Source organism: Portunus trituberculatus, chromosome 41 (assembly GCF_017591435.1).
Source record: "Portunus trituberculatus isolate SZX2019 chromosome 41, ASM1759143v1, whole genome shotgun sequence".
NCBI classification, from domain to species: Eukaryota; Metazoa; Arthropoda; class Malacostraca; order Decapoda; family Portunidae; genus Portunus; species Portunus trituberculatus.
Window position 1 is genome coordinate 8,710,573 of NC_059295.1, and position 72,089 is coordinate 8,782,661.

The window sequence follows — 72,089 nt, forward strand, 5'->3', positions numbered from 1 at the left end:
ACTCTTATATTAGTCAACATTTTATATGATAGTCCAAATATCTTGCTTATGTGTTTTTCGGGGCTCAGATTTTCCTGTATGATCACTCCCAGATCTTTTTCCTCTTTAGTCTTCATTATTTGTTCCTCTCCCATCAAATAGTTCCATACTGGTCTTCTCTTACTCTCCTAGTTCTATTATGTGACATTTCTTGCCATAAAAACTCCAATTTCCACTTCCTGTTCCACTCATAGATCTTGTTTATATCTTCGTGCAACAGCAGACAGTCCTCTCTGGTTTTGATAACTCTTAGCAACTTTGCATCATCAGCAAATATATTTATATAACTGTTTATCTCAATGTGAATGTCATTTACATAAATCTGAAACATAATGGAGGCTAACACTGACCCTTGTGGCACTCCGCTAGTTACTTTACCCCAAGATGAGTATGTATCTCGAATCACAGTTCTCATTTCCCTATCCTTCAAATAACTTCTTGTCCATTTGAGCAAAATTCCTCGCAGTCTTCCTATGTTCTCTAGTTTCCAAAGTAGTCTTCCATGAGGGACTTTATCAAAAGCCTTTTTAATATCCAGGTATACTGTGTCCACCCATCCATCTCTGTTTTCAAGTCCTGCAATAACTCGATTAGAAACTTAATAAATTTGATACACATGAATGCCCTGTCCTGAACCCAAATTGTCTGTTCAATATGATTTGCTCCTCTTCTAGAAATTTAATCCATTTTTCTTTAATAATTATTTCACACAACTTCCTCAAGACACTTTTAAGTGACACTGGTCTGTAGTTTAGTGGTTCAGTTGCCTTTCCTCCTTTAAATATCGGTTTTACGTTGGCCCTCTTCCATTCTAGTGGAACTTTCCCTTCATTTCCCAAATTGGATCCAGTAGTTGCTCTTTACATTCTTTTAACACTCCTCCTGATACACCATCTGGTCCCATTGCTTTTCTGACATCCAACCTCTCCAATAATCTTCCAATATCTTCTTTGTGCACTGCTATCTCCTGTAATCCTTGGCAATCCCATGTCCCATTAGGTTCTGTGAAATCATTTTTTGCAGTAAACACCATTTTGAAGCTCTCATTCATTATTTCACACCTTTCCTTCTCTGTTTGGTATGTCTTCCCTTCTTTGATTATTTTTTCAATTGTTTCCTTATTCTTTGTTTTGCTGTTTATAAACTTGTAGAAAGTTTGGGTTCATCTTTGCTTTTATTCACTACATCTTTCTCAAAGTTTCTTCCTCTCTCCTTGCTCTAATATATTCATTTCTGGCATCTTTATACTGCCATCCGTTATAGTAATTTCCCTGCTTTATGAGTTTCTCCCACGCTTTATCTTTTGCATTTTTAGGTTGTATGCATCTAGCATTGTACCAAGCATGTATTTTTTTTCTTAACTATAAATATGTACAATTTTTTTTACTCCATTATATTTCTGTAAGAATATGTAATATTTCTGTTGTACTGTCTTTCTGTACATAATATTACTCCACTCAATATCAGCAAAATAGATCCTTAATTTTTCAAAATCCACTCTTGCATAATTAAATCTCTCCTTTATAGTCCGCTCTAACTTATTTCATCTTCCTCCTGAATTTGCATATCTAATGTTACATGATCACTTCTCCCCATTGGACTAAGGTATTGTATGATTGGAGGGAGCTCTTGTTTCTTTGTGAAAACTAGGTCAAGCAACGATGCTTCTTCTTCCCCCTGTACCTTGTTGACTCCTCCACCCACTGGTCCATTGCATTAATCATAGTCAACTGTAACACTTTCTCGCTCTACTGCCCAGCACTATCCATTACTTCCATCTCTCTCCAGTTTACTTTTTTACAATTAAAGTCTTCAACTAAAAGTATTCTTCTATCTCTTCTTATCATGTTATCTACGCACTTTATCACCACTCTTTGCATATCTTTATGTTCTTCTGTTTCCCATATATTAGTCTTTGGTGGACCATATGTAACTATAATTTTTCTCTTCTTCAATTCTTCTGTTCTGATTGTTACTCCCATTACTTCCACTTTGTCCTCATCATATTGCACATCCTCCACACATATATTATCACGAACCATTATTAGCACTCCTCCTCCCCCTTTATCCTACCTGTCTCTCTTCCAGGTACTATATCCCTCCTCTTTAAAGTTGACATGGATCCCTTCTCTTAGTTTTGTTTCAATGATGCACATTACATTGTGTGTGTGTGTAATTCACCATGGTCACTTGCTGGTCACTCCCCAGCCAGTCTTCCCCATTATGGAGCGAGCTCAGAGCTCATAGACCGATCTTCGGGTAGGACTGAGACCACATCACATTCCACACACCGGGAAAGCGAGGCCACAACTCCTCGAGTTACATCCCGTACCTATTTACTGCTAGGTGAACAGGGCTACACATTAAGAGGCTTGCCCATTTGCCTCACCGCCTCCGGGTCTCGAACCCGGACCCTCTCGATTGTGAGTCGAGCGTGTTAACCACTACACTACGCAGTGTGTGATTGTGTGTGTGTGTGTGTGTATTTACCTAGTTGTAGTTTTACAGGGCCTGGGCTTTATGCTCGTGTGGCCCCATCTCCATATCTACACTTATCCAATCTTACTTTAAAAGTGTGCACACTCGTTGCAGACACCACTTCCTCATCTAAACTGTTCCACGTCTCAACACATCTCTGTGTGTGTGTGTGTGTGTGTGTGTGTGTGTGTGTGTGTGTGTGTGTGTGTGTGTGTGTGTGTGTGTGTGTGTGTGTGTGTGTGTGTGTGTGTGTGTGTGTGTGTGTGTGTGTGTGTGTGTGTGTGTGTGTGTGTGTGTGTGTGTGTGCATGCATGTGAACATCAACATGGACAGACACTGGGTTACTAAAGAATGTCGATACTAGACATCTTTAATCTTTATTTTGTTGTTTGAGAGAAAGAGAGTGAGAGATAATTTAGGGAGAAGGAAGGGAGAGGAGGTTCAGAAGGAAAGGAAAAACCTGCGAGAGGAAACTGGATAAAGGGATATGGATGACAGGGCAGATCATAATAAGACTTCCTCATTCTAGTTAGAGGGTGGAGTATGTTGTACCTCATTTATGTGATTGGCATGGACAAGGATGGTGGGAGGAGCAATAGAACCTTAAGGACAATATACAAAGTCTATAGGTTATGGGATCATTCAACAGCACCTAAAACATAGTGCCCACCATTGCATTAGTCAGAAGCAAGATGCCAACTAATTCAATGGTGCAAGTCGGGTCAATATACTGGCCGACATCATATTTCCAGCATGTAAGAGGAATAGACAAAAGAAGTGTGCGAGGAAAATTCACCAGTTATTTTCCAGCCAGGATAGTGTGAAGGTTTGCAATTTATTTTGCTCTCCCATGCCAGTCTCTCTGGAAAGAGATTTTATCTATAAAAAACCTATATAAAGCAGAGAAACCTTCAAAGGATGTAGCCAGAATTGTTGGTATGAGTGAAATAACTGTACAGTGATCAACCAAAGAAATTTGTGATGGCAGAGGAGTGCCATGGAGGTGTTTCTTTTTTCCATTAAACATGCAGTCATTCATGGGTTTGCAACCCCTTGCTGCCTTATAACATTCAAAGTGTAGGGCAAGATTTTCTGGGCCTTGGTGCTGTGATGTTACTGCCTCTCTACCATCACAAAATTGTTTGGCCCATTGCTGCACAGTTCTCTCACTCGCACCAACAATTCTGGCTATATTCTTCTTAGGTTTCTTTGCTCTTTACAAATTTATTATGGATAAAATTTCAACTCTGGTCAAAGTCCCTTCTCTTGACCATATGGCAACTAGACCATAAATTATGAAGGCAACTGGGAATGGAGGGAGATGGGGCATTGTGAGCAAAAATTTCACAAACCTTCCCAATAGCTTGACTGGAGGGTAACTGGTGGGTTCTTCTCCCCAACACTCCTTCTGTCTCCTTCCACATGACAGACATACAATATACATCTCAGCTTGGGCTGGCCAATATTTGAGAGGTTGAATGGACTTGTGGCGTAGTGGATAAGGTGGTGAGCATTGGATCAGGGGGGCAGATATTCATGTGTAGGTTCGAATCCCACCACATGCCACCTTGAAACTTTGTCATTTGTCGAGTGGTTTAAAGTTACCTACATATCTCTATCATACCCAGGTTCTAGATGGAGGTGTAATTTCCTTACACCAAAGATACACTTGGGTAGGTGATATGGGTACCACTTTAAATAAAATTGCCTGCACCATTAATGGGGGATGGGGGGGTGAAATAAAAACAAATGGCTACCTGCTCCATACTAATGCAATGGTGGACACTAATGTAAATATGACACCTACATAGGCATCATGGTACATGCTACTGTCATGTCATGATGCCTATGTATGGGTCAGAATAAAATATATAAACTTCAGTTTCCAATAACATACATGCTATGTAGCATCAATGTCTTAGCTACTCCAATTACTACATCACAACATGAAAAATAACAAATCAAAAGCATACAGGAAAAAATATTTTACTGGTATTGAATATCTCTGATTGCTAACAGTATGTGGAGCACTGCCAGGAAGATGCTCTGCAAGCTTGTAGATGATAAAAAAAAAAAAAGTCAGTTGACATGCCTGCCCACATGGCAAGGCGAGATGGAACTGATGTGCAAGCAGGTTGAGTAGGAGACCACAAGTTCTTGCCAAAAAATTATGTGCACAAGTGGCAGATATAGTGTGAGCAGTGTCCAAAATTGGACACTTGCACATATGAGGAGCCCAATGTGATAAGGACCAACATGCCACTATTGTAGTTTTGAGATATTTAGGTTTAACTTTGAGCAATTATAGCACATAGAAAAAAAATGCATAATCATAAAATATTGTATATCAATGGAAAGCTTGTGATGAGACATTTTTTGTATGAGTTCCCCCATAAAAAAAAAAAAAGTTTCCTTAGGTATTATTGGATTGCTGCTCAAATTGAACCACAGGGAACTGGCACTACGAATATGGCATGGTAAAGTTTTTACCCAAAAATTATCAATAGAAAATTTTTATAAACTATTTTCTCCAAAAATGTATCAAAATTTTTGGTTTTTGTAGGGTTTTATTATGCTATAGCTGTAATAAAGGCATTATTCATTGACATAATCATAGTTGGGTACATTACCTAGCAATGGATGTATAAGTTGCTTATGTGGGTGGCACTGGATGGAGGGGTAGAGAGGTTAATAATCCAGAACTTTAAAGGGCACAAAATGCAACTAGCATGAGCACACAACACAGACTGAAACACATATGGCCTCTGTGCACCGCTGATTGGTCGAGAGCAGGTCGCAGTGTCCTGTTGGCTGCCTGCCTGCATTAGTGAACCCTCTTGCCTGCAAAAACCTGACTCATCTAGCTGTTTCTAGCTGCTTTCTATGCACCAAAGTAACATTCAACCTTGTGTAGCTCTGCTATAAGGACGAGTATCGAAATTTGGTTTTCACCACATTTCAGTAACAGCTGGGCTGACAGGAAACACAAAAAGTGTGATTTCTATGGTGGTGGCATGTTGGCCCCTATCACATGTGGCTCCTCATATGCTCAGCCACACATAAGCAAGAAAGGTTCAGAAGTAGACTGATAATCTGGCCATAAGTCTTGAAGTGAAAGGACAGTAACACTAAAGCAGTCAGTGAGCAGTAGTGAAATGAAGACTGATGGCTGAGATGTTCTAAGTTTTGAAACGATAGAAACAGCAACACTTAGTCACTGTGTGCGTTACTTAAGGGGTTACTTCTTGCCTTGTTCAACATCTTAAAGCATTGTCTGAAAAGACAGGAACGCTTGAACTTAAAGAACTATCTTAAATGACAGGAACACCACTTGAACTTGCTGAATCATCTTGGAATCATACAGGTAGGCAAGGCAAGAGAAACTTGAAAGAGGGCTTGAAGTAACTGACGAAGCTCCATAGACATGATAGCATAGCACGAACACAGGCCAAGCAGTGACATAGCAAGTAACCAGAGCAGATGATGATACCAGACCACAAAGCAGCATGTGGCAACAAACAATGATCACCAGAGCCCAGAAGTTAAGTATGTAGGAAGATCCAAATCATAGAACATGATATCATGTAGCAGGTACAGGACAGCAAACAACAACTCATGGTTGGTTGGTGAGTGGCATGGGCATCAGGCACAGTAAATAAAGGGGGTCTGCACAGAGCAAGATAACCACAGTAATCAGCAACACAGCAAGCAGTGTAGTAGTAGTTAGCTGAAATGAAGGTACACAGTGAAGGAATGTAGCAAGATAGCAAACAGGTGAGGTAGCTTGCAGCAGCTGGAGTGGTACAAGGAAGACTTGAGTGTGGTCAAGAGAAACAGAAACACAAAAATACTACCTTATCTCCTCCCCACTGCTTACCACCTTATTTACTAGTCTTGAATATCTTGGCTTGATAGTAGGGTGTTGACTACTGCCAGGAAGGAGCTCTGCATGCTTGTAAAGGGCTCAGATGAAAAAAAATCATGATACAAAGGCTGCTGTATATTACATAAACTAGGTTACAAGGGAAAAGCATGGCTGCTGTGTCTGAACCCCCAAGGCAAGGTGAGACATGACTGACAAGCAAGTAAGAAACACAGGAGATGCCACAAGATTCCACCAAAAAATTATGTGCATCAGAGGCAGAGACAGTGCAGGCAGTGTCCAGCCGGAAACTTACACAAAGTTCCAGTTGATCCGAAATCAAAACAAAAGTTTGGAGCGTGGAAGATTAATAAGTATTGTTGTCTTATTCATGAATGGCACACGTTATAAATCACTCAAAAGCAGTTGTTTCATAAGCTCTACTTGAAATCAAGCATTTGTTAGTTCCATGTTGAATCTGAAACATTTCTCTTCTTAAAAATCTATACCCATTTATCTTGTTTTCTGCATTGATAGTTTTATTTGTTCAAAAAGTAGTGAGGTAACTATCATAGTCATATCCATACAAACAAACAAGTAGAAATATACAGTACAGAGGTGCCTCGTGTTACAAATTTAATTCATTCCATAACACAGCTCGTATCCTGAAATACACACATCTCAAAACAAATTTCTCCATGTAAAATAATGGAACTCCAATTAATCTCTTCCACAACTGAAAAATATCTATAAAAATCAATTAACAGGTCATTTTATGCAAAATTAAAGTAATTTCCTAACAAATAATAATGATAAATAAAATTGTATAGTGGTCCCTCACTATATTGCTAAACAAAGAAGGACTTTATACTGAGTGGAAAGCAAAGCTTTGGTGGTGTGAAAGAGCAAGCAAGCATGTGTATTTACCTAGTTGTATTCATCTAGTTGTATATTACCAGGTTCAAGCAGGGATCATAATGACCTGCCTCCATATCTACATCTATCCAACTTTTCCTGAAATTTGTGTACACTTTCTGCTCCTATTATCTCTTCACTGAATCCATTCTGGATGTCCACCATCCTATGTGGAAAATTGAACCTCTTAATGTTCCTCAGACACTAACTTTTCATAATCTTCTTGGAATATCCTCTTGTTTGGCTATTTCCATCATCTGGCAGTGATACCAGGTCTTGTCTGTCTATCTTTTCCATATGTTTTACTAACTTATACATTGTTATTTGGTCTCCTCTTTCTCGTCTATCCTTCAAAGTTGGTAGTTCCATTTCCCACAGTCTTTCTTCATAGGGAAGATCCTTTATTTCTTGGACCATCATTATAACAGTCTGTCTGTATGGTGGCCATACCATTGCTGCATATTCAAATCTAGATCTTATCATAGTGGTTATGATCTTTTTCACCATACTCATATCCATGCGATTGAACACCATCCTGATATTAGTTAGTGCCTTGTATGTTGAAGCAAATAACCCATTTATGCATCTTTCTGGAGCCAGGGTGTCTTGCATAATCACTCCCAGGTCTTTCTCTTCATTCCTCTTCATTATAATTTCTTTTCCCATTTTACATTCCCACGGATCCCCAGGATCTATTACTTTTTACCCATTTCTATTACAAGGCATTTCCTGCTATTAAATTCTAATTTCCACTTTTGGCTCCATTACCAGATTTTGTCAATATCTTTCTCCAATTTTCTAGTCACTGATGTTCCTTATTACTCTCAAAAGTTTTGCATCATCTGCAAACAAATTTATGTAGCTACTCAAAACCTCTTGTATATTGTTAATATATACAGTGGAGACTCAATACTCAAACTTCATTCATTCCAAATGTCCATTCAAGTATTAAAAAGTTTGACTATTGATGCCAATAAATCAGGTAATTCGTTCCAGTCATTGCCTAACCCAAGTTTAGAAAAAAGCAGCGGTTTAATTTTCCAGTCATTGCCTAACCCAAGTTTAGAAAAAAGCAGCGGTTTAATTTTGCAGTCGCCGCAAGCATTGGCGCACAGAAGCAGGGTTAAGCCTATCTTTCATGGGCTTGTGTCCTAGCAAACACTTCTCTTCCTTTGTTATATAAATCATGTTTGGTAGTTTTTTTTTTTTTCAAAACAGGCCAGTTTCATCACAACTAACCCCTAAAACTTGGGATGTTGGGATTTTTAGCTCACACTAACTCGGGAGGTTTGGCGAGAAAGACAAAATAGCCTGTATTCACATATTGATTACACTTGGAAATTCAATAATACCAGAAGTCTCTAGATGCTATGGTTACCAAAATATCACAGATTGAATGAGGTGGTATCATCAGTGTACGTGGCCTTGTGTTTAATTGGGTCCAGCGGCCTTGCCTAGAGCAATAGGAAACGGGCCCCTTGTATCCTCTCTCTCTCTCTCTTGCTCTCTCTCTCTCGCTCTCTCAATCAATCAAAATGTTCACAAAGTGATCTAATTTGTATATTTTTTTGCAAAAACATATAAAATACACACAATAGGAGTGGCTGGTAGTGGCAGTAGAATGTCCTCCCCCTCAGTGGTTGAATCTCCTATATCCACATCAGAGCCCAGAACATCACTATCTTCGTTCTCTATTATTGAAGAAACTGTTAATTCCAAAGCCCTTCTGATATTACTCTCATTCAAAAGTTGTCTCCCCGCAACATGGCGAGAGACCCGAGATGTAGAAGTAAGGCACGAGGGAAAGGTGGCGGAATCGGACACCGTGAAATCACTATTGCTCCCACCATCCATTGTGATAGTTGATGACACAGTGACGTATAGCATATGTTTGCTCCTGACTTGGTGGCTCGCCGTGCCTCACAACAGAATGAATTCCAGTTCTTTTCTTGAAATTCACAAACCACCCTTTATTTGCTTTAAAATCATCATTGGAGTCAGATATAGTATCAGAAATAAGATCACAATCCAGCAGCCTAGCCTTTGCACAAATTATGCCCTCTGACAAAGAATCACCAGCCTCTGCCTTTGGTTTATCCATTAAACAATTTTTCCATTTCTTCCACTGCCACAAGTCGCTTAACTTGCCTTTTCACACCAATCGCCATATCAGCTCTATTCATGAGCTGTCTTCTTCAGTATTGTCTTCTTCAGTATTGCCATACAGTACTCAGCTGCAAGATTGGTTATTCTTCCTTTCTTGTATTTATCAATAATCTCCTTTTTCCTTTCGATGGTTGTCACTACATTTTTTTTTGTAGGCTTATTCTCACCACTAACAAGCTTCTTCGGTGCCATTGTAAGCTTCTAAAAAAAAAAAAAAACTGCGGAAAACCACAGGACAATGTTATTTTTATGACAGCGAATGATAAACTGGCTGTGGTGGCTCGAGGGGCGCGTGGGACGGCGGGAAGGGAGAAGAAACCCATTCTTTACAGCCACGTGGATGGACGTTCAACTAATAGGTATTTTTTCGAGTATTAAGTCGAACTTTTGCGTTCGACTATTGAAAAGTTCCGACTATTTAGACGTTCGAGTATTGAGTCTCCACTGTACTTGGAACATAATTGGTGCCAGCACCAAATCCTGTGCTCCAGCTTAATGGAGTGTCTCTTTTCAATGTCCTCATTTCCCTATCTGTTAAGTAGTCTGTCATCAAATTTAAGATATTCCCCTGTATTCCTCCAATGTGTTCTATTTTCCATAGGAGTCTTCTATGTGGTACTCTGTCAAAAACCTTCTGGATATCTAAAGACATTGTGTCAACCCATCCATCTCTCTCATCACAGCTGATTGCAGCACAGAGGTGCCTCACCTTCAGGACAGCTAGTGATGCATGATAAAAATCTTCAGGAGAGTCAGTGTGAGCCATTTTGCTGTCAGTTAGATGCCATTACTATAGCAGTGATGATCCTTTGTTTATTCCAGCTAAGAGGTTCACAAAAGAGTTTTATATAAGATACATGCTGCAGCAACCGCAGGGTGGGTGCCCTCTCAGACACTCTCTTAGATGCAGTCCTTCCAGGAACAGATGAATTTACAGTCAACCCTCGGCTATCGCAACTTCACCTATCGTGTTTTATTGCTATCACACACCCATGAAAAGCTGCTAAAGTTTCATTATTGCGACCTCAGATGCCTGCTATCACGCACCCAGCCATGACATCATGGGATATATGAGCACTCATTGGCCAAAACCGCCTTCCCACCAAGATCAATTCGGCTATCGCGTTTTTGGCTATGGCGCAGCTATTTCAGCCCCAATTGGGCGTGATAGCCGAGGGTTAAGTGTACTTTACATTGATTACTATGGAAAAAATGGTTTTGCTTCATGAATATAATATATATATATATATATATATATATATATATATATATATATATATATATATATATATATATATATACAGGGAGTCCTCGGGTTACGATGTTGATCCGTTCCTGACACGAGTCGTAACCTAAATTTCGGCGTAAGTCGGAACATCGGAAAAAAAAAAATCTTATCTTTATTCCTTTGGTTGGCTTGCACACTGGAAGGAGGCATTGCAAGGAAGGGAGAGACAGGCTTATTGTGTAGAAGAAGCTGCAGAAGGTGCTGGAGATACTGGGGCTGGTGAATCAAGAGAGGCAGAACCTTCAGGTGCTGGAGATGCTTAGGCAGGTGAGTCTGGAGGTGAGGCAGAACCTCCAGGTGCTGGAGAAACTGGGGCAGGTGAGCCTGGAGGTGAGGCAGAACATTCAGAAGGTGCTGGAGATTCTGGGGCAGGTGAGTCTGGAGTAGTAGAGGCAGCTGAGGTAGAGGGTACAGGATCTGTTGCAGGCCTCTCTACCTTCTTAAAATACTGCTCCAGGTTAGTCTGAACAGAGAGGAACCTCTTCTCATCCAAGATCTCCTTGTAACATTGCATCAAATCCATGATGCCTCTGGAAACCTTAGTGAATCTTTCAAAGTTGGGATCCATAGCCTCAAAAGTTGCCAACGCTTGATGCATCTCAGCAAAACCTCTTGCCAAGCCCTGCCTTGTGAAAGCCCTAGGCTCTGGGGTGGGTGCTTCTTCTTCCTCTATGATCTGCTTCTCCAGTTGTATCAGGTCCTCAGCAGATAACTCCTCTCCATGAGATTCCAGCAGCTCTGTAACATCATCAACATCCATCTCCAAATCAGTTTCCTTACTCAGGGCAACAACATTCTTAATAACATGCTGAACTGTGTTCTCAAACCCATGGAAATCACCCACAAATTGAGGACACAGTTTTTTCCAAACACCATTCATGTTTGTTTGCTTAACCTCCTCCCAGGAATCAGCAATGTTCTTCACGGCATCAAGGATGTTGTAGGATTTCCAAAAGTCTTTTAGGGTCAAATTCTTCTTGGTTTCAGTTGCCTGTAAAGCCATAGCAATTGTCCTTCGGAGGTAGTAGGCCTTGAACGAAGCTATCACTCCTTGGTCCATAGGCTGTAACAGGGCCGTGGTATTAGGTGGAAGGTAAACCACCTTGACATTAGGGTTAAAGTCTCCCAGGTGGGCAGGGTGTCCAGGGGCATTGTCCAGCACTAGCAACACCTTAAAAGGGATACCCTTGGAGGCCAAATACCACTCCACACGTGGCACAAAATAGTTGATGAACCAGTCCTCAAACACCGCAAGTGTCACCCATGCCTTCTTATTTGCCTTCCAAATGACTGGTAGTTGACTCTTCCAAATGCCCTTGAGTGCCCTTGGATTTTCAGCCTGATACACAAGCAAGAGCTTCAGTTTGAAGTCGCCAGCAGCACTTCCCAAAAGTAAAGTTACCCTGTCCTTGCTGGCTTTATGACCTGGTGCTGACTTCTCCTCCTTGGTGATGTAAGTGCGGTCAGGCATATGCTTCCAAAATAAGCCTGTCTCATCCACGTTGAACACTTGATGAGCAGAATAATCTCCCTCCTTAATCATCTCGGCCAACACTTTAGGAAATTCACTTGCTGCTTTCTCATCACCACTAGCAGCTTCACCTTGCACTTTAAGGTTATGGTAATTGGCCCGAGCCTTAAATCGCATAAACCAACCCCTACTAGCCACAAACTCTTCACTTTCACTTCCTTCCCCCTTTTCTTCTTTCAGTGCCTCAAACAATCTTTTCGCTTTCTCCTGAATCACCATAAGGCTCACTGGAATACGCCGTTGATTTTGTTCTTCCAACCAAAGCACCAATAATCTTTCCATCTCAATAATTAGACCACTATGCTGCTTGGTTATCACTGTCACTTTCATAGGAGCAGATCCTTTCACATGTTCCATAATGCACTCTTTATCTTTGATGATGGTAGCCACAGTGGAATGACTAAGGCCAAGCGACCGGCCAATGTTTGTTGGTGTTTCTCCCTTTTTGTGATCTCTTTATAATGTCCACTTTAACTTCCATGGTGATGGCCTTCTCTTCTTTGATGCACTACCATCAGAAGAGTCTGCCTTACGCTTGGGAGCCATAACCAAGAGAGAGAGAGAGAGAGACTGCAAACAACCAAAATGGCGTATGTACAGAGACTTGAGACGCCACCTTCCTCGCCCTACAACCACAACAAAGCATATTCTTCCGCCGCACGCCCAAAACTAGTTCGTGTTTGTTTACGTCGCTTACGACGCTAAACCACGTAAGACGGAATGACGCCTAATATTATTTTTTTTGCTTTTATGGGCGCATTCGTAACCACGAAACGTTATAAGTCAAGACCGTCGTAACCCGAGGACTCCCTGTATATATATATATATATATATATATATATATATATATAGTAAAGTCCCGGGTTACGTTGGTCTCGGGTTACGTCAAACTCGTAGTTACGTGAGTCCACTATAAGGCAATTTAAGATTAGAAAAATTGAAAATTTATAAATCGTAAAGCGCGGGATTTATTGTTATTGTTGGCCGCCAGGCGTCACTAGTGGTTATCCGCCACACCGCCCGCCTCACACTTGAATACAATAACACTCTGCCTCAGTTCCACCACACCGTCGCCCCTGGCAAGTGTTATCCTACTTCTGCGTTTACTGACTCAAGTTCTTAGTATCTTGCTCAATGGCACCAAAGAGAAAACTTCTTAAGTGACAGCAGTGATGCTAAGAAAAGGAAAACCATTATGCTACAAGAAAAAGAGGACATAATTAAAAGACATGAGAAGGGAGGCAGCAGCTGTGTGTGAGGGAGTGAAGACAACGGGGAGGTTGACGACCTTGAGGGCTTGCGCACCCATCACAACAATAACAACTCCGGAGCCTTCGCCTGGGCCACACGACACTCGCAGCTCACTTGCACCGTCTGTGCCTGTCTGCTGATTCCTATTGCCTTTTCCTATTGCATTTCCTGCTCTGCTGCCCACGCTTCTACTCCCACCGCACTGCACTATGCTCCCAGCTGTTCATCCCTGGGCGTCACAACATTCGACCTGCCCACCCTCCTGGCGGCCTCAGGCGTCCACCCCTCTCGGCAACCTGCAGTCCTTCGTGTTCACGGCCCTAATCAACAAGAACAAGCTTGTGTTTCATATTCCTATATAGTTGTAAATAATATAACAATATAACCTTTAACTTACCAGAATGACCATAAACAATGATTGGTTGGAAACTCGATAATATGCTTTGAAATGTATGGAAACTCGAGTTATGTACAAAATCAACTTAAGTCATGTTTCAGGAACGTAACTCTGATGTAAACTGAGACCTTACTGTATATATATATATATATATATATATATATATATATATATATATATATATATATATATATATATATATATATATATATATATACAGGCAACCCCCGTTTAACGAAGGTTCACACAACAAAATTTCGCTACAACGAAGGTTTCATTTTACTACCATCTGCTCATTTAACGAATACCAAACTCACTTTAACGAAGTTTTATCCTGGTAATTTTTTTCCAAGTTTGAAAGCCCCGCCGTATCACGCAAGCTGACAAGCTTTTGAATACACTAGCAGCTGCAAATACTAAGGCCTGCCTCACGAGAAATCGTGGGACACCTGTAGAATCAAGTTCAAGATCAAGCCTCTCGTGGACAATACGCACCACTCACTCCCATAACAGCGTCAGCAGCAGCTCGTCTTCACTCGCTCAGTTTACCACCAAAACGCCCTGCAATGTGGCCTAGCGTTCCTAAGAAGACCAGGAAGTCTCTTACTCTCGAAGTGAAGCTGGATATTATTCACAGACACGAGAGAGGCGAGAAAACTATAGCATTGCTGGCCATTATTTTGACTCCATCTACTGTCTCTACTATTTTCAAGAAGGCTGGTGAGACTGTATGTTCCTTGCAAGTTAAAAGAACCACCTGAACTCATGACTCTACAATGGATAAAATGGAAAGCCTTGTGGAAATGTGGTACATAAGTTTTGTATGCGGTACAATGATGCGCCCTTTGTTTACATTCCACAGGTTGCCGGTTAGTGTCTTTCCCGTTTCACTCTCCCTCACTTCATAAATTTAAGATCATCAACATTATAATGCTACGTACATACATACATTAGTGTACATTATAATGACTTGAATTAAATTTAACTGCCTAAATGTTAAACTTCATAATTTTTACTTTTATTAAACCTTTCACTGTACTATGATGCACTCTCGCTTTGCTTACTCTCAGTGGAAGTTCAAGTCAGGGGTTAAACTTGTTATAATTGGTTCGTTAACGAAATTTCGCTAACGAAGTGTTTTTAGGAAAGTAACCCCTTCGTTAAACGGGGGTTGCCTGTGTGTATATATATATATATATATATATATATATATATATATATATATATATATATATATATATATATATATATATATATATATATATATATAGTAGAGGTAGTAGACACCTACCAAGAAGATAATTTACTCCCAGTGAGGTCTAATAGCACCAGTTCATAGGGTGCTGTGAACCTTCCATTAAAGCTAGTTGTGATCTCGCTGAACATTTCCCTTTGTGACTCACAACTCAAGGGGCCAGTCATCACAGCCTGCCCTCTAAAGACAACTCTCCTTCTTCACACAAAACTACATCCACCTACCACACACACACCCTTCACTTAAAATTCAAAATAAAAAAAATTGCGACTCCAAATCCAGCCTCAGAGTCCGCATCTGCGGAGGGGACCAGAAATGTCCCCAGGTTGGACTGCTCTCTCTGTGGCAACCAAAAATGTCTTGACACCTCTCTCAACTTTTTCTTCATTAACTTCTGCAGCATTCACGGTCTTTCCATTTTATCCATTGTAGAGTCACGAGTTCTGGTGGTTCTTTTAGCTTGCAAGGAAGATACGGTCTCACCAGCCGTCTTAATAGAGTCTGCTGATTTGAAAATAGTAGAGACAGTAGATGGAGTCAAGATGGTGGCGAGCAATGCCATAAGTTTTCTCGCCTCTCTCGTGTCTGTGAATAATATCCAGCTTCACTTTGAGAGTAAGAGACTTCCTGGTCTTCTTAGCAATGCTAGGTGACATTGCAGGGTGTTTTGGTGGTAAGTTGAGCAAGGGAGGGCGAGCTGCTGCTGACGCGGTTATTGTTTTGAACAGGGGGAGTGAGTGGTGCGCATTTTGTCCATGAGAGGCGCTGGTGTATTCAAAAGCCTGTTAGCTTGCGTGATACGGCGGGGCTTTCAAACTTGGAAAAAATTACTTGGATAAAATTTCGTTGAAGCGAGTTTGGTGTTCGTTTAAACGAACAGATGGTAGTAAAAGGAAACCTTCGTTGCAGCAAAATTTCGTTGTGTGAACCTTCGTTAAGCGGGGGTTGCCTGTACTTGTATTTCTAAACTATATGGTGCAGGCACCAGTCAAGATAATGAATAAGTTCAGATAACACAAATGGATTCTTCGTCTGCCATATATGAATGTTTATACTGTTAGACTTCTCTGCGGAAATAAATGGAGCAGTGGTCTCTTCACGTGATCTTCATGGCCCTCCTTCTCCAGCACAGCCACCATGGCCATCCTCTCTGAAAGGAGGACCTAGATGCAAAAAATAAAGTTCAGGCTTTAGAGATCACTGGGTTAACCACAACGTATTGAAGCAGAATCTTTATCTGGGCCAGGTCTCGATGAAGAGCTTCTGTTGGAATAGGACTGGAAAACCAAGCTTCCAGGTAGACCATCATAACAAAGAGAGCCACCTCTCTCATCCCTTGCTCTTCATGAGTCATGAGCTGAATCTGTGCTTGGAGCAGCCAAATCTTGATGCTGTAGAGGGCCTTGGATAGCCAGTGGGCATGATGGTATGGTCCAGGTGCCACGAATCGAACACCTCGCAAGGGAACTTCAACTTCCCCCAGGAAAATGAAGGCAAGCTCCAGGGACACCCAGTAGTCATCTCAGTGGTGATGATTGGTCAGCTGGAAGGTGAAAATGATGTGACTCTTGCTGGATTAGGTCTGGGCACAAGTGCTGGAGAATGCTCTAATCCTCAGGAGCTGCTTGGTAGGTTGTTTTGTCAATGGATTCTCACTGAGACTTGAACCTCTTGAAGAGGGGGCATTGATTTCACTTATCATTGAGATCACCTGAGCTTGGGATGCTGCAGACAGGACACCCTGCGCCACCAATAAACAACATTCAATTTGGATAACATTTTAGTCACACTTGGAGGTGGTGGCATATTGGAGAAGGTGGTGAGCGTGTGATCGGGTAGATGTCCATGCATAGGTTCGAATCCCACCACATGCCATCTTAAAACTTGTCATTTGTCAAGTGGTTTAAAGTCACCTACACCTACATGTCACCATGATACCCAGGTTCTAGGTGGTGTCATTGCCTTACACCAAAGATGCACTTGGGTGATGATATGGGCCCTAATATGGGTACCATTATAAATAAAATTGCCTGTGCTGCTAATGGGTGGAACTGAACAGTGCTTCCCATACTCTTCAAGTATGTCTAAAGATGCTATAGGTTATTAAGAAAAAAAAAAAAAAAAAAAAATTTTCAGGGATGCCCTGCAAACTTATATATATATATATATATATATATATATATATATATATATATATATATATATATATATATATATATATATATATATATATATATATATATATACACACACACACATACATATATATATATATATATATATATATATATATATATATATATATATATATATATATATATATATATATATATATATATATATATATATATATATATATATATATATATATATATATATATATATATATATATATATATATACAGCATATAGTATATGCAAGAAAGGATGCTGGCCACGGGAAACAAAGTAATGAAGAAGAAAAAAAAAAAAAAAAAAAAAGACCCACTGGATTGCCAGTTCCCTTATAGATCAAAAGAATCATCCAAAAATCAGGGACAAATGTCATGAAACCTCCCTCTTAAATGAAGTCAAATTATAGGAAGATGGAAATGCAAAAGCAGGCAGGGAGTTCCAGAGTTTACCAAAGAAAGGTATGAATGGTTGACAATATTGGTTAACTCTTGTATTAGAGTTGGACAGAATAGGGATGAGAGGAAGAGGAAAGCCTTGTGCAGCAAGGCCATAGGAGGAGGGGAGGCATGCAGTTAGCAAGATAAATAGAGCAGTTAGCATGAAAATAGCAATAAAAGATAGCAAGAGATGCAACATTTCAGCAATGAGAAAGAAATTGAAGTCATTCAGAGGAAAACAGTTCATGAGACAAAAAGTTTTAGATTCCACCCTATCTAACAGAACTGTGTGAGTGGAACTCCCCCAAACATATGAAGAGTACTCCATACAAGGATGGATAAGGCCCTTGTACAGAGTTAGCAGTTGGAAGGGCAAGAAAAACTGGTGGAGACACCTCAGAATGCCTAACTTTATAGAAGCTGTTTTAGCCAGAGATGAGATGTGAAGTTTCCAATTTAAATTATGAGTAAAGGACAGACCAAAGATATTCAGTATGGAAGATGAGGACAGCTGAGTGTTATTGAAGAAGAGGAAATAGTTGTCTGGAAGGTTGTGATGAGTTGATAGATGGAGAAACTGAGTCTTAGAGGCATTGATCACTACTAAATTTTCTCTACTCCAATCAGAAATCTTAGAAAGATCAGAAGTCAGGCATTCTGTTGTCCACGTGTGATCTGTTGACTTCCTGAAGGATTGGTCATCTTTGAAAAGACGTGAGAAAGTTTAGGGTGGTATCATGAGGGTACGAGTGGATAGGGTAAGAAGTTTGGTAAAGATCATTAACAAATAAGAGGAAGAGAGTGGGTGACAAGACAGAACGCTGAGGAACACCATGTCTAATTGATTTAGGAGAAGAACAGTGGCCGTCTACCACAGCTGCAATAGAACGGTCAGAATAAAAACTTGAGATAAAGTTGCAAAGAGAATGATAGAAACTGTAGGAGGGCAGTTTTGAAATCAAAGCTTTGTGCCAGACTCTATCAAAAGTTTTTGATATGTTTAATGCAACAGTAAAAGTTTCTCCAAAATCTCTAAAAGAGTATGACCAAGATTCAGTAAGGAACGCCAGAAGATCACCAGTATAGCAACCTTGACAGAAGCCATACTCGCGATCAGATAGAATATTGTGAAGAGACAGATGTTTAAGAATCTTCCTATTGAGGATAAATTCAAAGACTTTAGAGAAGCAAGAGATTAAAGCTACAGGATGGTAGTTTGAGGGATTAGAACAGTCACCTTTTTTAGGAACAGGTTTAATGTATGCAAACTTCCAGCATGAAGGAAAGGTAAAAGTCGATAGACAAAATTGAGAGTTTGGCCAGGCAAGATGCAAGCATGGAAGCACAGTCTTTGATAATGATAGGAGGGACCCCATCAGGTCCATAAGCCTTCCAAAGATTTAGGCCAGTGAGGGCATGGAAAACATCATTATGAAGAACTTCTCATAAAAGGCATGAAATAGTCAGAGGGAGGAGGAGAGGAGAGGGACAAGGCCAGAATCATCCAAGGTGGAGTTGTTAGCAAAGGTTTGAGAGAAGAATTCAGCTTTAGAGACCGATGTGATGGTAATTGTGCCATCAGGACGAAATAAAGGAGGAAAAAAGATGAAGAAGTAAAGTTATTGGAGATGTTATGGCCAAATGTCAGAAGTCTCAAGGGGGCTTGGAGTTTGAAAGATTTTGACATTTTCTATTTACGAAGGAGTGTTTGAAGTTGAAGAACATACTTGGCATGATTCCAAGCAGAAATACGAAGTGCATGATATTCAGGTGATGGAAGACTCAAGTACCTTTCATGGTCAACCTCTCTATCATGTATAGCATGAGAACAGGCTGTATTAAACCAAGGTTTAGAAGGGTTAGGTTGAGAAAAAGTGAGGAATATATTCCTCCATGCCAGACACTATTATGTCTGTTATGTGGTCAGCACACAGAGATGGGTCTCTGACACAGAAACAGTAATCATTCCAGGCAAAATCAGCATAATACCTCCTCAGGTCTCCATAACTGGCAGAGGCAAAATGCCAGAGGCACCTCTGGTTTGGAGGATGCTGAGGAGAGATTGGAGAGGTAGGACAAGATACAGATACGTATGAGATTGTGATCAGAGGAGCCCAATGAAGAAGATGAGGTAACAGCATAAGCAGAAGGATTACAAGGAAAACGTCAAGAATGTTGGGCGTATCTCCAAGACGGTCAGGGATACGAGTAAAATGTTGACCAGTTGCTCTAGGTCATGGAGGATAGCAAAGTTGAAGGCTAGTTCACTAGCGTAGTCAGTGAAGAGAGAAGAAAGCCAAAGTTGGTGGTGAACATTGAAATCTCCAAGGATGGAGGTCTCTGCAAAATGGTAGAGACAGAATGTACTCCACTTTGTAAGTTAAATAGTCAAAGAATTTATTATAGTCAGTGGAGTCAGGGGAGAAATAAACAGCACAGATAAATTCAGTTTGAGAGTGATTATTGAGTCGAAGCCAGATGGTGGAAAACTCGAAAGATTCAAGAGTGTGGGCACAAGAGCAAGTTAAGTTGTTTCACACAGACACAACATCTAGCTTTGTAAGGAAAATGAGGATAGAGAAAGTAGGAGGGAACAGTAAAGTGGTTACTGTCAGTTGCCTTAGACAGTTGTGTTTCGGTGAAAAAAGGAAAGTGAGGTTTAGTAGAGGAGAGGTGGTGTTCTACAGATTAAAAATTAGATCTAAGACCACAAATGTTGCAGAAGTTAATGAAGGAAAAGTTGAGGGAGGTGTCAAGACATTTTAGGGTCACTACCTGAAGAGCAGTTTAACCTCCCCAGAAAGGGACTCCAAGACTGGATTAGGAGGTGCCATTTTTTTTTTATTTTGAGTGAAGGAAGTGTGTGTAGTAAGTGCATGTACAGTTTTGTGAGAAGGAGGAGAGTTGTCTTCAGAGGGCAGGCTGTGATTGCACCCTTGAGTTGTGAGACACAAAGGAAAACATTTAGCAAGATCACAACTAGCTTTAATGGCAGGATCACAGCACCCCCTGAACTGATCCAGATTGGTCCAGAACAGAACTAGTGCTATATTAGACCTTGCTGGGAGTAAATTATTGTTTCAATAGATGTTTACTCCTTCTCCTGCACCAATTAGGCATGAAAGTGGTGGGCTGAGTGTAGTTATGCCACCCCTTTCCTCCATGAGAGGAGGAGCAGTGGAAATCATTTACCCCGTAGCCTGCTCATCTATAATTATAGATGTATATAAAATTCAATTCAATCAATCTTTCCCATCCTCACTCATTCCCCCTCTGCTATTGCAACTGACTGAATGTTCTGCTTCATCAATTGATCTTTATGATTCAGATACCTCACAATACTATATAAATTTGGGTGTAATTAAGTGATGCTAAGCTTTTTCATATTTTTATGTATTCTAGGTTTAAAATATTATTATAAAGGTTTAAATAAACAATCATCTGGAGCATCACACAAAATAAAAATGTGAACAGTTTCCTAGAACAGATTGCGTATGCATAGTGATGTTCCACTTAAACTTAGGAAATCCCACTCTAGCAGAATACAAAGTAACAAATGATGCACAGTGGTAAGTACATCTAAAGTTTTACAATTTACATTTGGCTAATGTATCAAGTATAAATGCTCCCATTGTATGTTCATCACTGCTAAACCTACTAATATCATCTTCATGAAGCTTGTGTACTATCCAGCCACATTGACTCATCAGTCTTAATTTCATCTTTACAATTCCAATAACATCCATGCTTCCATCTAGCATTGACTGGGAGTCTATGATTTCAAATGCCACCCTCTTTTGACCTATGATCTCCTTACAATGTTTTAGTTGATTCCAAACAAAATTTCCACTGTTATTGGGGTCCTTCAACCTTTGTGGATAAAAAACCAGACTAGCATAATTTATAAAAAGTATGGGAAATTTCAGTTCCAGAACGGAGGCACCTACAGACTTGTTTATATAATTGGCTCCTTTCATCAGATGGGCAAGAGCTGGGCGATACAGCATCTCATCAGACAAAGTCCTCTTGGGCAGATCATTCATATGTGTTTCAGGAATAGCTACATTTATCTCAGGAACCTCTATCTTAATAGCTTGATGTAGTGCCATAAGTCGGGACAGCTGTTTACTTCTTTGGTAACCTGGAAACAATAACAATATAACAACAATAATAATAATAATAGTAAAATTAAACAGTGATACCCATGAATACACCACAGCATGATGATTTAACACCCGTCTGTACCAAGACATGTTTTCATATTTATTCTGCTTACTATTTGGTAATTATATACAGCTTAAGAAAATAATGTAGCATTTAAAATAGTGAAGACTCTGGCCATTAAACTTCTGACCTCCATAGACCCTTCCTAATGTAACTAAAATTGTCTAATTACACCCAGAACTCAAGGTAAAAATGCATCCCAGTACTGAAGGGGTTAACAATGAATCTATAACATTTAATATGTATATAGTATGTACTCTCTCATTTTTTTTAAATAAATCCATCATCTCACTATCCTCTCATTTTTACTCTCTCTCTCTCTCTCTCTCTCTCTCTCTCTCTCTCTCTCTCTCTCTCTCTCTCTCTCTCTCTCTCATACATAATTCTTTTTTTATTTCATTCAAATCCATCCCCTACCACTCCCGTCTCACTCTCACATTTCCATCTCTCTCCTAACCAATTATGTCTGGTATGTATAATTAGGAGGTGGTGGCAGTGGTGGTGAGAAAGAAAGAAAAAGATGTAGAGAATTTAAGTCAAAATCTGTAGGTATGAATGATACCAAGGTGTTACACATGGAGGTAGAGGCATATTAATATGCAGTACATACTATAGTAGATAATGATAATGATGACGACAATAATAACAACAACACCATAATCATAAACAACAACAATAATAATAATAATGGCAATAAAAAATCAGGAAATATTCAGTAGTCCAAAGGTCTAATAATAACCACCATCTTGAAACTTTCTTCAAAGTATTCAAATACCAACATAGCATACTGTACTATTCTTATCAAAGCTAGCTAATAACTATTCTCATCCTTTCTGTCTAATTGCTGTTAAAAGGTTAACATTATCAAAGAAGTGCAACATGATAAGAACACGATAGAAAGTGTTAGCTAGTTACTATAAACAAAGACAATATTATAAAAAAAATTGCAAGCGTCTTTTTTTTTTCAAGAAATAATATTCTAAAAAAGCATTCATGTTGTACTACAATGAAATACAATAATTTTCCTTACCTTTAAGCTTCTCAATTTTTTGTGGCTGGAAACCTTCTTTAATAAGTTCCTTTGGATAGTGGCCCAGTACAGCCATAGAGAAGAGCAAACCTGAGAGATGCTCTGGGTAAAACTCCAATTTGCCCATGTGCACATATCTTGTAAGAAGATTTTCAATTACGTCTAAAAAGCCGTCACTTTCTTTATGCCCTACATGACTGAAGCTCCAGAGAATTCTATTAATATCCTTTACACGAATTCTTTTTTTAGGGTTGGTCAAGTGCTGCATTACTAAAGACTCCATTTTTTTAAAGATTTCTAAATCATACACTTGGTTGTTTGCATATAGAGCTAATGTATGTGCAATCACTTCAGGCTGGAGAGTGTCTACAGTAGATTTCATTATGAAAGCCTTGACTGAAGATAAAAGGGGCTTATCATGATATTTTGCAGCTCTTATAACTTTCACCATTGCAACAAATGCAAATGACTCAAGATCACTTAGTCTTTCTGACTGTTCAGCTTTCATTTGTAACCACTTAGCTGCTTTTTTTATGAGTGGTGATGATTTATCCAATTTAACATTGCCTTTGAACACTCCATTCAATGCTATGCCTCCATCTATAAAAGACAAATGCTCAAGAACTTCTTCCAACTTTGTAATGAGAACATGAAAAAATTCTCTGTTAAGGCTATTTTTCTTTGCAAAACTAATATAGTGAAGAATTTGTACAAGCTGATGAGGTGTTGCTGTTGATGTATGATATTCAAAGAGTGATATGAATAAATCAAACTGTTTCTTTCTGTAGACATTTTTTTCATGTAAGATTAACATTATATCAAAAAGTTCTAGACACTGCTCAAGGTCAGCCTCTGCAGCTCTCTGATCACATTCCTGGACAATTCTTGCTGTTATATCAATTAAATATCTGCTTCTCTCAAACTTTAAGTTTTTCATTATCACAGCAAACTCCCTAAGTTCATTTTGAGTCATAAGGGGGATGGCCTGAAAAACTCTTTCCTTGACCATGGACATAAGACCTTTTTTACTGATTATATCTTGTACTATATTCTGCTTCTCTGAGGTGTACTGAGTGAACAATTCAAGAATATAATTTGGTTTCAATTCTGAACTATGTGCTATTACAAGATGCAATTGATGTCCTCTGAAAGCATACACATTGCTACTAAGGTTAGATTGATCAGCCAAGGATTTGACAGATGCAGCATATTCAGGATTTTCTCTTATATACTCTAGAAGCTTTTTACTGAACAGACTTTCCTTCCCAGAATTCTTTTGATGAAGGACAGAATAAAAGGACAGGCAAAGATTCCTTTCAGGAAAGGTATATAAACAGACCTGGGCTTCAGTAATACTTCTTACAAGCCCAAGTTTCCTAGGCTGAAGGATCACTCTATTCAGTGCTCTCAACATTGTAGTGGTTCTTGCAGGTTCTATAATTTAAAACATCTTCACAGTCTGAAAAAGAAAATCAATATTAGCAATATTAGTAGAAATTCAATAACACACCTTTGCCTTCAGTGTTTTTATCAGGAAATGTCACCTACACTATCTAACAAGTTAAATCATACAGTTGACTATTCCAGAAACAAAACTTTTCCAGCATGACTGTCAGAGTGCATTTTTAAATTTACTAGGTTGGCACACAATTATTTTCTGGAGGCACTGTTTATGTTTTAATGGTGCTGTAGTAAAGGTTTTGGAATGTATTACTATTTTTGTATTCATTCTTAAGTCTGCTATACAACCATTCAATTTACAATTGGATTTTTAGGAACCAATTACAATTGTATATCAGGGAATACCAGTAGTGACATTGGTTGAGTCCATAATAACATAGGCCAAACCAAGACACCACAGAACTTCTTGGTCAGACCTCCTGCTATCATGAACTACACAGCCAAGAGATGTGAAGCTCTCTATGATTTCAATATCCTCACCACACACATGTACAGATTACATTATTTCATCTGACAAGTCTCCAAACAGCTGGATCTTGCTCTTGACCATGGAGACCTTTAGGCTCAATGACTTCGCTTCTTCATGGAACATATCAAGAGGCAGCACCATAATCTCCAGTGACTTGACAAGGATTATCTGCAAAATCAATATCAGAGACCTTGATATTGCCAACAGACTGTTTTTTCTCACTACCTTCATCATTACAACTATATATCACATAACTCTCACAATAACACTATTACAAAAGATTATGTTGAGACGAGGTATAAAGCTGGACCAGACTAGTAATAAATACAGGCAACCCCCGATTAACGAACGTTCACACAACGAAATTTCACCACAACGAATGTTTCCTTTTACTACCATCTGCTCATATAACGAACACCAAACTCACTTTAACGAAATTATATCTAGGTAATTTTTTCCAAGTTTGAAAGCCCGCTGTATCACGCAAGCCGACAGGCTTTTGAATACACCAGCACCTCTCGTAGACAAAACGCACACCACTCACTCCCCTATCCTTCCCCACTTTTAGTTTAAAACAATAACAGTGTCCAGCAGCAGCTCGTCTTCCCTCGCTCAACATGCCACCAAAACGCCCTGCAACCAGCCCTACAATGTTGCCTAGCATTGGTAAGACCAGGAAGTCTTTTACTCTCAAAGTGAAGCTAGATATTATTCACAGACACGAGGCGAGAAAACTAATTGCACTGCTTGCCACTATGGCTTGACTTTTTTAGGAACATAACTCGTTCGTTAAGCGGGGCTTGCCTGTATTTCACTGTATCATATCTCATTTCACCACAATAATAACTCAGTGTCCAGTTCAGTAGCAAAACAGTAGATTGCCATGACACTGCTGATGGCTCCTTCCCAACCCTCACATATGAATGAATAATATTATCTAGAGAAGCAGGATCTGAGGCGTTACCATCTTATCATGCTCCAGGACGTCACTATTGTATATACAACCATATGTGAAAATTTCATGTCAATCAGATGAATACAAATAGCAAAACAAGGACAAAATTATGAAAAATCTTTAGGAGCAAATATCTTGAAAAGTGTTTTTATACACCTCAAAAATGTTCACAAAATTGGTATAAACTCTGATCGACGTTTTGCTTAATATATTTTTAAACTACAACTAAAATGCAATTTTCAGTTGGAATTACATTTCTGATAATGTCAAAAAAAATAAATAAATAAATAAAAAATTAAAAAAAAGTGGGTAGTTCAAATCGGACTTTTGTCCCTGGGTTGGTCAGAGTCCGACTTATCGTGAAATCCGAGTCATCGGGGTCTGAGTTATCAAGATTCAACAGTATTCAATCCTCACCAACAATACCCTGCATAGAGGGAAACTTCTTGGAGAGTGGCAGCAATCTCATCAAATATCAATTTGCATAGAGCCTCAATCAGTCTTTGGTTATTGCCACAGTCCCCCTTTTGTCCCCTACAATACCATCTTTCGAACGGAAATAAAATCTTTTGCCCTCACATATTAGAACACATGTACAAAACAGACCAATAAACAAGCATTTGTGATGCTTTCCTCATCTGTACTCCCATTTTTCCACCTGTTTCCCTTGCCCACTTTTGTTCTTGCCACCACCACCATTGTCCTTACCCCCACTGGTACCTGTTGCACTGGTAGAGGCAAGAATTCGTTCCCATGCTAGCAGAACAGAGGGTAGCACAAACAAAATGGCTGAAGGGAACTCTCACACTGCATTCTGATAGGTTTAGAGAGAGGTCTGACGTCACAGAGGAGACTGCCAAGTTTAAATTCAAATTGCCAAGCATGCACTCGGTGGTCCGTGACCACCCTACCACCAAAAGTTAATTTTGCCAAGCAGAGATTCGCCAAGTGTGGGGGCTTACTGTAATCTTTTTTTTGCTGTACAATTAATTTTCTAGATCCCAGATGTGCTTTTTTTTTCCTTCACCCAGTCCAACATCTCTACATCTGGACACCACATTTTCAAATCTTTCTCCGTGACGTAACAACATAAACAAAGTCACAAACAGACTGAACAAGACCAACGTGATGGTCTTGTTTTGTGACTGGTTTTTCCAGTTGCTAGGTACCAATGTTCAGTTGGAAACTCTATCAACTTGGAATTCCAGTTGCAAATTGACATGTGTGAGCCTGTCTTTAAGTGAAGGGTGTGTGTGCTTTTTTTTTATGTAGGGGAGAGGGCCAGCCAAGGGCAAAAAAAAAAAAAAAAAAAAAAAAAAAAAGCCCACTTGAGTGCTGGCTCTCTAAAAAGTAGGAAAGCGTCAGCCAAAATTGGAGAGCAAATGCCTCGATACCTCTCTCTTAAAAGAAGACAAGTTGTAGGAAGTCGGAAATACAGATGCAGGGAGGGAGTTCCAGAGTTTACCAGTGAAAGGGATGAATGACTGAGAGTAGATTAACTCTTGCGTTAGAGAGTTGGACATAATAGGGATGAGAGGAAGAAGAAAGCCTTGTGCAGCAAGGCCACAGGAGGAGGGAAGGCATGCAGTTAGCAAGATCAGTAGAGCAGTTAGCATGAAAATCGCGATAAAAGATAGAAAGAGATGCAACATTTTGGCGGTGAGAAAGAGGCTAAAGACAGTTAGTCAGAGGAGGGGAGTTGATGAGACAAAAAGCTTTAGATTTCACCCTATTTAGCAAAACTGTGACTGGAACATCCCCAAACATGCGAAGAGTACTCCATACAAGGGCAGATAAGGCCCTTATACAGAGTAAGCAGTTGGAAGGGTGAGAAAAACTGGCGAAGACGCCTCAGAACACCTAACTTCATAGAAGCTGTTTTAGCAAGAGATGAGATGTTTAGTTTCCAGTTAAGATTATGAGCAGAGGACAGACCGAGGATATTCATTGAGGAAGAGGGAAACAGTTAAGTGTCACTGAAGAAGAGGGGATAGTTGTCTGGAAGGTTGTGTTGAGTTGATAGATGGAGGAATTGAGTTTTTGAGGCATTGAAAACTACTAGATTTTCTCTGCCCCAATCAGAAATCTTAGAAAGATCGAAGTCAGGCATTCTGTGGCGTCCCTGTGTGATCTGTTTACTTCCTGAAGGGTTGGTCGTCTCTGAAAGGATGTGGAAAGATGTAGGGTGATATCGTCAGCGTAGGAGTGGATAGGGCAAGAAGTTTGGTTAAGAAGGTCATTAATGAATAATAGAAAGAGAGTGGGTGACAGGACAGAAGCCTGAGGAACTCCACTATTAACCCCTTCGCGCCGGATGTTAAAAAAGCCCGCCTGTTTGATATACGGGTGGTAGTGCCGCGTGCCTGAGCGCAGGAAACTCGTGCAAGCTTGTCATACTTGTCGTCTTTGTGTATTATGCTGCTATTTTCTAGTCACTATACCGCCTTCGAAGAGGAAAGTGGACGCTTCTCTCTTCGGAGAGAGAGAGAGAGAGAGAGAGAGAGAGAGAGAGAGAGAGAGAGAGAGAGAGAGAGAGAGAGAGAGAGAGATTAGAAAATTTGTTGTGTGTGTGTGTGTGTGTGTGTGTAATTCACTGTTTGATCTGCTGCAGTCTCTGACGAGACAGCCAGACGTTACCCTACGGAACGAACTCAGAGCTCATTATTTCCGATCTTCGGATAGGCCTGAGACCAGGCACACACCACACACTGGGACAACAAGGTCACAACTCCTCGATTTACATCCCGTACCTACTCACTGCTAGGTGAACAGGGGCTACACATCAAAGGAGACACACCCAAATATCTCCACCCAGTCGGGGAATCGAACCCCAGTCCTCTGGCTTGTGTGTGTGTGTGTGTGTGTGTGTGTGTGTGTGTGTGTGTGTGTGTGTGTGTGTGTGTGTGTGTGTGTGTGTGTATTTACCTAGTTGTAGTTTTACAGGGCCTGGGCTTTATGCTCGTGTGGCCCTGTCTCCATATCTACAATTATCCAATCTTACTTTAAGGTGGTAATTCGATGACTCGATATCAATATCGGTTTTTTGGCTCTCCCATTGCTATTTTTTCACCGAATTCAATAATATTTATACACAAGGTGTACGTTTATGGTGTACGTCTTCAGTGTTAATTTGGTACACAAATGTGGCGTAGTTTTTTTGCAATAAATATTTTTTCGGCGATAAGAAAATAATTCAAAATACCATTATAAAATCAAAACTAATAACAGTGTGGCAATTTCCTCTTAACACATATAATATACATAACAACAAATAAATGTTAGCATCGGCATACACATAACCTATGTTATAACAATTTCATTACACGCCAAATTGTTACCTTTTTTTTTCATCAAAAATTTGAGTTTATAAGCCTGTTGTAAATTTATTTGAGTGAGTTCATGCATTATCATGCTAGCATTTGTTAAGATGAGGTTGTTGATCATTTTGCTGCAAATATTTTTGAAATTGACCAATTACTGAAAAAGTTATTCAACAGTATATGCTGAAAAACTGAAAGTCGAGAAAAACGCATTTTTCTGTGAACATCTTCAAAACTCCCACATAACTCGCTTCCTCACTCGGGGCAACGGTTTCCTAGCAGGTGGGCTTTAAGATAGGAGGTACCCTAAAAGTATCCCTTTAGCCCATAAATTCCCGTGAAAAGCCCACATGGTATAAAAAAAATAAATAAATAACTCACTCCAATATGTACCAAACTCAGATATGTACTTACATAATCCCTTGACAACTACTTGGAGGCTGGTAGTGGCTGTTTAGATAGTTTAATGCCATGTTACATCATGGCCTTACACGTGGCATTGTCACAATTTGGGAACCCAACACGTGTAAAATACGATCAACAGGTAGGCTGCACGCACGTGCACTCCCTAAGGCTGTATCGATTGGTACTGAGGGAGTAGCGTCTTCCTCACCCTCACTGCCTGATACTAAACTATCGTACATCACGCAAAAATAAATAAAACAGCTCAAAAAAAATAATAAATACAAGCAAAACAAAGACTAGAAGAAAAAGGGGCGTATGCACGCTTGGGTATTGAAAGGGCCGGCCCTTTAAACCCGCCATTACCAGGTAAGCAGTGCGTTATGTGCCTGGCAACTTCGGCCATGGCTTCCCTCTCCAGAGACGAACCCAAGTACCAAGTTTCCAATTTTTCAATTTTTTTGACCAAATTAACGAATTTCCACCTTAAAAGTATGCACACTCGTTGCAGACACTACTTCTTCATTTAAACTGTTCCACGTCTCAATACATCTTTGCGGGAAACTATATTTTTTAACATCTCTCAGACATCTTCCTTTTCTCAGCTTTTTACTATGCGATCATGTGCTTCGTATGTCATATTCTTCTCTCAGGATCAGTTTCTCATTATCCACTTGGTCTATTCCGTTGATCAATTTATAAACTTGTATCAGGTCTCCTCTCTCCCTTCTTTGTTCCAGGGTTGGTAGATCCATAGCCTTTAGTCTCTCCTCATATGTCATCCCTTCAAATTCTGGAACCATTCTTGTAGCCATTTTTTGTAGCCTCTCCAATTTCCTTATGTGTTTCTTTTTATGAGGGGTCCACACTACTCCTGCATATTCCAATCTGGGTCTTATTATAGTACTTATCAATTTCTTCATCATTTCTTTGTCCATGTAGTGAAATGCTAATCCAATATTCCTTAGCAAATTATATGTTTCTCTAAAAATTCTATCAATATGGCTTACTGGTTGATTGTTTTCTTCCATCGTCACTCCTAAGTCCTTTTCCTTTTTACTTTCTCCAGTTCTACTCCATCTCCCATCTTATAGATTCCCACAGGTCGTCTTTCACTCTTTCCCATTTCCATGACATGGCTTTTGTTCACATTGAATTCCATTTCCCACTTCTTACTCCATTCCCAGATCTTATTTAGGTCTTCTTGCAGTATTTCACAATCCTCCTTTTGCTTTATAACTCTGCACAGTTTCGTATCATCTGCAAACAAATTTATGTAGCTGTTCACTCCTTCTGGCATGTCGTTAATATAAATGAGGAAAAGTATTGGTGCCAATACTGACCCCTGTGGCACTCCGCTTTCTACTGCTCTCCACTTGGACTTCATATCTTTAACTACCGTCCTTATTTCTCTCCCCCTCAAATAATTTTCTATCCATCTCAATGTGCTTCCTTTTAAGCCACCCTTCTCCTCTAACTTCCACAGTAATCTTGCATGTGGCACTTTGTCAAATGCCTTTTTTAAATCCAAATAAATGCAGTCAACCCATCCCTCTCCCTCTCTCTCTTGTACTCTATCAACTATTCTAGAATAGAAACTCAATAAATTAGTTACACAAGACCGTCCTTTTCTAAAACCAAATTGGCTATTTGATATTAATTTGTTGTCTTCAAGGAACTCGATCCATTGTTTCTTTATTATTCTTTCACACATCTTGCATATTACACTAGTTAGTGATACCGGTCTGTAATTTAAAGGTTCTTCCTTCCTTCCGCTCTATATATGGGAACCACCTCAGCTCTTTTCCATTCTACTGGTACTGTTCCATTTTCTATTGAGCATTTTATGATGTATATAGGACTTGCTAGTTCTTCCCTACATTCTTTCAGTATTCTGCCTGAGACTTCATCCGGTCCCATTGCCTTCTCTTCATCCAGTTCCTTCATTAACTCTTTTATTTCAAGCTTGGTTACTTTAATCTCTTTCATATAGACTGTCTCTCTATTACCCTGTGGCCTTTCAAATTTGGATTCCTTAGTAAAGACCTCCTGGAATTTATTATTTAATAGTTCTGCCATACTTTTTGGGTCTTCCACCATCCCGTTCTCTCCTTTTAACCTTTCTATTGTTTCTTTTTGCCTAATTTTTCCATTTATGAATCTGTAGAACAATTTTGGTTGCTCCTTACATTTTTCAACAATGTCCTTTTCAAAGTTCTTTTCCTCTTCCTTCCTCACCTTAACATATTCATTTCTCACTGCCTTGAAGTTTTCCTTATTTGCTGGATTTGTATTTCTCCTCCACCTTTTCCATACTCCATCTTTTTTTCTCCTTTGCCCTAGCACACCTTGCATTAAACCAATCTTTCTTTCCTTCTTCTTTAGGTCTATATTTTGGGATATATTCCCTGACTCCTGTTTTATATATTTCCAAAAATAAGTTATACTTCTCTTGCATCGTCTCTGAGTTTTCCATCTCCTCCCAGTTTACGTTTTAAAAATAGTTCTTGAGATTCTCAATATCAGCCTTTCTGTAATTTAATCGGTCTCCTTTGTATGAATCGTCTCTATCTTCCTTTCCCTCTTCTATATCTATTTCTAATATTACATGGTCACTCTTTCCCAATGGGCACTTATATCTTATATCATCATTCATTTGTATACCCCTTGTAAAAACTAGGTCCAATCTCGCTGGCTCGTCGTTTCCTCTGAATCTTGTGCATTCCTTTACTCTCTGGTCCATCATATTGTCTATCATTAGGTTCAAGAATCTTTCTCCCCAGGCTTCTTCCCCCATACCACTTTCATAATTTTCCCAGTCCACTTCTTTACAGTTGAAATCTCCTACTAATATAACTTTTCTCCTTTCTTTAATGATTCTCGTTAGACTCCTTATTGTGTCATCTATCATGTCTTTATATTCTTGATTGTTCCATGAATCTGTTTTAGGTGGCACATATGTTACAATGATTGTTAACTCTTTTTTATTAATATGCATCTTAACATACAGTACTTCTGCTTTTCCTTCTCCACATTCCACTTGGTTTATTACTGTCTACTTCCTTAACATTATCATGACTCCTCCTCCTCCTTTACCCCCTCTGTCTCTTCTCCATACATTATATCTATTATCCAAGTCTATTTTGATTGCCTCATTTAGTTTTGTTTCAGCCAGACATACAATATCCGGATTTTCTTTCTTTATGTAATCTCTTAATTCTAATTTACTGGATAAAACCCCGTCTATGTTTGTATACATCATTTTTAGTCTCTTGCCTTTATCATTTTCAGTTAAACTTGTTCTACGTCTACGTTTTTCTCTTCCTTCTCGTTTATATACCATTTCCTTATCCTGTCTCCCAGAATTCTCCAAAAAAAATGCCTTATTCTCCTCTTCTGACCTTTCATTATTCTTTTCCCTTACTGCTGCTGCCAATTCATTGTATCTCTTCCTTTCTTCCTCATTTCTATTTTTCTTTATATAGATATCCTTGCAGCCATCTGTTTCTCTAAGTTTTGTTGTTCTATATAATATTTCTTCTGTTGCTGCTTGTGATTTTAGTAGTATTTTAATTGGTCTCCTTTTTCCTTCTTGATATGGTCCCATTCTGTATATTTCTTCTACTTCCTCTTCCAAGTTCTGCCTATCTTCGTCGTTTAGATTCTTCAGTAGGTCTTTGACTGATTTCATTTTATGAAGAGAAATACAGTAATGACTTCATATTCATTTCTTAACCTTGCCACTCAGATTAGGCTGATTTGCTTTGGTAAGATCAGCTTAGTTGGGTTAGATTAAGTTGATTTATTCTGAGGAAGATATCTCAGTGGTGTGTGTTACCTCAACTAGGTTAGGTTTGGTTAGGTTAGGTTAAGGATTAGATTAGTTTTGGTTAAATCAGATAAGTTCGATTAGGCTGACATAGCCAATGGTGCACGTGCAAACTGTGGTGCTGAGTATCCTCCAGTATCCACAGCAGTAAAAGTCCAAATTTTGGATTGTTATTTCTGTGGTACTTTGTCATGACAAAATGATTTTTTTCTGGTACATTTGGGTCTGTTTTGTATTATTATTATTATCATTATTTTTAATATTGATCACGAAACAATACTTTCTGATGGGATGGATCATGTTTTTTGAGGGAAGGGAAGGTGGTAGTTAAAAAAAAAATATTGATTTGCGATAGAAATTAAGTGTAGATTCATTCAAAGGAGGTTGAAAATTACTAGAAAAAAAAATAGTTTGGCAAATATGAGGTTTCACTTGACAATGGAATCTCTGATGTGACTTATGTAATGCAATGCATGTAAAAAACCATTGGCTGGGAGAAACTATAAATTGTACCCCCTCCTCCCGGCCAGATGGTTTAAATGCTAGAACTTGTTTAGTACTCCTTTGGGGTGTATGGAAGGGTGCAACCATACCAATTATGTTACAATGTTGGGTTCAGTTGGTTAGCCTTTAGGGTTTTCGCTACCGTTATTATGTGGATACAGCCAGAAACATAGCGAATTGTTGGCAACACTGTTCAACAATATCAAAGTAGTGCTTGCCGTCGCAGCCAGCCGTCACCTACAACATTAAAGTATTTTCAGAGATTTTCAACATGATTTAGTTGATTTCAAACTTCTTTTGCAGCACATTACTCGATTTAACCCTTAAACAGGAACATGACTCCATATGGAGTCGCTAGTTAGTGGTTTTGAAAAAGCGCACCATTTTTCACGCACACCTGACTCCTAGGTCTATGGGTCTGAGTCTAGTCTGTCAGTCATGAGATCTAGAGGAGGGCAGACAGACTCCTTGCTGGCGATGCTCTTTCCTTCCTAAGTAAATATTGACTCACGAACATTTGTAGTGAAGAAAACATTGTTTATAGGCCTTAGCACCTCTACCTCATGCTAAATATGTTCTCTGGGATTTGATAAGAGTCCTGGTACAGTTATTCTCTCATTCTACAAGTGTGTAATAGTTATTATTATTTTTTCGTCTGGTTTCTTTGATAGGCAAATTTGATATGTCACATTCCTCTGGATTGTCTAATAAGAGAATACAGCGGCTGTTGGAAGAGCAAACTGCAGATCTCACTGGTGAAATAGCATTCACCTAAACCTATTAGCCAGTCACAGCTGACTGCTTTTTTTATAGAAAATCACATTTTCATGAATTGCCCTTGTTGGTTCTGTTACAGTTTAGTACAATAAACTCTAGATAGTTTTGGCCACCCTTAGGTTGTTGTTCTTACTATTTACAACATTTTCAGTAAGTACACTACCTCCCGCAAATGAATAATAATGCTGCAATAGGTCCGGGAATGTGCGGTGTTCAGTGAATTTTCTCTAAGTCCAGCAAGCTGCGGCAAGCCTCGGAGCTCCATCACACTCGGAAATGAGCAGTACACTGACTTGCATTTGTTTATAGCTGGGGTTTGTGGGTAACTGCTTATTGTGACTATACTGTCATACCTCACCCAACACATTGTGCACGGCGAGATTTGTGTTGGGCGAACAATAGGCCCTATGGGAAAATAGGGGTCAGGTTCCCAGATCCTCCCAAAAAAACACCTTTTTACCAAAATGACTGAAAAAAAATAAATAAATAAATGAAGTACCAAACACATTTTTATTTAACTATACAGTACTAGTACCTTATTTAGTTTATTTGCTGGTTGGAGAGGGCTTGAAATACGAAGTGATGGGCCTCTGACTGGCAGATGCTTCCATATGGCGTAAGGTCTCCTTGTAGGGCACAAGAAGCTCCTCAACACCCCTCTTGAACTTAATGCTCCTCTCCAGGATGGGATCTGTTTCAGTGATGAGGGATGTTGCATCTTCCATGACTTTCAGCAAATTATGAAGAGTCTTGATGGTGAAGACAGGCTTGGTCTCTTCATCATCATCAAGATCCTCATCATCAGCACCTCCTCTTGCCTCTTCTTCCTCCAGCTGCAGGAACTCTTCAAGTGAAGGCTCAGCATCATGTGAGTCAATCACATCATCCACATCTTCCTCAGTCATGTCATCAAAGCCTTCTCCCCCAACTGTGTGGGGCGAGTCCAAGACACTTGGGAGGGGAGGTCGCGTGCATCCACCAGGACCAGCGGAAGATTCAAATGGAGACCAAATCGTGCAATCACGAGTCAAAGTCATGCTCGGCGAAATATGGTATATTTTACCGATTCGTGTATACGCGAGATTTGTGTTCGACGAGGTATAACAGTACAGGCAACCCCCGTTTAACGAAGGTTCACACAACAAAATTTCGCTACAACGAAGGTTTCATTTTACTACCATCTGCTCGTTTAACAAACACCAAACTCGCTTTAACGAAGTTTTATCCAGGTAATTTTTTCCAAGTTTGAAAGCCACGTTGTATCACGCAGGCTGACAAGCTTTTGAATACACCAGGAGCTGCAAATACTAAGGCCTGCCTCAGGAGAAATTCTGAGGCATCTGTAGAATCAAGATCAAGATCAAGCCTCTCATGGATCAAGATCAAGATCAAGATCATCCCCAGACTTGACGCGGTGAGTGTAAACACGCCCTGAAACGCTCGGACCGTTTTTGTAATTTTTTTTGTGCTTGCTGCAACCCTGTGTGGATATCTTGTGTGTACAAGATGCCTGTGTGCAACTGTGGCGTGTGTGGTGAAGCCCTGACTGTCAGGGTGAGTGCAGTGGCGTGTGAAGGATGTGAGGTCTGGTATCATATGGCTTGTGTTGGAAGTCCAACACCGAGGCACTGGTCAACGACAACCTCATGTACTTCTGTGATCCTTGCAAGGTCACCAGAAACATGTGGAAGAGCTACCGGTGCCAGAAAGAGGAGAAGAGTGTACAGACGGAAGATTCTAGTGAGAAGACCGAGAAAAGTATTCAGACCGAAGAGAACTCCAAGGAAGTGAAGAGCAGCCAGACTGAAGAGGACGTTGTGGGACCCCAGCCCAGCAGACAAGAGGAAGGACCAAGACAGCAGCACACCATGAAAATGAGGAAAAAGAAAGTGCCCATCAGAATTATTGGAGACAGCATGGTGAAGACAATGTCCAGCCAAGTGAAGTGCAGGATGAGAGGGAGTGGCTGCACCAGCCTGAGTGGTGCCAAGATCACGGACATCAGGAAGAAAGTAGAAGAAGAAGCAGCCAGTATGGAGGACGGGATGCTGATCATCCAAGGAGGTGGAAATGGCCTAGAATATATTGGTGAAGATGAGACGGTGAGGAATGTTGTGGATGCCGTGAGGAGTGTGGAAGGCAAGGGCATGAGTGTGGCCATCGTGGGTGTCATGCAGAGACCCAGGGAAGGCCTGTTCTACGAGCGTCTGAGAAGATCCACCAACAGAAGACTGCAAGAGGAGCTGCTGAAAATGAAGATAGAGTGGATGAAGGAGAAGAAAGGCAAGCTGAGCTTCATCGACATGGACGGCGTGGTAGACCGGTTCAGCTTGTATGAGAAGGACGGCGTGCACCTGAACGACGCAGAGACTGCCAGGATGGGTCGACGGCTGTGTGAGTGGGTGAGGCGAGGTCGCTGCAGCCGATGGACCAGTGACGGAGACGACAAAAGCACGCCAGGAAGAAGACACCAGCCAGGCAAGTGAGAGTGTGAGGAATGGATACATGAATGTGAGAGGATGGGGTGTGGGTAAGTTTGAGGATATTTCCACAGAGCTCCAGGAATGGAAGTTCGACATAGTCGGGCTTACAGAGACGCACCTGAGAGGTGAGGTACAAATGGAAGGATGTGAGTTTGCTATGATTGGGAAGGGACGTAAGACTCAGGAGACACAGGGAGGAGGCGTAGCCTTTCTCTATAGGAAAGAAAGTGGACTGAAAGTAGAGGAGCTTGGTGTGGGAACGTGTGAGAGCAGTGAGGATGTGTTGGCAGTGAGAGTGGAGTGCACAGATGGTCGGGGCAGAGTGGAGAAGATGGTTCTGGTGGTGGTGTACATGACTGTCATGGGTGAAAGAGCTGAGAGGGAGAACAGGAGGAAGTATGACATATTGAAGAGAGTTGTGAGAGAACATGGAGGGGAGAGAGTGCTGGTGATGGGTGATATGAATGCACATGTAGGAATTCTGGGAGAACGTGTGAACAGGAATGGTGAGATGCTTGGGGATTTTGTGGATGAAATGGAGTTAGAGAATCTGAATGTAACTTTGGCTGAGGGACGTGTGACTTGGAGTGCAAGGGAGCAGGAGTCAGCGATAGACTATGTGTTGGTGAATGGAAGAATGCGTGAAATTGTGTCACACATGTGGATAGATGAGGATGGTATGGTGGATATTGTGTCTGATCACAATATGCTGGTTGTGGAGTGCCTGTTGCATGGTAGGAAAGAAGTGAAAGTGGTGAGTAAGAAGAGAAAGTGGAGACTGAGAGATGTAGGGTGGGAAAACTTCCAGGTGGACCTGAGTGCAAGAAGCTGGGATGATGGAGGTGTACATGATGTGGAGCACGTGAATGAGAGACTGGTAGAGGATGTGCGGAGTGCTGCAGAGAGCAAGATAGGGTATGTGAGAGTAGGAAGAAGAAAGAAAGTACGTAAACCATGGTGGAATGATGAAATCAGAGAGGCTAGAAAGGAGCGAAAGAGAAGGAGTAGACAATGTAGGTGGCTGAGGAAAAAGGCATGAAAGTGATGAGGCAGAGAATGAGTACCAGAATGCATGGGAAATGTATGTAAAGCAGCAGAGAATGACAAAGCGAATGATAGTGAAGGCCAAAGTAAAGTGTGAAAGGAGTGTGATTGAATCTTTAAGAGAGAAAGGCATGGAAGGTGGCCGTGAATGGTACAAGTTCTTGAGAGGTGAGAATATGGCAGACAGTGTTGGAGTGGAGAGTTTGAAGGTGAATGGTGAAGTTGTAACAGAGAAGGAAGGAATGAGAGAGGCAATCAGACAGTTCTGGGAAGAAGTGGGTGGTGTAGGTGAGGTGTTTGGTGCGAGAGAAGGATGTGTGACACTGGAGAGAAGGAATGCAGATGAACTGGATGAAAGGATCAGCAGGGAGGAGGTGGAGAAGTGTGTGAAAAGGCAGAAGAATGGGAAGGCAGCAGGGCCGGATGAAATACCATATGAGCTGTATAAAATGGAGGTGATGTTGTGATTGACAGGATGACTGAGCTTTTTAACCAGGTGTGGGAGGAGGAGAGGGTGCCAAGAATGTGGAATGAGTGCAGGGTGACTCTGCTGCATAAGGGCGGACACAAGAGTAAGAATGAGTTGAAAATTACAGGCCGATCGCGTTAGTCAATACAGTAGGCAAAGTGTTCAGTGCGGTGTTGAATGCCAGATTGTGTAAGTGGATTGAAAGAGCTGGAGTATTAGGTGAGGAGCAGAATGGTTTCCGTGTGGACAGGAGAGCTGAGGATAACATGTTTGTGGTGAATGAAATGATTGAGAAAAAAGAGGGATGGAGGTAAATTGTATTTGGGTTTCCTGGATATAGAGAAAGCTTATGATAGGGTGAATAGAGAAATGCTAGGTAGAGTCCTAGAAAAGATTGGGTTGAGTGCCAAGATAGTCAACATAGTGCGTAGCATGTATGTTGATACCAGAGCTAAGTACAGTTTAGGAGATATAGAAACAGACTGGGTGAGGAGTGAGAGAGGAGTTAGGCAAGGATGTATTTTGTCACCAACCCTTTTCAGCCTGTACACAGAGGAGTTAGCAGCAAGAATGAGAAGGATGAATGCAGGAGTGAGTGTGGGGAATGATAAGATAGGTGTGCTTCTTTATGCAGATGACGTAGTGGTTATGAGTGAGTCAGCAGAGGAGCTGCAAAGTCTGCTGGATGTGGTTGATGGGTATGGAAGAGATTTTGGAGTTAGGTTTAGTAGTGAGAAGAGTAAGGTGATGATTGTGAATAGGTCGGAGGATGAATGTAATGCAGCATGGAGGTTGGGAGAGAATGAGTTGAAGCAGGCACAAGAATACAAGTACTTAGGGATGTGGATGAGTCCGAATGGGTGTGAAAAGTCAAAGAATGAAAAAATAAGCTTGGTGAACCAGTGGGTGGGCCATTTAGGAAGCGCAGCAAGGATGAGAGCAAGTAAGTATGACGTGCTGAGAGAAGTGTGGAAGAGTGTGGCTGTTCCCAGTATAATGTACGGTATGGATGTGATTGCATGGAACGAGAGTGAAATTGACAAGTTAGAAGTGGGGCAGTGTAGAGTAGCTAGGCTGGCACTGAATGCACCGAGGTACACGGCAGTAGAAGCTTTAAGAGGGGATATGGGATGGAGCTCTTTTAGGGAAAGACTTATAAAAGCGACACTTAGGTACAAGATTAGGCTTGAGAGAATGGATGATGCAAGAATAGCAAGGAAGGTGTATCTGTGGAGTGAAAGTGGAAGCAAATGGAGGAAAAGGTGTATGAGAATGACAGAGAGGAATGGGCAGTGTATGGATGTGAATGCAAGGAGTTACAGGTGGTCTGAGTCCTGCAGCAAAGTGTGCCAGATGTGTGACTCGGGAGAGGACGAGACGGTGGAGCATGTGATGCTGGAGTGTGTGAAGTATGCCAGAGAAAGGTATGAGATGATGCAAGTGGTGTTGACTGAGCTAGGGCATAATAGGAACGAAAGAGTGGAAAAGACGGGGAGGGAGTGGATGGTGGTGCTGCTGGGACTGAGTAGAGAAACGAATGAAAGGATGATTGAGGCGGTGAAGGAGTTTCTGGAGAGTATGTGGCGTGCCAGATGTACAGACTGTTAGAGCAAAGAACCCTGTTTCCTTTTTCTTCTTTTTTTTTTTTTTCTGTGTGCCTTTTTTTGTCGTCTACAGGAGCTGCCGATCCAAAGACCCGGCTCAGGAGTGATCCCGAGTCGCTTGTAGTATCAAGATCAAGATCACAACACGCACCACATAACTGCGTCAGCAGCAGCTCATCTTCACTCGCTCAACTTAGCACCAAAATGCCCTGCAATGTGGCCTAGCATTCCTAAGAAGACCAGGAAGTCACTTACTCTGGAAATGAAGCTGGATATTATTCACAGACACAAAAGAGGAGAGAAAACTATAGCATTGCTGGCCACCATCTTGACTCCATATACTGTCTCTACTATTTTCAAGTCAGCAGACTATTAAGAAGGCTGGTGAGACTGTATCTTCCTTGCAAGCTAAAAGAACCACCTGAACTCGTGACTCTACAATAGATAAAATGGAAAGCCTTGTGGAAATGTGGTACATGAGTTTTGTATGCAGTACAATGATACGCCCTTTGTTTACATTCCACAGGTTGCTGGTTAGTGTCTTTCCCATTTCACTTTCCCTCCCTTCATAAATTTAAGATCATCAACATTATAAAGTTATGTACATACATACATTAGTGTACATTGTAATGACTTAAATTAAATTTAACTGCCTAAATGTTAAACTTCATAATTTTTACTTTCATTAAACCTTTCACTGTACTATGATGCACTCTCGCTTTGTTTACTCTCAGTGGAAGTTCAAGTCAGGGGTTATAATCGGTTCGCTTAACGAAGTGTTTTTTAGGAACGTAACCCTTTCGTTAAGCGGGGGTTGCCTGTAGTTCTTTTGTCCAATGACGTGCTACCACCTCTTAACACCACGAGCTGTGCCAATGAGATTTGCTATAGGTATTCGTAGGCGGGGCACAGCTGGGCAGACAGGTGCACAAAGACATCTGTGTGTGCAGTTCAGCCATGGCCACCGTTGACATTAGTTGTAAATATTGCAAATTTGATTACTGGGAAATCATCGCTCCTGCTGTCCCCGTGGAGGACAGTGAACTTAACGACAATCAAGAAGATGATGTCCCACAGCCAAAACCTTCAACCTTTCATTAAGGTATTGTGAGGAGGGGTATTATTAGTAGAGATAGGGCATATTGTGTCAACCTATAAGAGAACCAGTATGGGGGAAGCAGCCCCAAAGCAAGGATCCGGTAGGTTAGGTTAGTGTTCTAGGTGGGATCTGGGGGGGTGCAGCCCCCTCCGGCTAGGATACATTTGGTTTGTCAGGGTTAGGTTAGTGTTATAGGGGGGTGTCCGGGGGAGTGCAGCCTCCCCAGCTAGGATACATTAGGTTAGGTTAAGTTTATGTTAGGGTTAGGTTAGTGTTATAGGGGAGGTCCCAGGTGGGGGGAGCAGCCCCACAGCTAGGATACGTTAGTTTAGGTTAGGTTTATGTTAGGGTTAGGTTAGTGTTATAGGGGGATCCGGGGGAGCACAGCCCTCCTCGGCTAGGCTACGTTATGTTAGGTTTATGTTAGGGTTAAGTTAGTGTCCTAAAGTGGAAAGGTTATGTTATGTAAAACTTCCCTTCATTTAGGGATATTTTCCTAGATTTGGAGAAATTTCCCTAGAATTAAGGAAATATCCTTAGATTTAGGGAAATTCTTCAAATATGTATGGAAATTTCCTTAGATTTTTCAAAAAGCCATATATCACCCATATATGTCTTCCACACCCAAAATCCCCAATTCCCCAAAGGCCCCCAAGCTTGTTGGAGGGGTTGGGGGATTATGGTAGATAGGAGATATTGTATTAAACTAAAAATTTAACCCTTTGTTTTGTTCAGAGCACCACAACTTGGGTGTAGAGTTTACAATTTATAAATAATTTTGAAATAATGGTTTTAGTAATAAGTTCAAGCAAAAGTCATCATGATAAAACATGTTATGGGTATGCAGGTTCTGTTTATTTATCAAAATCAGGGTAAATTTGCAGTTTGAGCCAATACACCTTATCTTAAATTTTTTTTCCCTAAGTCTAATAAGCTTGGGGACCTCCTGGGAAAGCATAGTTTTTGGGTGGGGAAAGCAAAAATGAGGCAATTTGGGGGCCCGAAAAAATCTAAGGAAAAAATACCCATTTAAAAAAAAAGGGAAAACCACAAAATTCATGAGTGCTTTTCACTGAAATTATCCTAACCTAACATAATAACCTCTCCTCCCCTCCTCCCCCCCACAAGCCCCCCTGGACACCCCCTATACCCCTGCAACACTAACCTAATCCTAACATAAACCTAACCTAACTGGGGGGCCACAGCCCCGGACCCCTGCAACACTAACCTAACCTACCGTATCCTTGCTTTGGGGCAGCTTCCCTCCCCCCACACCGGTTCTCTTATAGCTTCACACAATATGCCCTACCTCTACCAATACCTCTCCTCACAATACCTTAATGAAAGGATGAAGGTCCTGGCTGGTCCTCTTCTCGATTGTACACTGACTTGCATCGCAGGAGCGATGATTTCCCAGTAATCAAATTCGTAACCTTTACAATTAATGTCACTGGTGGCCATGGCTGAACTGCGCACACAGATGCCTCTGTGCAGCTGTCTGCCCAGCTGTATCCCGCCTACGAATACATATGGCAAATTCCCATTGGCGCAGCTCGTGGTGTTAAGAGGTGGTGGCACTTCATTGGACAAAAGAACTATAAACACAATAAGAATCCTATTCAGCAGTTACCCACAAACCCCAGCTATAAACAAATGCAAGTCAGTGTACTACTAATTTCTGAATGTGATGGAGCTCCGTGGCTTGTGCTGAAGTTATTACTAATTTCCGATGGGGTAAAATGGGATTAGAAATGCTCATAGAAGTGTGATGTAGACTGTGAGAATGTGTATAGTTACGTGTGGTGTATTGGTTGAAACTGCAGTAATACCAAAATGAGAAACAAAAATTGTTAATTTTAATTTAGTCAGAGCATCACAATTGGAGAGCAAATTAAGAATTATACACTATATATTTCTTAAAAAGAGCAACCATTTTACTTAGAGAATATTGAATTTTTCTTACTTTACTTTCCAAAGAATTTTCATTTATACGCTGAGGCAGTCACTATTTTTTTTTTTTTTTTTTTTTACTAAATCATGAAAATTAAATAAGAACATATTTGTATGTTTTTTTTTTTCATTGTTCTACAAGATGCTTTTTTTTTTTTCAAATCTGATAAAGTGTAACTCAATAAAGATGATCCATATATTTTTGCAGTGGCTCCAAATGGAGTCAGGATACAATTAGTGTGAGTGAAATTGGGCGTTTCCGTTTCACCCAAAAACCTCGATTTTCCAATTTTTGGAATGAAAGATAGGCATAAAATAATATTGAAAAAACTGTCATTACACGAAAACTATTGATTTGCGATGTTAATGACATATGCCATCAATCAATAACATAATATCCCTGTGGTTCATCGGCTTCATCATTCATTTTTACATCTTCCATACCCATGCAGAACCAATGATACCATGTCATACATCTCCCACAACCTACTCCTCTTGACCTGTTGCTTACCGCTTTCTCACATACGTAGCATACATTCATCACCATCACAGTTGTCTTATTTTCCACAGAAAAACTCGCAAAGAAATCTCTCAAGCAGATAATCCGTCGCTCCAATCCTCTGGGCTTAATCAGGCCCGCCGTCTCCAAAGTCCAAACACGACTCCACGAGATGTTGATCTTGTTCTTGATGTTACAGCTTACAGGTGGTGGATCAGGATCGCTCTGGCAGAGCCAGCAGGCTGGATCGACGACCCCTGTAGAATGAATCGAACAAACAAAAAACAAGAAAAAAACAGTATCCTGTACAGTAATTGTCCCTAGATAGATAGATAGATAGACAGATGATTTATTGACTACAGAAACAAATACATAAAAAAATACATAAAAAATCCACAGACAAGTGAAATACTGTAGTCCACAAAAATATCAAGTCACTCAAATAGCAATTATATCAACCTGAAAGCTCCCATAAAAATTCCCGTGAATAGAAAAATTACCAAACTTACATAGCCTATTCAATTACATACGTATACTCATTCTTAACATGCAAAATACACATATCCAAAATAGCCAACTATCTTTATCATTTATATGTTTGCAGTACGTTGTATAATATCTCACAAACTACTTCATTTTGAAAATTATTGAAGATGTCCTCCAGTGTGCGGTAGGCATATCTTCCTGAGATGTTGTGCCTGGGTACAGCGCTCCACCACGTGTCTTTCTGTCTGTATTGCACCACAAATACACAACCGCTCTTCAGGTGGTAAGCGACCCCGGCCACGCCTATTCCATCGCCCAGTCTCTATGGCTAATGTGTGGCCTGACACTCTAAATCTTGTAAATTCAAATCTATGAAATTAATTCAAGGTTTGCCTCAGAGTGTACATATCATGAGTAGTCAAGGTAGGGTTGAGATCTTTATACACCACACACCTCGATGCTACTGACTCTGACACAACTTTTTGCTTTTTCTAATAGTACAGATACATGTGGTATTTCATTCTCTATTAACTCACTCACAAAATTTCCTGCTTGTGTATTTGTTGCAATTACTTTCCTGATTGCAAGAGCAAGTGGATCATCACCCATACTGGACCTTTCATTCCACATTTTTCTGAAAAACTGATGTAGTCTGTACTTAACAAAATCAGGAAGAGACGGGTAGCCTGACTCCACATAGCAAACATAATTAGGTGTTATTTTCCTCACCCCCAGCAGCTGTCTCAATGCCCAATTGTAAAGCTTCACCACAGGCTTGATGTCAGCACACACCCACGACTCACAGCCATACACGAGGGACGATAGTAATGCTGCATCGAACACTCGTCTCTTCACTATAAACGGAATATCATTATTCTTCTTCAAAAATGAAATGAATTTGAGCACATGGCACAACTTATTTTTGGCATGTATCTTTACGGACGAGGTTACAGAGCCATCACTCGTGAATGGTGAACCTAAATATATATGCAGCTGGTACAATGCTCTACAATCATCTCTCCTACTTGAAACGGCTCAACATCACCTGCTCCACCGTTAATGACAAAAAATTTGGTTTTCTCATTGTTTACCTTCATACCATATTCTCTGCTATAGTCTTTTAATATCCTCAATTTCTCGTACATATTCGCCCTACTTGTCGATAACAAAACTGTATCATCCATAAACATTAATATTTGTAACCGCTCTATAAAACCTTCTGGCTGACATTTCTCTTTGATAGTTCTTATTAACATATTGACAAAAATAATAAACAACAAGCAAGAGGTTAGAGAGCCTTGCCTGACCCCCTGGGCCTATGTGGATGTAAACAAAGCAGAGCCGATAACACTTTAATAATGGCCATTATTGCTGCCAGCATTATTGCCCCACACCCTAAACTCTTCAGCACCATGAACAATTTGTGTCTTGGGACAATATCATATGCTTTCGAAAAATCTACAAACAAAACAAACAATTTAATCTTCTTCATTCTGGCTATATTGGTAATAAGTCTAAGAGTCACTATATGCTCCATACAACCACGTTTCCTTTGAGCTCCCGCCTGCGTTCTATCTGGTTTAAACCGTTGATTTAGGCGTTCACCTAACACCATCTCATATAGTTTTGCAATACCATTTATGACACTTATTCCTCTATAGTTATTAGGATTAGCCTTGTCTCCTCTCTTGAAAACAACAAAAACTTTCGCTCTTATCCAAGCATGAGGGAACACATTGGATGTAAATATATTATTGAATAATGTGGCAAGTGTAACAATCCACTGTGCTGGCAAGAGTGAGAATACACCTGGAGGAATACCATCAGGACCACATGCTTTGTTAAGTTTCATTCATCGTACCTGTTTATGTACCTCTGAGGGACATATGGGTTCGTCAAGGACAGGAATATTAATATCTGTTGTCACGTTCGGTTCGTCAGTGTCAGTGGTTCTGGGAGGATTCAGTACTTCCTGAAAGTGGTCTCTAAATTGTGCATCATTAGGTACAAACAACACCATCTCCATGAATTGATGTATTATAGTCACCTTTCCAGTTGATAGCTTTCCAAACCCTGGAATCATCCTCATCCTTCAGCAACCTTTCCCATCTCCCCAGTTCTCTGTCTTCTGAATCCGTACTTTTCTCTTGTTTGATGCTGTTCTTAACATATCCGAAACAGGTTGATTTCTGGGAAATCGTATTTTCAGTAGGAAAGCAATCACTAAGGTAGCTACGAGCAGCATCTTAAATGGGCCAAACGTTTCGACATTTCATCTTATGTCATCATCAGTGGTCTAAAATAAAATAAAACGATAAAACAAATATAAGTATAAAAGAATAAAGTAAAATACAAGAGAATTACAATGGTAAAATTCACACTATCATAGTGGGTATGCTGACAGAGTATTGTTGAGGGATGGCTTTACTTTGGAAAAAGCCATCCCTCAACAATACTCTGTCAGCATACCCACTTATGATAGTGTGAATTTTTACCATTGTAATTCTCTTTGTATTTTTACTTTATTCTTTTATACTTATATTTGTTTTTATCGTTTTATTTTATTTTAGACCACTGATGATGACATATGATGAAATGTCGAAACGTTTGGCCCATTAAAGATGCCGCTCGTAGCTACCTTAGTGATTGCTTTCCTACTGTTCTTAACACATGCATACAGAGTATCCGAAAGGCTGCTGACAAAAGAATAAACATCATCAGTCTGTATGTTTGACAAGTGTTGTGTGACACTTCTGGAAAAATCTACATTGTCTATCCTACGATAGCTGAGAGGCCTTTCAATCAGCCTAGACCTTCCCGCTGTCCCCATCAATGCTGCGTGACCTCCTAGTGACTCAGCTCGACCTAATATACTATCAAGATCAACCCCTTGACTGTCATGGCTATCGGGGCATGGTCAGAAGGCAAGTCATTACGATGTATTACAGAAAAAAACATCTATATAATTCAATAACTGGGGAGAAACAACACATACATCTAACTCAGAGATCCATACGTTACGTTTACGGTATGTTTTGTCACTTAAGAAGTGTTTGTCTGCTGTCTTCAGATTATTTAACACCATAAGCTCATTGTCAATACAAATAGTGGTCAATATCTCAGCATTATCATTTGCAGAATTCACGTTGTCGTTTATTTCAGGATATGAGTATTGTCCTGAGCTTGACCTTTGAGCAACTGGCAAAATTCCTATCACACTTTTACCAAGCCTCGTATTCATATCGCCAATTACGATACAACCATTACACATGTACTTAGACTTGAGTTTCTCCTGAATAGCAGCGAAAGAGTCGTGAGAATAATACTGTGGTCTGTGAGTCAGTTGGTGGTATGTAACAAAATCCGAACATGACACCATAAATGCTTCGAAACTGTAACCACACCTGATCACCTATACTTATATCTACGTCGTGAACCAGCGGGGCGATACTGTTCTTCACAAATACAATCGTTCCTTCCCTCTCAGCTGATCCTACGACCTTGCTCTTAAATGTTGTGTAGCACGCTACATTCTCTCCAAAAATTCATTCATCTCTCTATACAATCACAGCAGCAACACCATTCATTCCTTTTCTGCCTTCTCCACTCCTTAAACCCTATTATGTCTTAATTCAGTTAGAATCACTTGCATCATCTCCCCTGTCTATATATATATATATATATATATATATATATATATATATATATATATATATATATATATATATATATATATATATATATATATATATATATATATATATATATATATATATATATATATATATATATATATATATATATATATATATATATATATATATATATATATATACATCTCACACTCCAGCACCACATGCTCCACCGTCTCATCCTCTCCCATGTCACACATCTGGCACACTTTGTTGCAGGACTCAGACCTTCGTAATTTCTTGCATTGACATCCATACACTGAACCCAAAATCGGAAGAGATCACCATCCCAGCAGGCTATTATTATACCATCTCTTATATACCTGGGCCTCTTTTTTCCTTGTAGTAGCTACCATTCCCACTCTGCCTCCTCTTATTGCGATCCATTCACACTCATTTTGATTTCTCCCAGCCATTCTTATCTCCCACATAACTTGTAATCCTCTCCTCTCTTTCATTCGCATGCACTTCTTCCTCCATATGTTTCTGCTATCATTCCACAGAACACAGACACACCTTTCTCGCTATTCTTCCATCATCCATTCTCTCCAGCCCAGTAGTTACCAAATTGTGGTTCGCGTACCATTAGTGGTACGCGAAGGCCTTACATGTGGTTCATATGCATTTTCGGGATTATATACGATTTTTAGTTAAATTGAATTTATTAGTTTCTCAAAAAATATATATTAATGCCTCACACGAGATAATCTGCCAGGCATCGATCAGCTGGTGGAGAAGAAACAGATGTACGAGTATCCCTCACATTAAATAGACTTGTGTTCCTTGGTGGCTTGGGATCGCCTTTGGATCGGTAACTCCTATAGAGGATTAACAAAAGACAAGTAGAACAAGGAGAACATTATTAGTGTACAGTATCCTGTATACTAATAATGCCCCTACATCTAACACGCCGCATTATCTTCAAAACTCCTTCACAGTTTCAATCATCCTTTCATTTGCCTTTCTACACAGTCTCAGCAGCACCATCATCCATTCCCTTCCTTTCTTCTCCACTCTTTCATTCCTATTAAGCCCTAATTCAGTCAGAATCACTGGCATCACCTCTCTCCGGTCTCTTTAACACTTCTCACACTCAACGGTCAACACCACAGGCTCAACTGTCTCATCCCCCCCCCCCATATGTTACTTTGCTGAGGGTCAAATCTGACTTGGGATTGCTCTTGAGTCAGGCATTTGTATCAGGAACGAGGAAAGAAAAACGGCAAACAAAGGACACCATCTTTCACTCCATCTGATTCCTACATTTAGCACGCCACATTCTCTCCACGAACTCCTTCACAGCCTGAATAATCCTATCAATTGGCTCTCCACACAGTCCCAGCAACAACACCATCCATTCTCTTCCTGTCTTCTCCACTCTAACACTTCTCAATTCATTCAACACCACTTGCATCATCTCATTCCTGTCTTTAACATAAAATTTAATGACACTCTCTAAAGCTGAATACTTTTCTCTGAAACCTTTCTTAATAACTCTACCTTGGATAATTCTGGGCTTGTCCGTCCCTCTCCTTCTCCCTCTAACTATTTCATGCCTTCCATTAAAATTCTTCGTAATGATATTATCCATACCCTCGCTGGCCTAAACCCTTGGAAGGCTTATGGACCTGATAGGGTCTCTCCTATCATCCTTGAAAACTGTGCCTCAGTACTTGCACCTTGCCTGGCCAAACTCTTCCAACCCTGTCTAACGACTTCTACCTTTCTTTCTTGCTGGAAGTTTGTCTACATTCATCCTGTTCCTAAAAAGGGTGACCGTTCTAATCCTTTAAACTACGGCCTTATAGCTTATCATTTGCTCGTCTAAAGTCTTTTTTTTTTTCTACACTATGTGGGTTTTTCACGGGAATTTATGGGCTAAAGAAGGTACTTTTTGTGGTATCTCCTATATGAAAGCCCACCCGTTAGGGAACCTTTACCCCGAGTAAGAAAGCCCTACCTATACTCGGACCGTGGCCAGGATTCGAACCCTCGGACCCCAAAGCACGCGTGGTTCCACTGTACCACAGAAAAAATCTCAAGCATCTATCTTTTCACAATCTTCTATCTGATCGCTAGTATGGCTTCCGTCAAGGCTGCTTTACTGGTGATCTTCAGGCTTTCCTTACTGAGTCTTGGCTATAACCTCTTTTAGAGATTTTGGTGGAACTTTTGCTGTTGTCTTAGACATATCAAAAACCTTTTATAGAGTCTGACATAAAGCTTTTCTATCCTTTTCTCTGCAATTTCATCTCAAGTTTCCTCTACAACCCTTTTATTGGTGCTGTGACAGACGGCCACTGTTTTCTCGTAAATCTATTAACAGTGGTGTTGCAAATGAGGGTGTTGTCGGGGGTTCGTCGGGGTTTCATCGCCCCTGTCGCGCCGAAACGAGCGTATCATCATTTCATGTCGGGGCGACAGTGCCACGTTAGGTGCGACACCACCCAGATCACTCCCCCGATATGCCCGATAATAGTGTCTTTCCCGGCTCTCGGCCCTGTCCTGTATAATCGGGAGCAATCATGCACTTTTTAGCCCCGATTCCAATCGTGCCTGTCGGGGCACCACAATCGTGTATGTGTGGGGTTCTGTCCTGTCAACCACTCTCTTCCTATTATTCATTAATGATCTAAACCAAACTTCTTGCCCTATCCACTCCTACGCTGATGATATCACCTTATACACCTTTCCAAGTCTTTTGAGAGACGACCAGGCCTTCAGGAAGTCAATAGTTCTCGCAGGGACGCCATAGATAGAATGCCTGTCTTCCGATCTTTCCATTGCTCTGATGGAGCAGAGAAAACATGGTAGTGCTTAATGCCTCAAAAACTCAATTCCTCCATTTATCAACTTGACACAACCTTCTAGACAACTATTCTCTCTTCTTCAAAGACGCTCAACTGTTCCCCTCTTCTACATTGAATATAATCAGTCTGTCCTTTACTAATAAGCTGAACTGGAAACTTCACATCTCATCTCTTGATAAAACAGCTTCTATAAAGTTAGGCTTTCTGAGGCATCTCCAGCAGTTTTTCTCCTACCATGTATAGAGTACTCTCCGCATGTATTTGGAGGGAGAGGGTTCCACACACAGTTTTATTAGATAGTGTGGAATAAAGAAAACTTTTTCGTTTTATCAACTTCTCTCCTATGACTGACTGTCTTCTGCCTCTTTCTCACTGCCGGAATGTTGCATCTCTTGCTATCTTCTACCGCTATTTTCATGCTAGCTGCTCTTCTGATCTTGCTAACTGCATGACTCCCTTCCTCCTGCGGCCTCGCTAAACAAGGCTTTCTTCCTCCTCTCACCCCTACTCTGTCCAACTCCCTAATGCAAGAGTTAACTAGTATTCTCAATCACTCATACTTTCTCTGGTAAACTCTGGAACACCATACCTGCTTATGTATTTCCAACTTCCTATGACTTGACTTCATTTAAGAGGGATGTTTCAAAACATTTATCTTTTTTCTTTTGGCTTATTCTCTAGGACCTGCAAGGAGACTGGCAACCAAGTGGGCCTTTTTTTTAATTTTATGTTGCCTTTGGCCAGCTTCCCATCTTACTTAAAAAAAAAGAAAAAGAAAAATGCTCCATCGTCTCAGCCTTTCCCATGTCACACATCTGGCACACTTTGCTGCGGGACTCAGACCCTCTATAACTCCTTGCAATCACATCCATAGACTGTGCCCTCATTCGAAAGAGATCACCCAGGCTTCCCTCATACTACTTTTCTATATATCACCCCAAATTACTCTTTTGTTCCATCTTATCCTTCCTTTCAATGTTCCACACCTTTCAGTATTATGTCTATCTTACTCTTCCACTTTCTCACATCCCATGATAAACCATCTCGATATCTAAGAATTATACTCTATTTGCTTTCAACATACCTCCCCTCGTAACGCACAAAAGACCAACTAGTTTCCAAGACACTCTTTATTACCATCTTGACACACTTTTTTCCCCACCTGCTACTCCTAATAATCCATAGAAACACCTTTCTTATTATTCTTGCATCATCCATTCGCTTTGATCTAGCCTTGCATATTAGCGCAGACTCTCTGAATTAAGGAATTTCAATCCATGTCTCCCCTAAAAGCCTCTATCGCTGCATACCTTTGCGCATTTCGTGCCATTCTTGCTGCTACTTATTTCTAAGTTCTCTAGTTCACTTTCATTCTATGTAAGTACATGTATATCACACATAATGTTGGGAGCAGCCATGTTCTTCCAAATTTCTAACAGCAAGCACGCCATACTTATTCAATATTATTAATTTTTCTCATCCTTTGATCATCTATTTACAATCCTTACTTTACTCTTCTCACTGCTGAATCTTACTCTAGATTCTACTTTTAGGAGCATTATCTTCTTTTGTTGTGTGTGTGTGTGTGTGTGTGTGTGTGTGTGTGTGTGTGTGTGTGTGTGTGTGTGTGTGTGTGTGTGTGTGTGTGTTAGGGGACGTATTCAATTAATTAATTAATTAACTAATGAGAAAAGGACCTAATGAAAAAAATACTGTTGTAAAGTTTGATAGTTAATGTTTCATAGTTTCTTTGCTATACTGGTTAGGTTTCACATTAATTCGGGTCATGGATTTAGTAGGAAAGGTATTAGGGAGTTAACGCGCCGTGCGTCAGTAGCACACACACCACGATTGTGGCTCCTGCTCCTACCTCCAGCCTTCAGGTGAAGGTGACTGTGACTGTAAGCAGGTATGTTAGGTGTTATGTGTTGTTCATACTGTGTACTGTATTCAGTCTTATTGTATAATCATTTAGTTGTATTTTGAAAGTCGTATCATTATTACTTGTTTTCTTCTTACAGCTGTGTGCTATGGATTTTGTGCACCTATATAAAATCTAGAGATAGGTGAGTGTTTCTTTAACACTTCAATTTAATATACACAAATTTCCTGTTGTTCAGAATTGGACGTGACAACTTGACGTCTGCCTAAGTAGCATGGAGCGTCTCCTTCGACCAGAGAGATTCGATACTGGCCCCAGTTCATCAACGGCAGCTCAAGAATGGATACACTGTTTCATGACCTTAGAGAACTTCGTAGAACCCTTACTTGCAGAAAGCCTCAACAAGCTGAGCCTGCTAACTAACTTTGTGTCTCCAAGGATATATGAAACCATTTCAGTGTGTACTATTTATGCGAGTGATATAGAAATTGAAGTCACAGTATGTGAAGCCGACTAATGAGGTATTTTGCTCTCCATCTTCTTGATATGCGTTGTCAGCGGTCTGGGGAGTCGTTAGACGAATACCTGCAGGCTTTGAAAACTTTTAAGTAAAGATTGTGCGTTCCATTCTGTTACAGCAAAAGAAAAAAAAAAATGTGAAGAGTCGATAAGAGATGCCATTATAAGTGGCCTGCAGTCGTCACTTATTCGACTACATTTGCTAGAAAGCAAAACACTTGACTTGGACAAGGCAATTGATCAAGCCCGAGCTTTTGATTCTGCTCAGAGAAATTCAGTTTTATACAGTGCTTCACAACCTTCTCGTTTATTGAGTACAATGATGCAGGACGCATCACCCTCCAGTAGTAGCAGCCATCAAAACTACATGCTTCTTTTGTGGTAATTCAAGACATCCATGAATCAAGTGTCCAGAGCGTGATGCTGTGTGCCATAAATGTCACAAGAATGGCACTTTTCTAAGGTGCGTCGCTCAACTTCGGCTGTTGGTGTCAACGCAGCTACTGCTCCTAGTGATGATGTAACATTAGCGTCTGTGACTACCGCTATTACTCTAGGTGTATTATCGGGTGCTGTCGTGAAAATTCTCCTCGATGGAACTGAAGTGGATGGCAATTTTATCCATCCTGACATAGTCAAGAGCCATACTTTAAATGTTTACCTCTTCCATAGTGCAGTCTCGATGGCGACTACAAGCCTCTCAGCTCAGATATCTGGATATTGTAAAGTTGATCTCAAGGTGAGTAACTAAGATAACCGTGAAGTGCGTCTACCTGTTTTTCCTCAGCTGTGTTTGGACGTGTTTCTGGACCAGGATTTCCAAAGGCTACATGACAGTGTTACTCTGAAGTATGGTGGAAACTTGCCCCTGCTTGTTATATGTGGCCTCATTACGTTACGTGTGGAACCCCCTGAGCTCTTTTCGAACCTCTCAGAAGATTGCCATCCCATTGCTGCCAAGTCCTGCCGGTATTCGACCGATGATCGGAAATTTATTGAAATGGAAACCAAACGAATGATAAAGGAAGGCATAACAGAACCTAGCAACTCACCATGGCGTGCTCAAGTGGTGGTTGTTCAGGAAAATGCTCGGAAACGACGCCTGGCTATTGACTATTCAGGGACCATTAACAAGTTTACACTTGTGGATGGTTATCCTTTACCTCGTATTGATGATATCGTAAACAAAATGGCTCAGTACCGCGTCTTTAGTACAATTGATCTAAAAAGCGCTTATCAAGTCCCTATTAGAAGTGAAGACAAACCATATACTGCCTTTGAGGCTATGGGAGGCCTCTATCAATTTACTAGAATCCCCTTTGGTGCTACTAATGGGGAAGCCTGTTTTCAGCGTATTATGGACTCCATCATCAAGGAAGAAGAACTCGCTGGTACGTACTCATACTATAATTTGTGGGATGACTCAAGAGGAACATATTAGTCTACAGAAATTCCTGGCAGCAGCTAAAAAGAGAAATGTAATTTACAGTAAAGAGAAGGGTACATTTTCAACGAGGAGGCTCAGGATACTTGGCTATGTAGTGGAAGATGGAGAAATACGCCCCGACCCCATGTGACATAAAATCACTTCGCAGAACCCTTAGTCTCTTAGCATATTACTCTCAATGGATATGTGATTATTCCAGTAAGGTTCGCCCATTTAGTGACAAAGACATTTCCCCTAACAAAGGAAGCAGTAGCAGCGTTCCACGGACTTAAGCAAGACATAGAGGACTCTGTCGTGAAAGACATCGATGAATCTCTATCTTTTTCAGTTGAGACAGACGCCTCTGACACAGCCTTTGCTGTAATCCTCACCCAAGGAGAAAGGCCAGTTGCTTTCTTTTTACAGACTTTTCAGGGATCCAAAAAGCGTCATGCTTCTATTGAAAAGGAACCTCAAGCAATTATTGAGGCAGTCCGTCATTGGAGACCTTATTTGACGGGCAGAAGATTCACTATAACAACAGACCAACGTACTGTGTACTATATGTTTGACAAGCAACATAGAAATAAGATCAAGAATGTGGTTCCCATATTTAAGAAGGGAGATAAAACACTAACGTCTAATTACAAGCCTGTCAGCTTAACTTCAATTGTGGGTAAATTAATGGAATCAATAATAGCGAAAAACATTAGGGAACACCTGGACAAACACAGCTTGATAAATCAAACACAACATGAATTTATAAAGGGAAAGTCGTATCTTACAAACTTCAGAGACAGGTCTGTTCGTGGGGAACCTCAGCTTCAGTAGAAACAGAATAACTAGCGTTGACACAAACATCTTTATTTTCTAACCATTTTCTTCCTTATAATATATCAGACGTCTCGACATCTCAATATGTCATCATCAGTGGTCTAAAAATAATAAAAATACATTAGAATTCTAAAACACACAATAACAAAAATTATACATAAAATTATAAAAAATGGCGGCATACAACACCGCCACATATAAACTTTCGAAATTTTTAGTACCGATTTTTTCATTTAACCACTAATGAATATACAGTAAAAAATTCGTATGAGTTTGCCTATTTCCTGTCAACTTGCAACTTACCAGATTCCTACTATATGTGTAGCTATGATGTTACTTCCCTTTTCACAAATACACCTCTTGATGAAATCATAGGTATCTGCACCAGTCTCTTATATCAAGGAACAGATGTCTTCATGGGTTTGACAAAGACTATGTTTAAAGATATGCTCAACTTATGTATAAAAGATTGCTTATTCATTTTCAACCATAACCTTTACAAACAAATTGATGGGGTAGCTATGGGATCACCTTTAGGCCCTACACTTGCCAATGCTTTTTTTGTTATTATGAAAAACTCTGGCTTAAAAACTGTCCAGAAGAGTTTAATCCATTAATTTACCGTAGATATGTAGATGACACATTTGTTGTTTTTAAAGACCAAGCTCATGCCCCTTTGTTTTTAAATTATCTTAACAAACAACATTCAAATATAAATTTCACTATTGACTCAGAAGTAGATTCGAAACTCCCGTTCTTAGATTTGTTAATTGACAAAAGTGATAATATGATTCAGTTTTCAGTGTTTCGTAAACCTACCTTTTCTGGACTCGGAAGTAGTTTTTTCAGATACTGACACTTTAACTTCAAAATTAACTCTATTAAGACACTATTGCACAGAGCCTTCTGCCTATCCTCCTCGTATGAAATTTTTCATAAAGAAGTCTTATTCTTAAAGAAATTTTTCTCAGAGAACGGATTTAATACTGAATTGTTCGATAAAATTATTTGTAAATTCCTAAATAATCAATATCAACCAAAATTACTTGTCTCCACAGTCAACAAGGAAACTATATATGTAAGACTCCCTTATCTAGGTCCAGTAACTTCGAAAATACAGTCATCTCTCTCGGATGACTTCAAGAATTTCTATCCCCAAATTGATTTTAGATTCATTCCAGTTAATAATTTTAGAATTGGTTAATTTTTCAACTTCAAGGACTGCCTGCCGACTGAGTTGCGCTCGTCCATTGTTTATAAGTTCTCATGTCCCAGTTGCCAAGCTGGGTATAGTGGAAGCACAATTCGAGTTTTCAAGATTCGTGTGGACGAGCACAAGGGACAGTCGAGCAGAACGGGCCGTAGAAGTCACAATCCCCCACATTCAGCTGTGAGAGATCACTCTGAGGTTTGTGGTGTCCCCCTTAAACTGAACACTTTAAAATAATAGACAGTTGTAACAATTCACATCTCAGAATTCTAGAATCATTACATATGAAAACTAGTTCTTCACAGCTAAATAATATGGCTTCCGCTGTTCCGCTGCACATTGTATAGTATAGTTTTTTCATTTTTTAGAACCATTATATTTTATGTATGACATACTGAGATTTTTATATAAAGAAGAAAATTTTATGTTTGTGTCAACGCTAGTTATTCTGTTTCTACTCTTACCTTTTATTGTGTCTTTTAGAATTCTTACAATGTAGTTTTATTATTTTTAGACCACTGATGATGACATACTGAGATGTCGAAAGTAGTCTGATATATAAGGAAGAAAATGGTTAGAAAATAAAGATGTTTGTGTCAACGCTAGTTATTCTATTTTGAAGGTGACTGTGACTGTAAGCAGGTATGTTAGGTGTTATGTGTTGGTGTTCATACTGTGTACTGTATTCAGTCTTATTGTATAATCGTTTAGTTGTATTTTGAAAGTCGTATCATTATTACTTGTTTTCTTCTTACAGCCGTGTACTATGGATTTTGTGTACCTATATTAAAACCTTGAGATAAGTGCTTGTTTATTTAACACTTCAAATACTAGTGTGTGCGGCTCCTCAAGACTCTTGAATATAACTAGCTTCTAAATGTGGCAGTTGAATGTAGAACAAACTATATAGTAGGACCTATAACCATTTATCATCCAAATTCGTAGATTTATCTTGTGTTCTTCTAAAAGATTCGTAATAACTCACCAACAACAGCATGAATGTCAAGTCGATTGAAGACATCAACAAATCTGCCTAGGAAATGGTTTATTCTTATATTCTAAACCTAAATCAAATTTAGATCCGTTACTTCTATTTTGATCTTGAGTCATAACTTTAAGGATCATCTACAACACCCTTTTTATGTTCCTTATTACCACTACATAAGTTTTATCATACCCCCTCTTAATCTACATCTCTCTCTCTCTCTCTCTCTCTCTCTCTCTCTCTCTCTCTTTCTAACGAAAACATACTTAAAATCTTAATTTACACATCTCTAACGAATATAACTCTAAAATCTTAATATAGATCAACAACCATGAATTTAGAATCTCTCAGTGAATATTACACTCCCAGTTTTGTGCACTAAGATCGGGTAAAGCATTCTCTCGATATCAAACTGGATTGGAAGAGTTGCAGATTATGTATTTTTAATAAAGAATGGGGGTCAAGGTTTAGTAAAGTATGTAATTCATGGACCAACTATAATCACATCGAACACAATCTTAAAGTCGTTTCGAATCCTATTTAGCGTCATTTGTTTACTTGATGAGCTTCCCGTTTTAACAGTAGCTTTAGGGAGGCAAACACCATAACGGGAGATCACCATGTCCACGAGATAGTTTATATGTAATGCCAACAAATCAAATGAAAACCACACTAACACTAACAACTTATTCATTAATGAACACAAGGGGGCAGCATTCCCAATTTTCTTGGTGTCTCACCTAATTTTAACAGGTCCCAATCGAAATTTCTATGATAATGTTTACATTCTAATGAATTTCTAATGATCGTTTAACAAAGATTCTCCATCATCACTTGGAAAAGGTCTACGGAAAACTTGTTACTTTTGAAAAAAAAATATGAGTGTGAAATTCCAGTGTTCGAAAATACAGGTCCAAAAATTTTAGTTTACTGTACGGATTACAAAGAAGACACGTAACTACTAATTCTAAAGAATAGGATTCTACAGCATTGGTTACTAGTCTGCATCATCAGGAGTCCCTGTTTTCATATCTACAAAAGGTGGAATATATACTGCTAGGAAATACGGAAAAATATTTTATTTTCAATGGGCTTCCTCTCCTATACCGTGTGTGGTAACTTGAATCAATTTTGGAGTTTGTGACTTGCAAAATATACAACTATGCATGATAATATTTACATCAGAATGACTTCGGTACAACATCGCTTGTGGAGGACGTGAGTGGGAGTGGGAATATGTATCGGGTGAGCAGGTGTGCGTTACCTGCCCCGCTAGCACCTTTCTCATTAGCGTGATCACAGCGCTTTATGCATGGAAATACAGATATTTGCGGGACTGTACACGTACGGGTGTGTGTTTGGAGAGTGAGGGTGGAGGTGGAGGAGTAAAACAGCACGGTACAGCGAGTAACAAGCACATGATTCTTATTTGGGTAACAGGTGTGTTGATGTACTGGTGCGCTCAACGAATGATGGCTTATGGACTATACACAGGATAAGAGGTCATAAGAAGGATCTAAATATACGTATTGAGTATTATTCCACCCCATGTATGCGCATATTGGCATATATGGGGCCAATGACGCCCTACTTGCATCATCGATGAACACAGCCTGGATGCGCGAATTTGGCGGCAGAGGAAAGAAAAAAAAAGAAGAGGAGTCGGGATGGAAACGTGTCACGTGTAAGACAAATGATTGACATACACTCAACACACCTTATCATGAGCACGTCACCCAAAAAAATAACGTTAACAATAAAATTAATAAGGATAATTTACAATATCATCATGATCCGTGCTTGGTGACTCATCCCTTCAAGCCGAACATGCCGAAGAATTGTCGGATGGGGTCCCGCCGCCGTCCGTAGTGGTGCGGGGATACGGGCAGGGGCTTGAACTCTCCTTCGCAGTATTCGACGGGCGCGTGGAAATCTTGGTTGTGAGGGTGGGGCAGCAAAGGAGGCGGCCCGTAAGAGGCGGGAGGCGCCGGGGGAGGCCCATACGAGGCAGGGGGATGCGGCTCCGGTTCTGGATGAGGTATTGGTTCCGGGTGTGGCAGGGGCGGCGGTGGTCCGTAGTTAGAAGTGGGTGGTGGGCCGTAGGAAGGTGATGGGGCGGGAAGTGGGGGGCCGTAGGAAGGAGAGGGGTCAGAAGGTGGACCGTAAGAGGTGGATAGGCCATGGGGAGGGACGGGGACATGTAACTGCGAGGTCTGCTTGATGGGGCCGAAATTATGGGGATCAGGGTGAGGGGCAAGAATGTGGGGCTGGGCGGGGGACGGGCTTATCGGGTGATCCTCTGGGAATTGGAAATGATTTTTGGTATTGATGGGAAGGTCAGAGGATTCAATATGGGGGACGGCCACTGGGATGTGATCAGGCTGCAACGGAAGAAAACGCGTTATTCTTTGCCTTCATAAGCACTGCGGAAGACTAGAAGTCAAGGAAGGGGTCTTGAAATTTTGTCAGCTCAAGGAATCAGAAAAAAAGAACTCCAGACGCGAGACAGGTAAGGCAAGCGGGAAGGACAGTAAAGGGAAGTCCAGCCACTTTTGTAAGAAACGGATCAGTCATGGGGATTCGTCAAAGGGACAGAAACTCAAGGTCGTTGGTATAGGCAGAGATGAAGACAGAGAAAGAAGGAAAACAATAGTGTAATGAGGCATATTTCACACAGTACATCATACTCACACATCACACCTTATAGATATGAGAGAGAGAGAGAGAGAGAGAGAGAGAGAGAGAGAGAGAGAGAGAGAGAGAGAGAGAGAGAGAGAGAGAGAGAGAGAGAGAGAGAGAGAGAGAGAGAGAGAGAGAGAGAGAGAGAGAGAGAGAGAGAGAGAGAGAGAGAGAGAGAGAGAATCATGCATAAAAGAAATTTAAAGTAGGAATGAAAGTCTTCGAAGTAACTTTTAAAGTAATATTGTTCATGGTAGTCCAAATTTTTATGAAAGCTAGATACATATGAAAAATGAGATTGGTTTAAGTATTTTATACAAATAAAAGGTTCGCCTGAACATATTAATTAAAGGAAAAGATCGAGGAGAGAATGAGAAAGTATTTTTTTGGAATAACAAAACATAAAATGCGTGCTTACGTACTACGATTAGAGGTGTGAGGAAAGGGAGGCAGTATATACAAATCAAGTGATTGGGAAGTGTCATGCAGCTTACATGCTCCTCTTACGATGCAGTCACACATAACACTCGTAAAGGGAAAGGAAGCTCGTTCGGTTCGTATTCCTCTGCAAATACTATTTTTTTTAAGACACTTTGTATCGGGTTGATAGTAGTCGTAGAAGTCAGGTTGATGTGTATGTGTGTGTGTGTGTGTGTGTGTGTGTGTGTGTGTGTGTGTGTGTGTGTGTGTGTGTGTGTGTGTGTGTGTGTGTGTGTGTGTGTGTGTGTGTGTGCGTAGGTAGATTAGTAAGTAGTCTCCAATACATTTTGTCATGCACGTGTTTTCAGACGCGTTATCGGTGGTGTGGTGTGAGGTCATGCAAGGTGTGGGTGGACTGGTCTAGTGTCTGTTTGAGGTCGTCCAGGGTCAGAATATAGTCAGGTTTGTTGTCGAGGTCAACCAGGGTCAGCTTCAGCGCAAAGGATCTCCAAGGACGCTAGTGATGGTTCCGGGACTCAACGGGTGATGGCTTTGCTATGTACACACACACACACACACACACACACACACACACACACACACACACACACACACACACACGCGAACACTATATTGTTTCCTTGATAACATGAAACTTGCCAAGAATTGGTGAGTCTCTGGGGTGGAATTCACCGTCTTACTGACCCTGCTTTAACTTGCACCATTAGGAGACACGGGTCTGCCGCCTCGAAGCTATTATGTTCCTCGGAGCGCGGGTAGATGCACCCCGATGGCACTGGTCACCCCGGCGTCGCGTATCCCGGCGTGACTCGTAAATGTACAGCTAAAGCCAAACATATAATACAATCGAAGGAAGAAGTAGCCAAGTGAGTCAACCATAATGCACAGAGAACTGGTGAATAATGCCAAAAGATACAAGAAGAGACAGTGACAATATAAAGAAAAACTAATAATAAAACAGAAAAATAATAATGATAAAAAAGAAATCTACAATCAATTTCTACATAAACACCACTATATACAGGCGACACCAAACAAACAAGGAAACACTCTACAAGAAATGCCTCAAGGATACGTGAACATGGGGAAAGAAATAAAAAAGAATGTTTTGCAAAATGCTGTATTTCACTATATACAATATTGCCTCCTTACGTCCCTTATTCTACAAAGAGAGAGAGAGAGAGAGAGAGAGAGAGAGAGAGAGAGAGAGAGAGAGAGAGAGAGAGAGAGAGAGAGAGAGAGAGATTGTAGGGTGACCGTTGTGGCTCAGGGTGGCGAAATGTATTATCACAGTTTTTAGGGTGACAGCAGCGCGGTTGAGGGTGACGGAAGAAAAAGAAGGCAGAGCTGGTAGAGCTGAGCCGCTAAAAATTCATTGTAGTAAGTTCTGTTCTTAAATGCTGTCTGAGCTTTACGTAAAGCCCTCAGGCGACCCTCAGTGGGGAGCCTGCTGTCGTGGCACCCTCCTTTCACTCGGACAATCCACTACAGCCTTATTTCGTCAATTCTGATTTGTCAACTACGCATGCATGTTCTTGTACTTGTGGTAACGTAATGTATAACATGTGGATTTCTTACATGTAAATTGATATTTTGGCATGCGGTTATATAAAAATCTGTGCACATAAAAATGTCAGACGAATTTTGGCCGTAACAAATCTATCACTCAGAAATCTTTTCATGATTTTGTAGGGAGCGGGATGGGCTGGTGGGAAGAGAGGGGAGGGTGCTGAGGGCTGATGGTGTCTATGGTACGGACCGAGGGTGTGTTGGATGGGATTTAGTCATCGGTTGCGTTATATTAGGGACTGTTGGGGTCTACTGGGCGTTAGGAGTGTCGGCAATGAGGGCATGTGCAGGGGCGCGCAGGGGAGGGATGGCAGGGGACTTTGCGGCCCGTCTTGGTAACAGTTGCTGTGTTGCGAGCACCACCTCGACACACATTATGTACATGAAGACTCGCATGTGCACCCCCACTAATAGCCACGTGCAGGTGTATGGATACAGAATAATGATATACAAACTGTTGGAAATCTTTAAATGTGGCTTGGTTTGAGAAAGAGTAGGAAGAGAAATACATATTATTTACAAGAGCTTACGTCCCCTTGTAGGTATCTGTGATTGTACGTATCTGTGATTGAGTGGGAGGATGTACAGATGTACAGACTGAGTATTGATACGTACACGGGGGCAAGAGGAGGAGGAGGAACAGAAGTTGGAAGGCGAGGATGGATGGATGGATTGATGGATGGAGGAGAAGGAGGAAACATTTCGAAATTTACTGTAGTACAAAAATGGTGTTTGTGTGTACCCATCTAAGAATGAAAGAAAACAAAAGAAAATAAAGCAGTGGCGCGCGCGCACGCATGCATGCACGCACGCACGCACGCACGCACGCACACACACACACACACACACACACACACACACACACACACACACACACACACACACACACACACACACACACACACACACACATGCGCGAGCACGCGTTGAACACAGATTCATTCATTCTCTCTCTCTCTCTCTCTCACACACACACACACACACACACACACACACACACACACACACACACACACACACACACTTTTCGATAAGATGCAAATTGTCATCGATAATAGATCATAAAAACAATAAGGATCAATTATGGATGTGTCTTCCATAGTATTGATATATATATATATATATATATATATATATATATATATATATATATATATATATATATATATATATATATATATATATATATCAAGACGAAAATGTGTGTATGGTTCACCGCTGACAAATTAATTTGGTTACTTTGTTAACTTGTTGGTGAGTTATAAGGAGCGTCGGAATGAGGGAAGGACAGGGAGGGAGACTAAGGTTAATGGGAAGGAAGAGGGAAAGGAGGGACCAGAGAGGAAAAAAAAAAAAAAAGTAACGGCCAGATAATTAATGGATTTGATGGAGGGCGAAAGCAGAACACGGGAGTAAGGAGGAGAGTGAAGGGGAGATAAACGTATTGGACTCATGTAGTAAGCACGAACACACACACACACACACACACACACACACACACACACACACACACACACACACACACACACACACACACACAGGAGCAACAGCAGCAGGAGCAGTAGTAAGAAGCCCATAATAGACTAAAGGACACAGAAAGAATAGGAAGATTAAGTTTAAAAAATATATATAATATATACTCTATGATATATAATGACAACCTTACGACAGTTAGGTTCAAAACACACACACACACACACACACACACACACACACACACACACACACACACACACACACACACACACACACATATATATATATATATATATATATATATGAATTAAGTCAGTAAGCTTCACCCTCGCGCTCAAGAAGTTGGCTGAAGAGCACCTCAGAAATTTTCTCACGCATAATATACACAAGCACTTAGCGGAGAAAACGGAGACAAGTAAACAGGCGGCCACAGATAGATAGGCCAGAGGTAATAAGGCCACAGGTAGAGGCAGCCCAGAGGTAACCAGACCACAGGCAGACAGGCCACAGCGATAACAGTACATTTACAAGTACTACGGAAGAAGAGCATCCACCCTTGATTACACCCTGATCTCAGTAGGACTATGGTTACTGTAGTTGTTATGGTTATTACTACAAGAAGGGAACAGGGACCACGGCAGCAGAGGGGAGATGGAGGCGCCGGGACTGGAAGAAGGAGAGGGGCTGTGGCCTTGTGGAAGATGGAGGGAAGTTTTGGGGTTGAAGAGAGACCACTTAGAAGTGAGGGTGAGGACGTACAATGGGACTCGGCCCGTGGGAGTCTCGCCACTTGCTGAGGTCTAACCGCGGCAGGATTCCAGCGTTGCAGGCCACGCGGGGATTTCTGGATGAAGACGGTGCAGGCGCGGAGGTTGCGGAAGAAGAGAGCATGAGGATGAAATACAGCTCATACTTATTACAGGTTACCATTGATTGATACACATTATGGCAATATTAAGAAACACAGAAAACTGGTGTACTATTTTTTTTAAACAGGTGACTACGGTATACTTACATCTCGTGGTCCGGCAACACCATGGCGTATACCTGCATCGTTTTAATGTCATCGCTGTTATCACAAATCACCCTGGACAGCTTCACTTTCCTGATCTCCTCAAGCTGATCTGTGGTTGAAGGAGAAACAGAGGAGGTGATAAGTAAGGGACTTATGAAAGACATCAACATGGCTCATGGTGTGCGACAGACAAGGAATGAAAATATAAACGAAATGACGCAAGAATGCAGATTGTCGACAGACACATGCAAACGCTGCACACGAACGGAGGAAACTACATTTTGTCAGATTACCGCATAAGTACATTAGAGAAAAAAAAAAGAAAAAAGAAAAAATGAAAAACAAAGAGCTACTGACCTGGTGTAAATTGAGAGGGGAAGCCCTGATTCTCGTACCAAAACCTGTCACCAAAACGTAGTTCCTTGAAGGTAAGGCCAATGAGGCAGCTAAAGGTGGGCCCAATCATGGAACCTGGCAGGGGGCGCTCGCTCACTCCGCCGCTCCACAGGTCGATGTCATCAGGATGTCTGTGGAGATAGAGCGGGGAAATAAGTCGGGAGAGAATGGATACAGGGTGGAGAGACGAGGATATGGAAGAGAGGAAATGGAAGGAAAAGACGCCCGTTTATAAGAATAAAGACAACGTGCCAAATAAATGTATAAAATAACTATCTAAATACAAAATGATTAATGACAAAAACAATAAGAAAGTTTTAAAATGGTCGGTTAAAACACAAACAAACAACCCATGGGAAAAAAATAAAACACATAAGAAAAATTAAAGAATCTCTTCCCCATTTAACCTTCCTTTCCTGAGAAACCCACCTGTAGATATGCTTGTAGCGGGCCACACTCTTGTTGGACATGGTGCCTAGAAGGTCCTCGAACACATGCGCTCTGGGCAGGCCACAGAACACCCTGTAGTCATTGTAGGAGTTGACACCGTGCTCACGTCCTCGCTGCATGTTGATGGCGGCGAGATCCATCCCCCAGCGTTTATCATGCTCCTCGAACAGATGGTTAGTGACCTGAAGGTGTCCCAAGGGAGGATAGCATCAGATAATGAGACTGCAAAGGCCCTATTGATCCACACAAGACAACCCCTGAGCTCTCCAAACTTGTCATCAGCCTTCATCACTTGCAAATTTATCCATCATCTAGAAATCATCCAGTACTTGTTCTAGTTCAGAGGAAGGTGTCGGTGTATGATCCGAGAGAAGGTAGAATGGAAAATGTGGAAAGGAGGATAGCAGGCTAGAATGGAACATGTGTAGGCGGTTGAATGACGGAATAGAAAAGGTGGAAGGGGCAAGGCTGGGTGGTCATGTTTGTTGGGCAGGCTATGGAGGATTGGAAGATGTGGTGGGGGGACGGTTGGAGGAGGTTGCTGCGTCTGTCACTCACCTCCTGCGTGACTGAGTCATCCATAGCCTGCGCCACCTGGTTTACGAGGCCCATGATGTACTGGTCGCACCATCCTGCCTTGTACAGGTCGTATGGCTTACGCAACATTTTGCTGAGTCGCTGCGAGCCTGGCGAGGTGGAAGGAAGCTGGGGTTACTGGTGAACAGGTAAACAAAAGAGTACGCCTAACTACTACTACTACTGCCATTACTGCTAGAGGATTACTAATTGAATATGGAGAAAACAGTGCATTCAATTCCTAAACTATGCGTGCGTTGGGATCCGAGGGGTCTCCAAGCGCACGGGTTCGAATCCTGTCCAGGGTCCGAGTGTATGTTGGGCTTCCTCACTGGGGGCAAGGGTTTCCTAGCGGGTGGGCTTTAAGATAGGAGGTACTCCAAAAAAGTATCCCCTTTAGCCCATAAATTCCCGTGAAAAGCCCGCAGGGTATAAAAAAAAAAAGCAATAATAACAATAACGACTACTACATCTATTTCTACTACTACTACGAGTATTACTACTACTACTACTACTACCACTATTACTACTACTTCTACTACTACTACTACTACTACTACTACTACTACTACTACTACTACTACTACTTCTACTACTACTACTACTGCCATTACTGCTAGAGGATTACTAATTGAATATGGAGACAAACAGTACATTCAGTTCCCAAAACAACAAAACAGAAACAACAATAACAGCAACGACTTCTACATCGACTACTACTACTACTACTACGACTACTACCACCAGCAGGACCAGCGGCACACTCACTGATGTATTTGTTGCCGGGACTCCAGCGCTCGATGGTGGCGGGCAGCAGCGAGTGGCCGAAGCGGAATGCTGATGTTACGAAATCGTCGGACATGGAGGGATCAATCTTGGGATCGTAGCCGTTGAAGTAACCCTGTGTGGAGCGAATAAGGAGGAGGAGGAGGAGGAGGAGGAGGAGGAGGAGGAGGAGGAGGAGGAGGAGGAGGATAAAAAAAAACAATTACATTACAGTAATCACAAATACATAAACCAAACTGAAGCAGATGATCAAAGCATTAAAGAACAAAAGGAAGTGGTGAGAAATGAGTGACAAAAGATATCTACTAATACTCGTATGCATAAAAAAGAAAGATTAGGAGAAAGTAACCTTTGAACAATGTTGTGCATAGAAAAGAAAACGAGAATAAAAAAAAAACACTCGAGAATATATATATATATATATATATATATATATATATATATATATATATATATATATATATATATATATATATATATATATATATATATATATATATATATATATATATATATATATATATATATATATATATATATATATATATATATATATATATATATATATATATATATAATTAACAAAGCAAAGAATAACACAATCAACGAAACGAAACAAAACAAAAACAAAAATTATCATAAAAAACATAAAAACACTAACGAACCACTAAATACAACAACACCGTAACAATAAACACCAATAAAACATCTATTCACCTACGCACACCCCCCTAACACAACACCACACGCCCGTTTCAACTCACGTGTTTCTCGAGGATGAGATGGTACTTCTCCATCACTTCCTTGCCGAGCACCATGGGCAGGAACTCGTTGTAGGTGATGTGTTGTGTGATGGCCGCTAAGATGTGTCTCGCCTCCTGCATATACCGGGCGGGGTGAAGGGAAGAGGAAGCGAGGCGTTAGCAGGGTATAAGGAAGACAACGCTGTATAAAAGAATGAAAAAGGATGACACAGAGAGAAGGAAAAAGGGAGACATGGCCAAAGGAGGGTAGGGGAGCGGGAATAGTCACGGATAGGATAAGATAAAGACAAGAAATGTAGAGGATAAAAAAAAGGGAAGACACAGGGAGAAAATAAGAGGGCAAAATAAGGGAGGAGAGGCGGGACAAGAGTCATGGATGGGATAAGATGAAGACAGGAAATGTAAAAAGGAGGAAAAAGGCAAGACACAGGGAGAGAAGAAGGGCAGGATGAGGATAAAGGGAAGCGGAAAGCGTCACCTACAGGATAAGATGAAAACAGAGAATGCAAAGAAGAAGAAGAAAAGAAAAGGATGTGACAGAGAGAAAAAGAAAATGAGACAAGGTTTGAACAAGATAGGATAAGGGTGGAGAGGAGAGGCAAGAGTCACGGATGAGATAGAATGAAGATAGTGATGCAAAGAATATAAAAAAAAAGATGAAAAGGAAGGGAGGAAGAAAGGGAGACAAGAACAAGCAAGGACAAGGACAAGGACAAGGACAAGGACAAGGACAAGGACAAGATAAGGATGGAGAGGAGTGGGAAGAGTTTCAAATGGGATAAGATGAGGACAAGAAATGCAAAAAGGATGAAAAAAAGGGAAGACACATGGAGGAAAAAAAAGGGAGACAAGGCTAAGGCAGGACAAGATACCAACATGAATTGTGGATGAAAGGAAGGGAGGCGAGACATTAACGGGGAACGAGAGAGGGAGAGTAAAATAAGGACAGTCAAAAAGATTAGGATATGAAATTGGATAAGAAAGCGTGTGTTAAGGAGAGAATCACACATAGGATGAGGATACGAGTATGTATGTGTGGATGATGGAAAGGCTGAGTTATGGAGCGGAACAGAGAAGAACGGGAGAGGAACATTACAGGAAGAGGGATACAGAGAAGGTGAGCTATGGGATGGAGCAAAGGAAAAACAGGAGACGATTAAATTCTCTGAGAGAGAGAGAGAGAGAGAGAGAGAGAGAGAGAGAGAGAGAGAGAGAGAGAGAGAGAGAGAGAGAGAGAGAGAGAGAGAGAGAGAGAGAGAGAGAGAGAGAGAGAGAGAGAGAGAGAGAGAGAGAGAGAGAGAGAGAGAGAGAGAGAGAGAGAGAGAAAAAACAAGCACGCACGCACGGGCGCGCGCGCGCGCACACACACACACACACACACACACACACACACACACACACACACACACACACACACACACACACACACACAGAGTCAAGTCAACACTACTGGAGGCAGTCAGAGTAACTACAGGTGAGAGACTTACTGTGCAAGCACGAGAGACTAGCACAAGGTCAGGGCAGGTTAACACCGGTCACACTATACAGACAAACAAATATAATAGAAATATTTTGCAACTAAAATGTCAACTAGATAAAAAAAAAAAAAAAAAAGGAAAAAAAAACTTCTCCCTGAAATTCCTCGGTGTCCTTGGAAGCCTGCTTAGGTCCTGGACGTCAGCGGCGGCACCCTGGCGGCTCGAGGCGGCTCTAGGGGTACCTCCGGGGCCGTGGCGGTCACAGATGATACCTAGGTGACTCTGGAATTCCCTGGAAGTCATGAAAAGTCCCTGATGGCCATTAGAAGTCGGTGGCTATGTCCCTAGATGGCCCTGAGATGTCTACCGAGGGTTCTTTAGACTGAATTGGTCGATGGAGGTGGTTAGGAGTCCCTGGCAGTCCCTAGGTATGTGCAGTGGTCCGCTGGAGCCTGAGGGGCGGGCGGAAGGGTGTGGTTGGTTGACTCACATGGTACAGCTTCTCGTCGTCCCAGTGTGGGTTGTAGCGGTACAACCCCATGGCGATCCGGTTGTGCTCCCTCATGAAGAGTGTGTGCAGCACCGCCAACACCTGGAAGCGTGCGGGATCAAGGCGTGAGACAGGTGGCGGGGGAAAGGGGAGCGTTAGGAAGATAGAATACAGTTTTATAATGAATATGAAAGTGAGACAGACGATATATACGGGACAGGGGGACGAGATAGGTATCATTAAGAGAAGACAAGAAAGAAAAGTGACAAAAAAAAAAAAAAACTTGATAGGGGGTGTGACACAAGTTGTAAGTTTAATTATAAAAACCAACAATGAAACAAGTGTCACATGTTAGACAGTAGGAGGGGACATGAAGAGAAGGCAACCACTATAATGTAGACACTAAAAGAATCATGGACTGCAACAAGAGCAAGAATTGAAAAGTTGTAAGTTCAAATATCAAAATGAACCAGAAAAAAAAAATGTAATTGAGCATGAGGGTGGCAAATACAAGGAGCCACAGTGACGCCTCTATGCAGTCCTTACCAGCTGTTCATTGACTCTGCCGTCACCCGCGTCGAAACAGTACACGTCCCTGTTGGGTCTGATGCAGCCCTCGTCAGGTTCATTGAGCTTGAGGGGCAGCAGATCCTTCATGCCGAACTCCCTGAACACCGGCAGAGACTGAAGGGAAGAAAGGGAAGGATGGGAAGGAAGGGATCAGTTAGGGTGACGTTGTAGAATAAGTAAGGGATCAGTTAGGGTGACGTTGTAGAATAAGTAAGGGTGTCACTATACAGGGGTTTGGTGTTCTATGTAGTTATTTATTTTCACGTTTTTTTCTATTACAGTAATATTTCTTCTACGGTCAACAGGCATTACATGTAATCCACAATGTTCATTACCTATCAGTTTTCTTATCTGCGTGTGAGTGTCAACCTCGCTAATTGATGTTTTGAGCAATATAGGTAAGTCTATTCTCTCTCTCTCTCTCTCTCTCTCTCTCTCTCTCTCTCTCTCTCTCTCTCTCTCTCTCTCACACCTTCATGAGACCGCCGCGGTGCAGACGGATCTGGTCGGCGTGGTCATTGGTGCTGCCGTAAACCCAGTTGGCATCCAGCACTGAGGAAATCTGGTTGATCTGGGAGCGAGGACCTGAGCGGGAAGATGAAGAGGAGATGGAAAATAGGGACATTAATAAGGCTCATCATTCAGGAAATTATTTTAGTGTGTTTTGATATTTCACTACGAATTGTTTACATCGAGCAAAACTTACGTAATTCTATAGTCATTCCTGGACAATCACCAACATTTGTTTGGTCCCGGTTTGGTTTCCTTGGCTCTCCGCAACACACATCAATACTCGAACGTAACATACTTTGCCAAATAACCTTCTTGTAACTAATCTCATTCCCTTTCCCTCAAATCTATTCCCCACTAGAGCCACAGTTCCTACAACATCCTATAAGTGAGTACCCGTCAGCCTCGCCGCCACCCGAACACTCACCCAGCTTGCAGCCGTACTTGACGCCGGGCACAGAGCGCACCATGGAGATGCAATTCTGGCCAAAGAGCGAGTAGAAGGGATCTTCGTCGGGAACGTGGATAGGGAAGCACTCAGGATGTCCGGGGCCTTCGCAGCACTTAGGGTCCTCCTTGGTGATGGGATCTGGCGGAGGAGGAGGAGGAGGAGGAGGAGGAGGAGGAGGAAAAAGAAAAGAATTAAGTCATTTAAGGTCATGTTAAAGAGAATACTTAAAATTTACATATAATTAAAAGTCTTGACACAATAGATAACAGAACGCTTATCTTAATGAAAACTAAGAGCATGAAAGAGCATGAAAGGAGGATCATGTCGTGGCAGGACCTCACCTTTGGTTTCAGCAGTGAGGGTCATGTCGTGGTCAATGGCCTGGCCCCACGCCACGGCCATGATGGTCACTGCGTGGTCGTGTGGGCCGTCGTCGCGGTGCAGGTGGGCGGACACTATGCGGGGAGACGGCAGTGGGTATCCGTCGACTCCGACACGTGGGGCGTCGATACCTGGCGTGGAGGGAAAGGGAGGGTGAGACACGGTAGTAACAGGCATGCCGAGTGACGAGGTGTGGTGAAGAGTGAATGCACAGCACAGAGAAAGGGCTGCGGTAAGAATTTCAGGGGTTCTCAACCTTTTTCTCGTCAAGAACCCTCTGAGTTGTAAGACCATCTACCC

At 40.9% G+C, this 72,089-nt stretch overlaps 3 protein-coding genes across 6 annotated transcripts in view; all 3 read right to left on the reverse strand.

The window, feature by feature from the left end:
• Positions 1 to 11,007: 11,007 nt before the first annotated feature.
• LOC123516658 (tigger transposable element-derived protein 1-like) lies at positions 11,008 to 12,636 on the reverse strand. Its single transcript, XM_045276260.1, has one exon. It carries the CDS (start codon positions 12,634 to 12,636, stop codon positions 11,008 to 11,010), a length of 1,629 nt encoding a protein of 542 aa, XP_045132195.1.
• Positions 12,637 to 21,170: 8,534 nt separating this feature from the next.
• On the reverse strand, positions 21,171 to 44,121 carry LOC123516932. Of its 4 annotated transcripts, none has more exons than XM_045276720.1 (4): positions 43,926 to 44,121; positions 25,010 to 25,146; positions 23,049 to 24,507; positions 21,171 to 21,935 (listed from the first exon to the last, which is right to left on the reverse strand). In XM_045276720.1, exons 3-4 carry the CDS (start codon positions 24,460 to 24,462, stop codon positions 21,382 to 21,384), a joined length of 1,968 nt encoding a protein of 655 aa, XP_045132655.1. In that variant the 5' UTR covers positions 24,463 to 24,507; positions 25,010 to 25,146; positions 43,926 to 44,121; the 3' UTR covers positions 21,171 to 21,381. The 4 variants fall into 4 exon arrangements, with proteins under 4 accessions (XP_045132655.1, XP_045132656.1, XP_045132654.1 ...); XM_045276721.1 differs by having other exon boundaries at positions 24,997 to 25,146; XM_045276719.1 differs by having other exon boundaries at positions 24,990 to 25,146.
• A 14,700-nt stretch (positions 44,122 to 58,821) lies between these two features.
• Positions 58,822 to 72,089, reverse strand: part of LOC123516923 (peroxidase-like) — a 74,267-nt gene continuing 60,999 nt past the window's right edge. Inside the window, exons 7-19 of the mRNA XM_045276693.1 lie at positions 71,750 to 71,920; positions 71,385 to 71,546; positions 70,920 to 71,032; positions 70,424 to 70,561; positions 69,878 to 69,979; positions 67,910 to 68,023; positions 67,128 to 67,260; positions 66,342 to 66,469; positions 65,763 to 65,965; positions 65,295 to 65,464; positions 64,938 to 65,046; positions 64,682 to 64,766; positions 58,822 to 60,138 (exon numbers count right to left, since the gene is read on the reverse strand). Coding sequence (XP_045132628.1) covers positions 59,566 to 60,138; positions 64,682 to 64,766; positions 64,938 to 65,046; positions 65,295 to 65,464; positions 65,763 to 65,965; positions 66,342 to 66,469; positions 67,128 to 67,260; positions 67,910 to 68,023; positions 69,878 to 69,979; positions 70,424 to 70,561; positions 70,920 to 71,032; positions 71,385 to 71,546; positions 71,750 to 71,920 — 2,201 coding nt within the window. The 3' untranslated portion in view covers positions 58,822 to 59,565. The remainder of the gene's footprint in view (positions 60,139 to 64,681; positions 64,767 to 64,937; positions 65,047 to 65,294; positions 65,465 to 65,762; positions 65,966 to 66,341; positions 66,470 to 67,127; positions 67,261 to 67,909; positions 68,024 to 69,877; positions 69,980 to 70,423; positions 70,562 to 70,919; positions 71,033 to 71,384; positions 71,547 to 71,749; positions 71,921 to 72,089) is intronic.

What these genes read in the sequence shown, in the direction of transcription:
- LOC123516932 (XM_045276722.1), bottom strand. Translation starts at nt 24,462, where the DNA reads ATGTTGAGAGCACTGAATAGAGTGATCCTTCAGCCTAGGAAACTTGGG. An exon ending in AAAAATTGAGAAGCTTAAAG is followed by an intron (nt 21,936 to 23,048) that starts GTAAGGAAAATT and finishes TATTGTTTCCAG; the next exon opens with GTTACCAAAGAAGTAAACAG.
- LOC123516658 (XM_045276260.1), bottom strand. Translation starts at nt 12,636, where the DNA reads ATGGAACATGTGAAAGGATCTGCTCCTATGAAAGTGACAGTGATAACC.